This window comes from Hydra vulgaris, chromosome 06 (genome assembly GCF_038396675.1).
Source record: "Hydra vulgaris chromosome 06, alternate assembly HydraT2T_AEP".
Classification (NCBI taxonomy): Eukaryota; Metazoa; Cnidaria; class Hydrozoa; order Anthoathecata; family Hydridae; genus Hydra; species Hydra vulgaris.
This window is the reverse complement of record NC_088925.1, coordinates 53419116-53491204: the sequence shown is the minus strand read 5'-3', so window position 1 is coordinate 53491204 and position 72089 is coordinate 53419116. Positions and strand designations below refer to the sequence as shown.

Below are 72089 nucleotides of genomic sequence, written 5' to 3'. Positions count from 1 at the left end.
GTTTTTGCACCTTGTCTAAAAGAAAAAGGGCATCATTAGGAGATCTGCCTCAGATCAGGCAACAGTAGTCCATACAAGGCCGGATTTGAGATTTATAAAGATAGTAGAATCTGAAGTAAAAAATTGTCGAGCTCGATAAAGAGATGCAACCTTAGCAGATGCTAATTTTGCAACTGATTTGATATATGGTTTCCAAGAAAGATTGGAGGTAAGAGTTAATCCTAGACAATAAAGAGTAGATTATTCATCGAACACATCACTGTTCATAAATATAGAAAGATCTAACTTATTGCGATAACTTTTGGCTGAAAAAGATTGAGTTTTATCTGTATTGAAGTTCACCAGCCACTGCGAGCCCAAGAAGTGAGATCCTTTTCAAACTCAAATGCCCCCTCCAAGCAATCAGAGAGTGTTGGTTTCTCATCACGACAAGAAAATATGGTGGTATCATCAGCAAGTAATGCCACCTTAGATGTGAGAATATCTGGAAGATCGTTAATGAAAATTAAAAAGAGTAAAGGACCAAGTATAGAACAACTGAATAAAAAAATGAGGAACCCCTGAAGTTACAGAATAAGAAGAAAAGTTTTGCCCATCAAGGATAACTTTTATACTATGATTAGAAAGGAAGGATTCAATAATCTTAAAGATGTTGCCAGATACACCATAAGAAGAAAGCTTATGCAGAAGACCAGCATGCTAAACTTTATCAAAAGCTTTTGAAATGTCAAGAGCGATGGCCTTAACCTCTCTACCTTTTTTTAATGAACAATAAAACTTATCTGTTATTACTGTTAGCAAATCAGCTGTAGAACATGAAGATCGAAATCCATATTGATGATCAGAAAGTAAGTTGTTAGATTCAAGACGAAAAACTAAGTGTTTATTAATTAAAGATTCAAAAACTTAGCTTATGATAGGAAGAAGACTAATGGGACGGTAGTTAGACGAATCAGATCGCTCTCCAAAATTTTTGAAAATAGGGATAACAGATGCCGTTTTCCAGCAGGCTGGAAAACAAGATTCTGATAAACACTTGTTGAATAGTTTTGCGAGTATAGACAACAGCTCCGGAGAACACTTCTGCAAGACTGTAACAGGTATATTTTCCAGGCCACAAGTTATAGAAGAGTCTAAGCATAAAATTACTTTAGATAGAAGTTGAAGTGATACGAATGTCAAGCGATGGATCGACCTGTTTGACGGATATATCAGGTAAAACGCAACTAGTGGAGTCAAGAGATAATATTAATGAAAGGTTTTTAGCAAACAATTCAGCTTTGTCTTTAGGTGAGGTGACAAAGTCTGAACCATACAAGAGAGGTGGAATTAAAGATTTGCCCTTATTATTAACACTATTAAAGATTCTACAGAAGTCACGAGAGCCTACATTTTGAGATGAGATATGAGATTTCATGACCTGAGATTAGCGGGCTTTGGCGTTAGACAAAATTTTTTTACAATGGTTTCTAGCAGTAATAAACAGACGTCTGTTTTCTGGAAAATTGTTTTCTGATAAACATGGAAGTAAAGGTTTCGATTGGAAATCGCAGCAGCATAGTGTGAAGAAAACCATGGAGGAGAGTGAGGCTTGATCTGGAATTGTTGAGAGGGAACAAAAGATTCCATGCCAGCCTAAATCCACGAAGTTTTGTAAGAAGCACATTTGTCGACAGGAAGACAAAAGATTTCTACCCAAGGGCCATTACGAAGAAAATCACGGAAAGAATCCCAATCAGCTTTAATGTAGTTGTAAGAGGTTCAATAATAGGGGGATTCAGGTGATGAAGAAGAATGAGATATTAGTTTTAGAGAGATCAAACTGTGATCAGAAGCACTTAAGGGTGAATGTGGAGAAACTGAGTACTGACTAGGATCAGAAACAAGACATAAGTCGAGTAGAGAAGGTAAACGATTCGGGTTGTCTGGAAAGCGAGTTGGAAAGTTGACTATTTGAGTTAGAGATTGAGAAAGGCAAAAGTTGTGAGCTTTAATGCCTGCAGAATCACTGACTCTAGAGCCGAGTCATTCAGAGTGGTGAGCATTAAAGTCACCGACAACAATAATATTAGCTGATGGATAAAGAGAGTGGGTTTGGTCAATATGATTAAAAATAACATCAGAAAGAGTGCAGTTATGAGATGAAGGAGAGCGATATAGAATAAAGAGAAAGGCGATAGAGTGAAGTGGTGCTAAACGAAAGCACATGAATGAATAGTCTGTGGATTCAAACCTAGTTTCACGATAAATGGGTGAATTCTTACGAATGTAAATGCCCAGGCCAAGCATGTGACTATTGGAGTCTTTACGAATTGAAGGAAGATAACCATCAACACTAAGATCGCAAGGTGAGACAGCTGAACTCAAATTAGTCTCACAATAAGGAAGTAGGTCTGGTGAACTTTGCAAGAGATAAAACTCAACTTTTAACGAAGAATTGTTACTTCGACGACCACGAATATTAGTGAATGATAGTTTTAGAGAACTTGGTGATGATGATGGATTTTTGTGTTTTATAGTTTTTGGTACTTTATTAATTTTTAAATTTGTTGAAAAACTTGACTCAAAGCATAGATGGTACTCAGAACACCGTTTAAAAGCCCAAGCAATTGCCTCATTACTATTAATAAACTCTAAGCCGTAAGAAAGGGCTCCAAATGTTGCCTCCACAATGCACACTAAAAGTACAAACATGGACACCATCCATACGTAACATGGCACTGTTGATACTTTGATATTTTTCAGCAGTTGATGGAATCAGCCTCTCTGAGAGCTATCACAGAGTTCAATATACTTGACTATTAGCTGGCCTCAGAACCATAAAACTGAGTTTTAGAGCTGTACCCTCATTAGGAGATAATAGAATGAGTTGCCTTTTCATAAAAACAGAGACACAAGCAAAATCCATGTATTGGGTCAATAAGATCCAGCGTTCAACATCCTACACTGGAAATAATTTATTAAAAATACATCTGGGCCAGCCTAAAGAAGGGGTGCGAGGCTGGTCAGCAAATAGAATTTGTTTACCCCTTAAGGATCTGTTTACCCCTTAATATAGAGGAAGTAAAACTTTAAAATAAAACCTATCGTGATAAAAAGGTAATTGAAGTTTTTGTATTATTATATGCAACAATTACCTTTTAATAAATAACTGGAGGAAATAATGTGAGGACAACTGTAAGGCTTGGATTAGATACATTGGTGGTTTGTATTGTTCAAGATTTATTTTATAAAGTTATCTGGAAAAAGGGATATCTGGAAAAAGAGCTTTTTCAAAGACGACGCATTATTACCCCATGTTATTTATGTAATTTCATTATTTATTTCTGGTCCGTAAGATTTAAAGTACATATTAATTCAGGATGGCCACTGGTCATGGAAATCATGGAAATGTCATGGAATTTTATTTGGTCATGGAAAAAGTCATGGAATACTTAAATTTTCATTAAAAGTCACGGAAAATTAATGGAACTTTTTAAAGTTATCTTTATTTTTTTCTACTTGTGATATTTTTAAGATGGAAAGAAAAGTACTAGTATGTCTAAGTCCTTTTTGAAAAAAATATTTTCGCAGTGTAAGTTGAAGTAAAAGAAAAAGAATTTTTTTAGACATGATTTCAGAACTTTCTACCAATTAGTTTTTGTAATTAGTTTAATGGGCTAAAACACAGTAAGGTTTTTAGCTTCTAAATTTAGCAAGAAACATTTTACATTTTCTTCACCTCTTACTTCTAATCATTCATAAAAATAAGTGCTATTAATATGAATGCTAATTAGTATTAATAATTATTGATAATACGAATTAGTATTAATGGCCTCCATAAAATTAAATGAAATAACTCTTTCTTAGTAACTTAATAAAATAAAATTGATAATACAAATCAAAAACTTGTAAATAAAGTAGTATTTATATATTATAAATGATTTGAAAATTGCATAAACATTTAAAAATATACAATTTTATTTACAATTTGTAAAAAGTTAAAGTTAATAATATATTTTTATACAAAAGTTTTTGTTTTTTTAATTTTTAGAAGCGTTTCTGGATCCTTTAAAACACTTGAGGAAGAATATAAATGATTTTAATATTGGTGACTCAAAAAGCTATTCGAAATAGGGCTGGATGTTTAAACAAAGAGGCAATAGATAAATATTTTTAAATAAATAAATTTAAAATATTTAGATAAATAGATATTTATTTATTTTAAATATTTTCACTTATTTTGCTTTTTACATGTTTTTGGAGAATTTATTTTTGCAAATAAATATTATTAGATTATTAATAGTCTTTTTTTTATAATTATTTTCTCTATAGCGAGAGGGAGCTCTAACTTGATTAGCTATTAGTTAGCATTACTAATGGAAACTTTTATGACATAGTCATAAACCACGGATTTTACCCCTAATTAAAGAAAGAAAACCGAAAATAAGACGTCCTAAGGAGGCCGCAGTTGGTATGATCGTCCTAAAGACGTCAGTAAGACGTCGGACGTGCGTCCATAGGAAGCCTCATGTAACGTCCTAGTTACGTGTATATTTCAAAATAAAACCTAAAGTTAGACATCCCAAGGACGTCTTTTAATTTTAAATATACGTCAAGGTATGATCGTCCTAAGGACGTCCGTAAGACGTCGGACGTGGCCCATTGGATGTCTCATGTGACGTCCTAGTTACGTGTATGTTTCGTCCTTTTGGACAGACAAAGCACATTTAAATTGGCACGTCCCTTGGACGTCTCCCATTCGTCCAATTAAGACGTCTCCTAGTCCAAAACGGACGCGATATGGACGTCCCTTTGCCCACTGGGTACAGATAAAATGTCATTACTGCAACAATTTAAAGAACTTATAGTCCCTTCTAAGTTATATAATTAAGATTACTTAATTTTATAAATTAGAGTTAATTGACTGCTTCATTGAATTAATATATATTTTAAATTGACAAATACCTTGATATCATTTTCCAACACATTTTGTAAAGTAAAAAAAAGTGTTTTCATAAAAATATTTAAATACTTTTTAATATACATACAAGTTTAAAATATCTACCATAATGTTTGTTTATTTAAAAAAATAAAACTGTCTCAGAAGTTTCTCTCCGTGTAGTCTCTATATCTATCCTCTCTAAATTATCAACTTGTTTTCGTCTCAATTTAAGTATTTCTTTACATTGATATTCGTACCTTTTTTTTGTTATAAACTTTTTAATTTTTTTTGTGTAAATGAATATAACAGCATCATTCCAATAAGATAACGAAGAAAAAATATCCAAAACCAGCTCAAGATTTTTATTTATAGTTTTGTCTAAAATATAATAAGGCGCATATATAAAATGAGGTATCGCAGTAAAAAGTATGTAGGTTGAAACATACAAAGCAGGTAATACTAAAGTCTTTAATAGCGATTTTCGTTCTTGTAAAAGTGATTTTTTTTTTGACATTTTATGCGATAAGTTTATCGCATAGGCGTAAACAAATATATATAATACTGATACACCCACATCAAGTGAAAGATGAACATATGCTACGTTTCTGCTCGGTTTTGAAGTAAAATAAGCAAACGTAAAACTGCATATCCAAGAAAAAAGTAAACAAAATCCTACTTTTTTTTTTGTAATCACTGATTCATACTTAACATTCAAATAAAGTATAAAATATCTGTTTAATGTCAATAAGAAAACTGTGATATAATAGGCAAATATAAAGAACTTTATTAATACTCGAATCCATATTTCTATTTTTTTTTCAGCAAAGTTCAATATAGCAAATAAAAGAAAAATACAACTTAAAAATATTTCAGCAACCGATAAATTTATTATAATAATTCGGTCAATTTTATGCATACCAAAGATTTTATTTTTGGTAATCAAGTAAAGTCCAACAATATGTAACAGTATACTAGCAGGACAACAGACGACTAAAATGTAAGATAAGTGAGTTACTGAAGTTATATTGTCAATTGAAGATATATTTTTCATTATAATGTCGGAAGTGTTCAGCATTTTGTTTTTTGTTATAATACGACAGCAGAAAAATAAAGTATAATAAAATCAAAACAAGCAACTGCAGTATCAAAGACGACTGTTGTAGTTTTTACGAAAACTTGAAACTCAATGATGTTAATTATGTAGAATACAGCGGCAGTTCAGTAAAGTAAACAAAGCGAGACGTTAAAAGTGACTTCAAAAAAACATTGATCCCTTTATATTTAGATAAATAATTTCTTGCATTTCTATTTACAACCTAAACAAAATTAAACATTATGAGAAATTTAAACATAATGCTTAATGTTCTTAAGAGCTAAGACTATTAAGCAAAAAAAACAAAACAAAGTTTTTTTTTTTTTGTACTTTTAATAAAAATTATCAAACTTTAATTTATGAATATATATATACATATATATATATATATATATATATATATATATATATATATATATATATATATATATATATATATATATTATATATATATATATCAGATGTTTGCACAGCATTTATCTACTCTCAGTTACAACAGCTGTTTAATTAAAAGATAAAATTAAATAAAAATAATAAAACGAACAAAACGCATTTAGGTATGCGTTTTATTTGTAATGCTCTGAATGTCAAAAATATTAAAAAAAAAAAAACGAACGTCTTTAGATAAACGATTTTGGATAAATTAAATATTTTATTTATACATATAACTTACAATAAAAAAAAAGTAAACATAACTTAATAGTTAAAAATGAAAATTACTGATAGAAGTTCAAAGCATGTTATTCATTAGAAAAATAACATGAAGATAAAAGTAAACTTAAAAAGATTGGTAGATCGGAGCAAATCTTATATAAGCAAGATTACGTTACAGTTATCAAGATGAAACATATTTGTCCCTAGTCTTGCGTTAAGTTGTTAGTTGTTAATGGATTAGTGTAACTTGATGATTCGAAATCTCATACCCAGTAGGCACGTATTGCTCGGGGACGTCCGTTGGATGTTTCCCCCGGATGACGCATGCTCACTGGGTAATGTAATTCCACTATACAAAAGTAAATCAAAAAGTTTGAATTGAATCAAGAAATAGTAGACTGCAAGCATAGTTTCAGAACATTTATTAACACCGGGTTGGTAGTTTTTCTGATAAAATTAAAACATGTTTTTCGTTTTATGTGCAACTATATTTTAATTTAATCTGAAAAGTTACCAGCTCAAGAAGAATTTTAAAATAAATAAAAAAAACTTTAAAATTAATTTTAAATTTCTTTTGTTTTTACCTTAGATTACAAAGACAAGCTTTTTTTTTATTTTTAATGTTGGAGGAGAGTGGGTAGAAGTGGGACGCGGGAGAAGTGGGACAGCCTGAAATTTCTAATTAAGATTTGTGCCTAAATACTGTAATTTAAAGTAAACTATTAAATTTCTTTCCCTCTATTTTGTAAAAATTGCTTTGTTTCCCTGCGTGCGATAGAAGCCCTAATTTTGAAATGTACCTTAAAAAAGTGTTTACATAGGGGTGAAGTGGGGCAGAAAAAAGAAATATTTATGCCCCGCTTCCTTCCGTTGCCATTTGATTATTTCGATTGATGAAAGCTCTTGAACATTTTTATGTCGATTAGGTGATTTTATGGTTATATCAGTTTCTGTTTAATAATTTGTGTTAAAATGTTGTTTTAAGTTTATTTGTCCCACTTCTACTCACACTTGTCCCACTTTACCCCAATGGCACGGTTTCTCTAAAAGCAAAAATTTATATGCTTAGTTCTAATTGGCTGGAAACCTAAGGGGATTGAATAGGTGCCTAATAAGAAGGTTTATTTGTAAAAAATTGTTTAGTTCAGTTTATACTCAAATTTCAAGTCAACTCAAGTCTTTTACCCTGCTTAACAATAAATAAAACAATAAACTATATTTGCGGGATCACTAAGGAAAAGGGCACGAAGTTAAATGCCCTTCGGCAATACTCAGTAATAAGACCGTAAGAATTTCTTTAAGAACCTTAATAATCAGATAAAAAATCATGAAAGATTTTAAAAGATGCATCTTTTATCTAGGAAACTTTATATTTTATTTTCATTTTCTATTTAATATATTAAAACAGATTTTTTTTAAACTTACCACCTCCATTTATTTCTAATTCGGCCATACCTTTATCTTGTGGTAAATAACGTTTTATTTTATTGAGAACTATAAAATTTTAGTTATTTTTAAATTCTTGCTGGCAACTGAACATTTTTGAAAGCACAACAAACATACTTTAGCAAAATTTGATATATATTTAGCTGCTACTTCAGTTCAAAGCTTTTGGGGAAACCCGAAATGCAAACGAACGGAAAAAATTTAAAACACTCTTGCTTGTATACCAAGAAAACTGCATTAAAATTAAAAAAATAAAAAGCCTTTAGTGTGGGAATAAGAAAATAATTTCTTATTCCCACACTAAATAATTTTTAAAATTTTTTTGAAAATACAAAAAAGACAAAATATAAACTACCTTCTACAAAACCTTGAATTTGAATAAAACTTAGTACATTGGTCTGATTTGGCTGTTGAAAAGATAAAACATACCGATTTGGTGTTGAAAAGTTTAAAAACATGCAAAACCAATGTTCAAAAAAAAAAAAATGCCGATTTCGTAGTTATTGTTCAAAACAAAATTAATTTCTTAAACTGAAAAAAGATATTTTTCTAAGGATCGTAAAGCAATACATAAAGACATTATAAAAACAACAGATAAGAAAAAAATTTAATTACCACAGTTTCCAATAGTTTTAGAAATATTGTACAATAGTTGTGCGGTTTTATTGCAGAACAATTGTTGTAGAAAATAATTTGTTTATATTTCCGTAACCTATGTTTCACACCGATAACTTTGTTGTGCAACTTAGGCAAAAATATTGTACAACAAATTTAATACCCTTGACACCCAAATTTTCTTATGATTATATATATATATATATAGTATTTATACATAAAATTTATATATAATCAAGTATATATTATATAATAATTTTGTAAATAACCTTAATTATTTACAAAACAAATAAAAAATAAACTTTTATGAGCATAAGTTTGGCCAAAAATTTTTCTTTAGTATATACTATCCTCCGAAATTTATCTTTACTTATAAGCAATCAAAAAATATTTTTTCTTATTGAAAACTTCTGTTTAGTTCTTATAAAAATATTGCTAATGGTTTTTGGGGGAGGGGATAGGGTAATTAAGACACTAATAATTATATATAAAATTTATATATATATATATATATATATATATATATATATATATATATATATATATATATATATATATATATATATATATATATATATATATATTATAATTTTGCAAACAACCCTCATTATTTACAAAATTAATAAAGTTGAAAATGAAAAAAAGTTAGAAAGCTTAGAAACAATAGGTGTTTTATGGAGTATGACAACAAGTTTCACGGTTTAAGAATAAACAATATATTTTGTATAAAACATTTCTTTATGTAAAACATGATTAACTGCAGCCTAATATTTTTTTTTTATTGTATTTAGATCTGAATAGAGCAGATTCTTATCAAAAGTAAAATTAAGCTTTAATTGAACTTTTATAAATAAATTTTCCAATCTTTCAATTGTATATTAAACATATACTTATATATAATAAAAAAGTTATATATTTATATATAAGGAAGATATTATATCGAAATTAATATTATAAAAATAAAGGTGGTTCCATGGAAAAAAAAACAACTAAAATTTTAACTTTTATAAAATAAAACATGAACAATAAATGAAACTGTAAGAAAAAACTTTTTTGTTTAAAAATAAAAAGTGTAAACTGGTGAGTCAGCATAAAAATACACAAAAAATTAGTGAAAATACTCATGCTATCAAGCTACAAATTATAGAAAATACATTTATAAAGCGTCTGAAGCAAGGTTGTTTTATATCTATATGTCTTCTCATAATGGCAGTTATGTTAAGAAATAGTCAAAATATTTTATTAAAGGTTAACAGAGAAATTCAATATTTTCAATAAAAAAAGTTCTTGCAGTTTAAATTTCTGCATAAGGTCCTACTTTAAAGTATAATAAATAAACTCAAAGTTTGATCTTTTAACTATCTGCGGATCTTGAGTTGTTCTATGATTACTGCATTCAAAAAAATAAAATATGAAGAAAAATGCAACAAAAAATATATATATATAAATATATATAAATATATATAAATATATATATATATATATATATATATATATATATATATATATATATATATATATATATATATATATATATATATATATATATATATATATATATATATAAAGATGTTTATTGAGCAATTTACAAAAAAAAAAACCGAAAAAAAAAATAAAAACTGAAATAAAACAAACAAATTGTTTTAAATCGTACTAACTAACTTAAATATACTTTAAGTTACACAATTATCAATTAATTGGAATTTTTAGGAGATAAAATCTGGGCGAATTTAAAAAATGGCAATATTGCCTTTATAAAGTTAAAATACTATAAAAAATAAATTCAAAAAACATCATTGAAGGAATGGAAAGTGACTTGTTTTCGATTCTTTATGTTAATATTAGAAGCATTCAAAAAATTTTGATTCATAAAAACAACTCTTATATAAAATTAATATTAATTTTCAAATTACTTGTCTTTGCGAAATATCAGCAATGGCTTCATAACAATAAAAATAAAAACAGGATTACTTTAAACAGATATTTCCAATCATTTCCCCATACTCATAAGAGCACATAAATATGATAAAGGTGATTTAAAAAAAAATAACAAATAGATTAATAAACGACTCTTTAGTTAAATATAATTTTTAACTTTTAATTTTAGTTAAATATTGGTAAACTAACCCAATTGTATAAGTCCAATAAATTATCTCTAAATAATACTAAAATTAAAAACACACTATTACATAGAGCTCATAAAAAAAAAGTATACCATTAAACAGTTGAGGTTTATTGTCGAGAGAAAGACAGGGAATTGAGTTAGGAACAACAGCGAATGGGGATGGCATATGAGCCCTCCAAGTTTTTTTTCGTGAACCCCACTTGTGGTAAGTTTTATTTTATCGATGCTTTTATGATCCTTTTATTATAACTAATAAGTACGACTAAGACACTAAACAATCTAAAGTTTGAGTTTGCTAAGTTTACTTTGGTTAACAACTACCGTTAAAAAAAAAGAAACATTTAATATTATTGCAATAGTTTGGTTATTTAAAAAAATATTTACACTATACATATTACTGAAAACAAAGGAAATTTACTTTCCTGAACTTTATACAAATTTTTTTAGGGAGATTTCATTTCCAGTGGGTAGAGAACGTTGTTGGAAGTCTTAAGAACATCATAAGGAATTGTGACAATTATAAAGCGTTGTATGGATGTCTTGATAACGTCTGTTCCCACTCGGTTAAAGCAAAATGATTTATTGATAACTCAAAGTCAATGCTACAGCAAGCTCACATTTGATTAAAATTAATGTCAATCCGAAAAGACATGTTTTGATCAACATTGACATGTTTTGTCATTGTTGATCACGGATAATTTTTGAAAATTTTTAATCTGCTAAAACCTCTCTCAATATAAGCTGATGTAAATGGAAGAGTCAATCCAATTTTGTAGAGTATCGACAAGATAGAAAAACATGATGTTATATATTTGTCTAATAAAAATAAATGTACGACTTTTATTTGTCATTGCAGGAGATATTGATGCGTAAAAGGTTGGATCGGCGTGATTAGTTTTCAAGTGGGGAGGAGGGGCCATACTGGTTTTCGCCAAAAAGTCTAAATTGCTCCACAATGTTGAAACTAGTTAGTTTATAATTTTTTATTTTCCTACTCAAAAAAAAAAGTCGTTTACCGTTTGCAAAGTCGTTGTAGTTTTATGAACATCTGTCACTCTATACAATGACAGGTATTCATAAACACTTATATATGTATTGTCACAGTAGTTTTAATACACCAAGCTAGGTTAAAAATGCATTGACAGTGTACATTATGATTATAAGAGGTATTTTATTAAAACAAAATATCTCCGTTTATTTTTCTGCCATAAATACAGGCAATTTTGTAAAGCAACTATGTAAACAATGGTCTGATGTTACCTAATTTTCTATTTCCGTTTAAAATAGATACAGAATTTGTAATGAGAAATATAAATGTCAGGAAGCGCCAGTTGACAGACTAAGCAAACGCGGGGGAAAGCCCTCCCCCCCCCCCATCCCCCATCCTTATTTAGCCCTATTCTGAATCCGCCACTGCTACTAAAACTTCCGAATCTTTTTATTGATAATAACATAATAAAGTAAGAAAATGTCCGGAAAATGCAATAAATAAAAATAATATAATTTTGATAAATAAAAATAATATAAAACAATAAATAAAAAGATATAAATATTAAAAAGGGAAAAGTTTTTAATCGTAATTCTTGATGAAAACGTTACATGGAGAAACATATAAATGTAATAAAAAATAAAACTTCAAAAAACATTGGTTTGTTGTACAAAGTTAAACAATTCGTAAATCAGTCTTTTTTGAAATACATATACTTTTCATTTATACATTGTTACTTAAATTATGAAAACATTGCTTGGCGCAGCATCACTGTTACAAAACTAAGTAAAATTCATTGCAAACAAAAACATAAATTTAAGATCATTGTAAATAAAAATCGTCTTTTCCATGCAAAAATACTTTTTAGTAGACTTAATTTACTAAATTTAAATTAAACCTTTTAAATTAAACCTTTATCATGTTCTTATATTTTTGTTTAAACTTGATAAAAAAACGGCACCATTGTTGTTTAACTCATCATTCAAAAAAATTCATATATGCAGAACAACATTTTCAAATAATAACTACAGCCAATCCAACGCCTACTAATCCAACAACTCAATTACAAACCGAGGACTAAAATTATGGAATAGACTTTTAAACGACGCTTTTAAACACTTTCTTCGCATAATAAATTTAAAACGAAACTTAATCAAAATCTTCTACTAAACGAAGGTGAATGGAACTTTTTTATAAGGCGTTTAAATAGAGTATTCTTATGATTGATTTTTTTTTTACGGAATGAATATATCTATTAACTTTATATATATCCAAAAAAAAATAAAAAATTGTGTACATTGTTTTATAAATTGTTAATTACTGAGGGTGTAAAAAAATTAAATATTCTTCAAGTCGTGTTATGCATACTTCAAATTCACGCATATGTATGGGTTGGATATTATATATATATATATATATATATATATATATATATATATATATATATATATATATATTATATATAAAGAAAGAAAAGAAAGTAAAAAGTAAATGCTTACACACATACACACGCATATATATTATATATATATATATATATATATATATATATATATATATATATATATATATATATATATATATATATATATATATATATATATATGCATGCGTGTTTATGTGTGTAAGCATTTACTTTTTACTTTTTTTTTCTTCTTTATTTATAAATTTTTTCTTAACTATTTTGCATTAAATAACTCGGCGAGCAAAATATATAAATTAATAAAACCTACTAAAAGATACGTTTTAATTTGTTAAACATATTAAGGAATAGAACAGTTTGCTTCTTTATTTATCTTTTTTTGCTTTTTGGTTTGTTAGTTAATCCTTATTTGTTATATAATTTCTGTAAAGTTTAACGGTACTAAGAAATGAAATGAAATTCATCTTTTGATTTTGTAATTTATATAACACGGTCTTTTTAAGTTATGTATCTAACGGGGTTATATATTACGGGGCTCAATGACAGAATAATTTAAGTCTTCTTTTTGCCCCGGTCATGTAAATCTTTTATTTGTATACTTTGTAATTGTAAATATATATATATATATAAAAAAAAAAATCGGCGTTGTCACATTTAAAAAGTATTGAGAAAGTATTTGTTGATCATTAATAAATGTCTTTATTTAAAGCAAAGAAAAAAAAATTTTTGTATAAAAAATTACAAAATGTTTTGTTTTTGAATAAATTTTAAATAAAATAATTATAATATAAATTTTTTTAAATTGCTTAGTTTCATTTGCTTTAAATAAAGACTTTTATTAATGATCAATAGATACTTTCTTAATACTTTTTAAATGTGACAACGCCGGTTTTTCCACTGAGATCTTCAAATATATATATATATATATATATATATATATATATATATATATATATATATATATATATATATATATATATATATATATATATATATATATATATATATATATATATATATATATATATATATATATATATATATATATATATATATACATATATATAAAAGTTATGTTAGTGCATTCTACAAATAAAGTGTTCAATCTTCTTAAAGAACAGAGCAATCGTAAATTAGAAAAATCACTTATCTGATCTTTAACAACTTGTTTCTCCATTAGTAAGTTCATCACGCTTCCTAATTTATTTTTTACTTTTAACTTTATTTTATGTGCCCCAAAAAGTCCTTACGGTCTTATCACAGAGCACCGCGGATAAGCATTTCAAAGGAAGTTTACACCTTCTTCCTTACCGATGTTATAAACTTTCCTAGAGGTCAAGTTTATAACTTCCCTACCGATGTTATAAACTTTCCCATTGATCTCTAGCTTTTGAGGCAAAAGGACTAACCACTTCGTTACGGTTGCTCATATGGCTTCATCAACTTCCTTATAAACCTACTGATAGAGAAATAAGTGTTTCTCTTAAATTATATATATATATATATATATATATATATATATATATATATATATATATATATATATATATATATATATATATATATATATATATATATATATATATATATATATATATATATGTATTAAAATATTTAAATGAAAAAATACAACTGTATAAGGGAACTTGAAGTTTCATGCCATGCGGCAATCATAAGCCATATTATTCCTCACAATTTAAAATACAACTTTATAATGCAACTTCAAGTTCCATTATAAAGTTGTATTTTTTAATTTAAAATATTTTAATATTATTTGATCTTTTTTTTCAAAAAGATATTGATTACTTTTAATCAGACTAGAGTTGTTTTTCTAACAGTATACAATTAATATATATATATATATATATATATATATATATATATATATATATATATATATATATATATATATATAAAGAGATATAAGCTAATAAAATTAATCAAAACTGTGTTTACTCAACAAAGTTAACGTTTACCTTACTTCGACTTTATGTTTACATTACGTAGAGTTTCGTGTACGTCACTAGTAAATACTTATGAATTTTTGTGAGAGAAAATTTATTAGTATAAACTTTAAATAAAAATACTTATTTTAATATTTATCTGTTTTAAGATGGCTATATATTTTTTATTTTTTTTTTTGTAGTTATTTTAGGTGCTCTTAGAAGTTCTTACGTTCTTATCACAGAGCACCGCGGGAGAGCATTTAACAAGGATTTCACGCCTCCTTATGTACCAATGTCGCTTGTTGGGCGAGAGTTGGCATCGAACCTCAGACCTCTGGGTTCTGAGCCAGAACTCTAACCAATGTGCCACAACTGCTCGAAATAGATATAAATGATAAGTTCTTTTTTTCATTATGTATTAGTGTGTTCTTATTTAAATACTTTTTTTTTAAACAATAGACATTTTTTCTCATAGCTTAAATAAAGAGACGAAAATCTTAAGATATGCGTCTCTTTTTTTTTTGTAATATTTATTTTATCTGAAAATACAAATGATCATTTACCAGTATCGATTAAAATTGTTTAATGAGTTAATGGACAATCTCCTCAAGAAAACATTCATTGTAAAAAAGACATTTGCAACATTCTAAACTATGCATGGGAAAACTGATTTTTTACAATTGTATAATAATTGTTTAAATACTATCTTATATACTATCTTATATCGAATAATGTCTTATATCTTAAATCTTTAATCTTTAAATGTCAAAGCTTTAAAGCTGGTATTTGAACCATTTCGTTAGTACTTCGGAACTCGCATTTTTTAAATGTTTTGCTGAGATTTTTTTGGACTTCTTTTGATAAGTTTTTGATCATAACCGTTATTCGTATATATACGAATAACAGTTATGATATAAAATCAAAAGAAGTTCAAATGTCTTCGGAATTTCAACAGAACGTTAAAAGAATGCGAGTTGCGAAGTTCTTACGAAATGGTTCAGAAAATTCTTTAATTTTTCTAATAATAATGAGGCAGACTCTAAAATTAAATGTCTACATCACTTATTTTACCACACGCTAAATCGTATAAAAGTCATTAGTTGAAATCGTATAAAAGTAATTTGTTGAAATTAATTGAATATCTTATTTTAATAATTTTTCGAGAAATAAAAAACTCATCCTCTTCAGTTAGACTTTACTAAAAATAGCTCAACCTTATATGCCGAGTTTATTATTAGTAAATCAATCACAACTAAAACAACAACAACTTACCGGTCTATCTCTGTTCCCAAGATGCTGAAAGAGCGTTTGATTGCTGCAACTAGGACATTCTATTTGAGAAACTCTATGAAAATGAAAAATTACCGCTAAATATTGTTAACACCCTATTGTCATTATACTATGAAAGAAGTGTCTCTTACTTAGGTTGCAAGTTATATCCATTTTATTTAACGCGTGAGACAGGGATCTAATCTTTTGCTTCATCTGCATAATATATACTATCAAAATTTATAGCTTTTGATAGCATATATTGATAGTATATGATTGAAAGGTTTCTAGTATACTAGAAACCTTACAAAATGAAAAAGAAATCTTAGCACCACCATTCTGGCCTTCAAAAAAAAATTTTGGTTAATTTCCTCTCATCAAAAATTTATGATCATATAAAATCTGAAATCTCCTCAATTTAAGGGTTTTTTTTTTAATATTTTAATTTTTCTGATTATAGAATAAAATTTTACACTGGTTTTCATATAATAAAATGTAATAAAAAAAACGAAACTTTTCATTTTAAATAATAATAACAACAGAAAGGGAATCAAAGAAGATATGAATAAGATAAGATTATAACCACAATCTTTTCCTTCTTTCTTTTTTAAAGAGTTATATAAACTATAAATTCAAAAATTAAAATTTTTTTTAAATAAGTAACTGATGAGCAAAATTGCAATGCTTATATAGGTCCACTGATATTACACTTACATATCTAAGACCTTTATTGTTTTCATTACTCGATTTGCATTTATTCATTTTACATGCATGGTTTTATAAGCTTTGTTATTTTTTAATTTTGTTTTATGCGTGTTTGCTTATTTAATATTACCGTATGTAAGATGAGTATGGACGAAGCTAAAGTACAGCATTTTTTGTGATTTATTATAAATAAAATATCTCGATTTATACAACGCACCTATAGAAGAAGATATTTTTGATTCATAAAAAATAATGCCTGAAAACTTTAGATTATTTTCTTAAAATATTTCATTTTTATTATAAATCAGTTTTAGTGAATTAAACGGTTAATTGCTTATCTTGTGTTAAAAGTGTAAAACTGTTTTTTTCACAGTTTGAAAATAGTTTTAATTCGCTTTAAACCAGAGATTAAATTCTTCATATTCAAATTTTATCAATTTTAACAAAGCATTTGAGTGATTGAAAAACAAGTTAGTGTTGCCAGCATACACTATAGAAGATATTTTAGATGATGCTTTATGAATGCCATTAATGTGTATTTAAAATATTAATGGCCTTAGGATTGATCTCTGTTGGATTCCACACACTGTATTGAGCACACAGTTTCAAACTTTATACGGTCATAATTTTTGAATGCTGAAAGATTACACTATTAAATTAAAAATTTATTGATGAATATAAACTTAGTTAAGAATAGTGAAAAAAAATATTTACGTGGTTGCTTTTGTAAGATAGTTCCCAGCTGTTCCATAGCTGATCTGTTAGTTTTAAGATTTTTTTAAAGATATAAAATAGTTGTATTAAATCTTTCACTCTTTGTTTCAAGAGATGTTATAAATAGTATTTCCAATTTTTCTTCAGCAACAAGTTTAAGTACAAATCATTGGATAAACTTTGAAAGAAACTTCTCTTGTGGCAAGCAATATGCAACTGAGATCTCGAGCTTTTGTCACATCGTCAACTCAAATTTTTACATCAAGGAGGGCTTGCAAGCTAGTCATTTGCCATTTTATTGAAGTCACAATGTCCCCTGTTGGTTCTGGCTTGATCTTGCTTGTTTTCATTAATCTATGAAGACCGTACAGTGGTACAACTCGAGAGACATTAAATTCATACCAAATTGCTTGAACCCATCAAACTGCTTGCTGTTCGGTCCCATTGAGAAATTTTGGGTAATTAACAAAGGATATTTGCGTAAGAGTGGCAAAACAATAAGTAAAGATAAAGATTTTATTAGAGAATTAATTAGTGAAAAAAAAATGACACTGTGCAGAAGTTCATGTCGTTGATTAGCGTAAATGTTTGCTTATTGATTCGAAATAATAAAAAAAAATCATTAAAATAAAAAGTATTTCTATGATCTTCAAGTTCCTTAGATTAAAATAAATATTGAAGTTTTTGCATTAGGTTAATTATTTATAACTTTTTTTAATTTTTTTTCGTCCCGAATTAAACGATCGCATGATTTATAGCTCTTTAATGGGCATAAAAGTTAGGCCATGAGGTAAGTAAAACTTTTTGAACCCAAGCCAAAATAAAAAATGTTTTTCATTTATTCTACTACCAGCGTTTCTAGAATATCAAATAAATATCTGAGAAACAAAGAATATAAATAATAATATAATAAATGTTTCTAAGATACTTAAGTTCTAGTTTTAGAAATGTTTGAAAAATCCGAAACTGAGATTTTAAAATTAAAAAAATTATAAACTAAAAAAATCTTTTATTAAAATGCATCAAAAATAACAATAAAAATAGAGTACCCTTTACGGTGACAAGTAAAAAAATTTTTTAAAATAAAGATTTTTTTACGGTGTAGTATCAACTAAACAGAACAATCAACAAAGTCGGATGTATCTTCATTTGTTTGTTTTTTTTTTGTTTTTTTTTTTCAGTTTTTATTTAATATATTTCAATGATATAGTTTACATTTTTATCTTTATAACTTGTTAATGATGAAAATGTTTACTAGCAGAAATTGAATGTCTGTACTTGTAGAAATTTGTATTTCAATTTTTTATATCCGGCTATAATTTTGTTATATTTTAACAGTTTTAACATTTAAACAACTTTAACAGTTATTTTTTAGTTGTTGAACATCCAAATCTTCAGTTTTTTAAAAAATTATTATTTTTTTTCTCTTTTTAAATCATCGCAAAGTTCGTTCTTCAGTTTTAATAAATTAACACTTATTTTTCTTCTGTTAAATCGTCTCAAATTCTTGACAATCAATAAAGACGTAGACACTAAAAAATTGCTGTTTTGACCAATGTGTTCCGGTCTGATAATTTTTTATTTATTTATACACATATGTATGTATACACATATATAAATACACTTAACTACACACATACGTATATATACACATACATACATACATACATTTTGTATATTTAAATTTTCCTTTTTTTTTTTAGAAAACTTCGTCTTACTTCTATACAAGAACACTTACAGAACACATACTGCGAATTGCAGCATTTTGATTTACTTTATTCAACTCATCTTTAACTCTATTAATATTTCAAAGCATATTATAGCTTCTCTGTCACATCCTATTTTACAAATAGCCATTAGACTGAGCATGTTAACCTTTTGAGGTTAACATGCTCAGTCTAATGGCAATTTGTAAAATAGGATGCGGCAAAGAAGCTATAATATGCTTTGAAATATAATCCGCTGTAATGGTTTACTCTGCATTCGATGCGAAATGACAACTCCGCTTTCTTATTTTTGTTTTCATTTTTATAACTGTATATTTTGTTATGTTTTTTTATTGTATAACTTCAGGTTGAAGTATATTTATATTTTTTTATTGAATAATTTCAGATTGAAGTTTTTTCTATATAGGAAATCACAAAATTATTTCACAGTTATTATGTATTTCACTTAGCAGTCATTATGTATTGTGAGTAAATGTTAGTTTATTACTATTTAGTTTACTTTCTCGCTTTTTATCTGTGTTTTTTTAGAACTTTTATAACAATAGGGTTTTAAAAGGTGGAATATAAATATCCTACTAGTAGTATGAGTAGAAAATTTTTTATATTCAAATGTTTGTTGCCTTCTCGCTCAAAAACTTGTAAGAAATCTTTCGATACACATTAGAATAACACAGAGTTTCAATTTTTGTTTATTTTCTTAAATGTTTTCAGAGGTTCATTTATCTATGACAGTTGATGAAATACTGGAAGATTGTGTTCTACTTGCACCTAATAAATAATTGTCTTATTTTGAAAATGATCAAACTATTGTCCTATTTTTACGATGATCAAACTATTGTCTTATTTTGATAATGAATTAGCAATATTGTTGCTCAAAATATTCATAGAGAACAAAAAGTTCAATTCAAAGATAGTAATATGAATTCCTTTTTACGTTAAACTACCCCTCACCTAGCTTTTCCACAATCTATGAGCAGCCTACTTTCCGAAACAACTCTTTCACAGGCGTTAAAGATTTCCTCAAAATCTAATCAAATAGTAAGCCTTTTCAGTAGAAAATACTTTTCATCAAAATAATGGCTTAGTAACGTATGAAATTAATTCTGACTCGGAAACTGATTATGAAATCTATCCAAAGAAAAGCAAGAAAAGATAAAAACGTTTTCAGATTCAAAAATCAAATAGGTTTTCTAAAAGAAACACAAAGTTAAAGTCAATTATGGAAGAAAAAAAATACAAACTACTAAAAAAGCCTAGAGTAATGGAAAAGAGATTTCAGTGTAAAGAAGAGAAAAAATCTTTAAAAGTCACATTCACAGAAGTAGATAAGCAGAACATTTTCCAAGAATTTTGATTTATAGGGTGGTAAGAAAAAAAATACCTTAACAACCTTTCTACAACTTTACCTTATAGAAGACTATGGGTGAGAACAAATGATAAAGAATCGAATGGTAAAGCAAAGATGACATTTTTTGTTTTATTATTTTAAAAAAGAAGTCCAGTACAACAAAAAAAAATAATGTAGACCAGCCTATCAAAAGAAAGAAAGAATACAAGCCTTTTAAAGTGAGCAGAACAATGTTTCTGAATATTCTTGAAATCAAAAACCGGATTCAGCATTTTTTGGTATTTGAGATACAAATATTGGTATGTTTATACTTATGTCAAGCGATGATGCTTTGCAAAATGTTGCAATGATTGGAGACTGGGAACAAAAAAAACCTTTTTGACTTCATAAAATATTTGTTGTATTATTCTTAATTTATATTCGTCAATAAATTTTAAGTTTCATAGCATTATCTCTCAGCATTTAAAAATTATGACCATATAAAGTTTACCCCCTCCTCTCAATTTGAGAGGGTTAAAATTTTATATGCTCCTAATTTTTTAAGGCTGAGAGATAATACTATGAAACTTAAAAATTTATTCTATATAATCAAATAAATCAGAACAATGGATTACATTACAATGCAGTAAGATGTAAAATCACAGTTATATCTTGAACTATGTAACATATTCAAAAGATTTTTTTATTTTAATATTACATCTTGCACAAGCCAAAGCCTATCTTGCACAAGGACTGGAGCACAACAACAGTTCGCTAATATAAATAAAATAAAGCTATCGTTTACCTTTTTTACTTAAAAAATTAAATATTTAACATTACATAGGACTCCAAACATTGTCTGTAAAAATCAGACAACTTTGTAGAAAAAAGTACTAATTTCTTTTTTACATATTTACTTTGTATAAGAGATGCAATATTAGATACAAAATATTTTGGTCTAAATATTTGTTGTTTGGCTGTGGCGGTACTTTGAAAATCTGGCGAATTTGCTTATTTGTGCATTATATCTTTTATAAATGAAAATTTATTATTTTGAAAAGTTTGTCAATTTATTTATAACAGCCAGCCACAAGTTTTACTAAAAAAAATCAAAAATGAAAAAAAGTTGTTCGCTGTCTAAATATCATAGCCTAAAAGTACAAAAATTAGGAAATTGTTACTATTGAAGCCAACATAGCCACGAAAATTTTTTTTATACCAGACGATAGATCTATTGAAGATTATTATTGAAGATTAGTGGGTCTAATCTTCAATAAAAAATAATTGCGTGTGGTTGCATTGCAAGTGGGTCAAAAGAGATATTTTTTAGCCAAAACCCCTAAAAAATATTTTAACTGATTTTTTTTATTAAAAACGGTTTTATATATTGAAAAACAAAATATGCAAAAAAAAAAAGTTTTAAAAAAAGTTTGACTTTTATTGCCTAATATTTAAAAATTCCAATTTTTTTCCCTATAAAAAAATTCCGTGGCAAGCAATAAATTTACCAACAAGAATATTATTTAAAGTTATTTTTTGCCTGTACATCATTCTAGTTAATTGCAATAATTTAGTAAAATAGCACTTGAGGGTAGAATTTTTATTAATACTATGCATATTAAGCATAATAATAAAAAACCAAGGTCCATCAACAATACGGCCGGTTTATAAAAATGACAATCATCACATAATAAAATCATTGCTCAGTTTAGACTGGCAAAAGCTGACAAAATATTTTGTTTGATGCTAGTAGTATGCATCACTTTTGAAAACATCAGTTACATATCTTTATTGCTTATATACTACTATTTTTGTACAAACAACGAAATAGAGAATTTATATAATTTGAAAAAAAGTCTGTACAGTTAAGCATAAAAAAACATTTATTTTTTTATAAGGACATTTTGATGATTAATTATACATATATATAAATATAAAAAAAATGAGACATTGGCTTTTCTTACCTTATAAATAGAATGAATGTAAAAATATTGCTGCAATATTAAAAAAATAATGAATAGTTTTTAACATTACCTTGCTAACGGATTTCTTATATTTTGCGGTAAGTTATTACTATGTAAACTTAATGTATTATCATAAATAATATTATTTTCGTATATTAGACATTTTTAACTGATATTTAAAAAAAAAAAAAGATTTTTTAAACTTTATTTTTAAGGTTTTGCCGGCTTCTGAACCATTGTGCATTGGCCTCTCAAAAAAAAATAGCCGTCAAAAACGCGTTTTTGAAAAAATTATTTCGACTTTAGATCGCTATAAAAACTGAAGCCATTAGATTTGAAAAGAATATTACCTGGAAATAAGTTCATAAAAGTGTAGAGCACCATATACAAAATAAATTAAGTGCAATCTTAACTTACTCTTTAGAAAAATTAATTAGAAAAATGAAAAAAATCTGAACTTTTTCATAAATTTATATATATTTACATATATAATAAATATTTTACAACATTATATAAAAACTAGTATATAAGTGGTAGAATGAAATGTTCTACTTATTTCCTACGAAGAAGTATTCAAGATAAGGTTAGCTTTATCAAAGTTGCTTGCAGGTACAGTGAAATATGCTCTTGGTTTTTGGTCTTGGGCAATGTGAACAGTAAAACAAGTTGTTAAATTAAATAACTGCATTTAAATAAAACAATGTTTAATCTCGGTATTCCATAAAACACAAATTAAAAAAAGTTTACCCTCGTGACTATACTAGGGTACAATATGTTATTGTGTTCCACAGCCATCCTCTTTCTCATACGCAACTAACCCATCAATAATAAAATGCACCTGAATTAAAAAATCCCCTGATAATAGAGACAAGTTCCTAATATTAAAAAGAAAGAAATATACATTACAATCAGAGAGATCTATATCAGTATTATATTTTAAATACTGTGATAATAAATTATGTAATAACACTCATCTAGGTGAGTGTTGTATTACAAGAGTGTTGTACTACAAGAATAGCTGTTCTTGTATTATAAATTTTCATTATATATTTACTCTTGTATTTGACATTTTTTAGATTTTTTTTGTTTATAAGAAGTTTTTCTGTTCCTGACAATTTTGCGTTACTTTTTTTTAGCGCAAACGTTCGAACAATTTTGCTTTATGATCTAGCACAATGCAAGGTGGGTCAAAGAATCGGTTTCTTCGTACAAGTATATTGAAATAATTCATTTGGAACTACTTTTTTTTGTGTCAGCAACATCATGCAATATGGATATATATATATATATATATATATATATATATATATATATATATATATATATATATATATATATATATATATACATATATATATATATATATATATATATATATATATATATATATATATATATATATATATATATATATATATATATATATATATATATATATATATATATATATATATGGATAAGTCTGTGTTTTAGCTATTTCTTAGTATAATCGTCAAACATGCGTACTAGTGGTTTGTTTATTTGAAGTAGTACTGGGCTCACATTGAAATATTAAAAAAACATCAAAATGGATTCCATACTTAAATTTAAAACATTCTCATAAACAACGATCTCTTCTGATATATAGTCGTGATAAAAATCATCAAAGTTTTGGTTTTGTTTGCTAAGTGCATTTGTTGTAGTTTTGTACTTTTTTTAAATGGAAATGATACATAGCAGTACTAATGGGATAGTTTATACTGTTATTAGTAAATATCATTTTTAACAATGTTATGGGAACTGATCGTGAAATTGGTTCTTTTGCTTATTTTAACTAATCATAATTAAGATGTCCACATCTTTTAGACACTTTCCATCCGACATCTTTGGTATCGCGAAAAAGAAAGATAGCAAACTAAGCTTAGATACTTGCAATGTGTTTATTTTATTTGTTATTCTTCTTGCTAATTCATTGTGTGTGATAAAAGTGAGCTTTTTACATAGTTTCTCATTATTTAACACAGGCCCATAGCACTGTAAGTAGCAGTTCATTTTTTAATAAATATTCTTAATAACAATACACCGAGAAAGTATTTTGTTTTAAGGGCAATCAAAAATAAATTAACATGGATATCATCCATTTTTATCAAAGCAACTACCAAGTAAATTAGGGGTTTAATCTGTAATGATTGTTACGCAAACAATTCCCTCTGGACAAGAATATGTAATTCTCTTTGAAGAATTACACGGAAAATGATTGGTAAAGTACTCCCTTAGAGACTAATACCGCACGATTAGTTCTCACTTAAGAGCGGTTGCGCTAAACTCGAAACATTATTTAATTTATACGATAATGCCAAGGATGTTGAATCAAGGGTAATTAATTTAAAATAATTTCCTTAACAGCATATAATACAAATTTACATAGGATATATACCTCTTTGAAAGCAATCAAAAACAATCAAAATATGATGTCTTTAAAATGTATTTTTACGAATTTTTTGGATTTTTTAATATTCTAACTATTTTTTATGTTTCATAAATCTCTTGATCGTATATTAAATCCTCTGGTTGTTCACCAAAGGCTAAGTGAAAAGCATTTGCTGTAGCCACAATCCAAAATTTAAATCTGTTGTTGAACACTTTTAACATTTATTAAAATACTTGGTGGAAATTCACAATCAAAATTAGCAAAGTTCTTGTAACATCTGGCCAACTGGTTAATTAAACTTCAACCTATATTGCTATACATACTATCGTATAATGAAACTGACCCTTTTGCTGAACAGGAGGTGCCCCAATGGGAACTAATAAAGTGGATCTGAATGGAAATTCTTTTTTTATTTACTGCCTTGAATCCATCAGTGTGAGACAATAAAGTATCCTACAAACCAAAAATATCAGGAAATTGCTTCTTTATGATCATTTGAGCAAAATTGCTATGTTCATCATTTAATTCTTCACTGTCTAATTTTATTCTTTTTTAATTGTTTGTGTAAAAGTAAATTGTTCGGTAGACTTTTTCTCTGAACATTTTTCAACTATATCAACAATACTATGTGGAGTTACGTTTTCAAATGGAGGATAATAAATCTTCAAGCGAGTCATAATGTATAACTGTTGCAATTTTTTGTTGCAATCATTTACATTACATAACCGAAAAATATATATATTTTAAACATTAACAAATTTTGTATGGGCCTGTCCAATTAGGCTCTAGCTTTTAACCTTTTTTGGAAAGCTTTTTAGTATTTCTTGTTAACACTAGAGTGCCAACTTTGTACAAGTGTTTTTCGGAACAATGTTTAGCATCATGAGCTTTTTTTTGGCGTTTCTGAGCCTTGTTTACTTTCAATATTGCATTTAATCGATTTCATTTGCAAATCAACAGAAAGTCTAGCTTGTCGTCCATAAAGTAGCTAAAGAGGGGTTTGTTTTGGAGAATCTTAAACAGAGACACGGTATGAAAATAAAATACTCTCTATGTATAGATCCCACTTGCTTTGGTTTTCATCAACATATTTAAAAAGTTGAGGCTGAAGAGTTTGATTAAACCTTTCATCCTGACCATTGCTCTGTGTGTGGTAGGCACTTGTAACATTGCACTTAGTACCCAGCATTTTATTTAACTCATGGTTTACAAAAAAACTACAATAAAAAACTTTTTATCTAAGAAGAAAAATTGTTTTGAAAGGTTTGAGTTAAAGTAATAAACAAACATAAAAACACAATAAAAAAAACAGTTTATAGAAACAATCATAACATATAGAGTAACAAACAGTTTATAGAAACATTCATAACATATAGAGTAACAAATAGTTTATAGAAACAATCATAATAAATAGAATTAACTAGGGTAAGAGTAAACGGTTTTTTTATATTAAATATTTTATGCTTATTTTTTTTTTTGCTTTATAGAGAATTTTTTACATTATATAAATATATAAAAATTGAGAAAGAATATTTTAAAAAACTTCAAAAAAATCGATTTTTATGAAGTAAAAAAACGTTTACTTTTCCCCTTATAATTGGGGAAAAGTAAACTAGTTAATTCTTAATAACAATTTTTTAAGATATTAAGAAAATTAAAATTAGATAAGGATATCAAGAAAATCAAGAAAAATTAAAAATAAAATGAAAACTAAAAGCTTCACATTGGTACCACATTTTGTTTAAGTTAGCAATGCTTCTTCCCAAACTCTGCGACACTTTTTGCACTTCTTAATGTCTTTGTCTTGTCTTGGTTTTTTTGAGCGTTGCACTTGCTTAGTTTCATTTGAAGCTTCACTGAAGTGAATTTTGCGTTTCTTTAATTGCTTTTTGGCCTCACCGTCTTGCTTTAGTTTCTCGAGCACCTCAGATGTACTTACCCACTGGTCTTCAACTCTCGGAATGCTGACTCTATTGGGTTTTTTTTGCGTATCAACATGGTGGCGCTGTAAAGCATTTTTCAAATTGTCTTCGAGTCTTTCTGTGAAGTGTTGCAACATTTAATAAATTTTGAGCAGGAGTCACTGGTGTTGTTGTTAAATTTTGAAGTTAGAGAATCGTTGGAGTTTGATGCTGACTGATGTTAGACGATGATATAGGCTGGGATGAGGATGATGAAGCGGGCTCGGTAGAGGATGATGAAACAGACTTGCATGAAGACGATGAAACAGGCTCAGTTGAGGATGATGAAGCAGGCTCGGATGAAGATGATGAAGCAGGCTGAGATGGTACTTGAAGTGTTTGAGCAATTTGTAATTTGGATTGATCAATTTTGCTAATATCAAGTGGGAACAAACCAGTGTTTTAAAATCCAGCGATTATTTGTGTTCGTGTAAATGCGTCACCGGAGCTAAAAAGTTTTGCTCGTAGTTGAATGAAATTTTCTTTTGTAAAGTTGTTGAAATTTTTAGTTGCATAAAATTCTGTAAGCAAATTGCACCAAATTCGTTTAACGTGATATACCTGAAAATCCAATTTCATCAAAATTCCACAAATTCCACGCAGTGTTATTGTTGATAATCGCTTCAAGAAATTGTTTTTTAAGTGTTTTGTAATAACTTGTTATTTTGCCTTCAGTACAAGAGGAAGCTCTGAGACACGAAATATTGTCTGCTACTCTGACGCTTAATTTATGGCTCCATAGATTCGTCAAACCTTGATACCATTCTCGTCCTGGTGTACCGTTTGGAGGAAACAGATGACTTTGATTTGTAGATACTAAATATCCCCAACTATTGCGATGGCATCAGCGAAGGTTCTGCCCGAACCCCAATCGGCTAAACTGATAAGTACTGAAACAACAACAAATTCAAATGCTGTACTTAGCACGGAAGCTGTACCTCTACCATGTGATTGGACTTTGTTGCGCACAGGCTTGTAAAGAGTTGCCTTTGGTATATTGTATGCCTCTTAAGCTTTACTGAGTGGTATTTCACCTTTTTTGATTTGTTCTACTGCAAGGTGCAACTGCTCTTCATTAAAAGTTGTTTGCGTTTTACGAATGTAAGTAGGAGTCATTTCGTTTTGAAATTTTGTAGATAAACAACAAAGGCTGCCATATATATTTACGTTTTAAATAATTAATAACTATTAATTAGTTTAACCACGCTCATCTTAATGCATAAATGTGAGCAATTAGCATGTATAATAGTTTTAGCAGAGGTTTTAGATATTACAAAATGTTACACCAACTAATTAAAGAACATATAATTGTAGAAGGTTGTTTAAAATTTAACTAAGTATATAATTTGTCTCAATCCTATATTGTGTTTACAAAAATTATTTATCACTTACAGGTTTATGTATGACCCAGCTGCCTGTGCTTCAGTGAAATTTATTTGAAGAAGTTTCTCACTTGGCTTAGTCTTAGTACTTAAATTCAAATATAATATTGGTTCTACTTGGTTTGAACCTTCAACAAAGCCACCTTGATTGACACCCTCAATAAGGCGCTCATTCTCAATATGTTCCTCTTGTAAGGTTAACTAAGTGTAATCAATAGCATCAGGATTAAATAACTGTAATCCACATTCTTAAAAGCACTTTTAATCTTCACCTCAGTCATTGATTTTGAATACATCGGAAGAAAAAGAATAGCGAACTTTTCTTTTGTAACATAGGAGTTGCAATTTGTTTTATGACCCTCTGCAACCTTTAATCATACTTCTTGTTTAAGTACTTTATGAGAATCTCGTTACAAATTCTGTTGATAATTTAAAATAAATTAAAAACTTAATAGATTTACTGCATGCAAGTTTACCTAGTTACATATTCTATTAATTACCATCGAACAGTTGGTAATTAGTTGGCTCGATTCTAATAACCAACTTTTAGCTACAGTTGGGCCAACAGCCGGCTATTTAGTTGATACCGTGACGTAACGGCCCAACAGTAATAAAACAGTTAGCTAATAGTTGGTACCATTACCGGCCCAACAATGATTTTTTTCGCGATTTTCTAAATTCGCTTTTGGACTTTAATTGAAAGTGCAAATGTTATAAATGTTTACAACTATCTTTACAACTTGACGTGATGGTGAAAAATGAGTTGCATATTTAAAATTAAAACAAGAAATGCTATACAAAAAACAAACTGTTTGTTCGGCACCAGAAAAAAAATGTTTTTCCTGTTGACCTGTGTAATAATACAGTAATAATCATTGTAATAATAACAGTAGTAATAGCAATAATAACTACAATTATAATAATAACAGTAGAAATTTACAACAGTAACAATAATAAAAAATTAGCAGTAATCAACCCCTAATACAGGTTATGAGTAATTAAATCATTAATAACAAAAACACATTAATAACTTGATATATTATCTAAAAAATTAAATACAAGTTTATCTATAAATAATATTTTAACTTTGACTCCTTTTCAGCAATGTCATTGCCTAAAGTTAACGACATAAAGACCGCATTAACATCAGTTAAGTTCTTTTTAAAATCTGTCACAACACAAGTACCAGAAAAAGAAAGTCAAGTTAAGTCTGCGAACACCTAAAAAAAATGAAAAAAAAAATTACAATTTTTAATTAAAAAGTAATATTTGCATTTTATTGTTAGTAGAATTAGGATAAAAATCTAACAGAAAATATAAATAAAAAAATAACTATACCAGCCTAGGTCTATCAACACAAAACACAGTAACAATAGCACATAGCATAAAATATTTGTAAGCGCACATTACTGTGTCTCCAGAGTAATTAAAAAAGAAAAGATTATAAAAAAGGCTAGACAACACAATGTAGTAACGCTAGCAAATAACACGACAACTTAATAAGATATTTTATTAACTTAAATACTTGGACAAAAAAAGATTTTATTTATTACAATATTTGAACAATCGATATATAAATGGTCATTATTAATTGTGGTAATAAAAAATACATAAGAGCTCAGTAATTACATAAATTTTATTAATTCTCCCTCTCACCTAAGAGAGAGGGAGAGAAATAAAGTGTTTCCAAAGCAGCATGTTAAAAAAAGTAAAAAAAACACGCAATAAATAGTAGTAACTGGTTTTATTAGGTTACCAGTAAACAAAATTACTTTTACTTTGATTTGCATTTCTTAATTAAGCTCCAGCTTCTCTTTAACTGTTGACTAATGAATAATAGAGTAAATTTCACATCATATTAAATTTACAAAATTAAAACCATGTTTCAACAGTAAGCAAACTAATCAAGTGATGACAAAAGCAACTAAAGAAAAAAACTGTTATTGTTACTATAAATTGTAAAATTCATACTTTGCTTTGTTCTAAATTGTCTAAAATCAAATCAAATTAACAGACATTAACACTGCTTGATACTGAATTCTGGCAACTAAGTTTTCTGCTTGTGCTTAAGTAAGTTTGCAGCATTTCTTGTGTATCAACAATGATTAATTTCATCTTGCCTAGATCTATCTCTTTCAATTGAAATCAACTATTTTCAAGTTGCCTATTAGCATTTACATTATTAACCTCTTTGAGCCTAATATTATCTACTTCAATTTCACTATTATCATTAAACATATTACCAGAAATAATACTATTATTACAACTGAATAATAAAAAAATGTAAAAGAATCTTTTAAATTGTGATATTTTCTAATCAAAGACTATATTTAAACTTAAGATTTATTAAAATATATATATTTTTATGTTTATATACATAAGTCATTTATCGAAAATATTAAACAATATTTACATCAATTATTTTTAATTTAACAAAGAACCTAGACTACAATGAACAAAATTATTAAAGTAAGTGATCAACAAATTACTGACTGTAATTTGTTGATCACTTTTGCGTCAACAAATTACAGTCAGTTTTCCATGTTAAATACATAAAATATATATCTAATATAAAATAAATCCGATATAAAGTAAAACAAATAGTAAACTTACTCAAATCAGTACCAGTTATACTGTGTGAAGTGACAAAAAACACTTCAGTTCTTTCCAGTTGCACTAAAAAATAAAACAAAACTCACTTAGCTAAGTTACCTAGTTCTTAAGAATCTGAAAACAAATAAGTAAAAAACCAAGAACAAACAAACATTTATTTATTAAAACTACTATATTTAAACAAATTAAATTAAACAAAGAATAACATCAATTCTCCTTAAAGGCAAAGAAAAATTTTTCAGCTCAAATTTGCTTGCAGACCTTGCTTGTAAAACCATGTGAATAAGAAACACATTTAGAAAAGCCTAAAAACAATTTAAAAATGACATATGTAATATTGAAGTTTAGACGTTAACTGGAATAATTATTAGTAGATGTTTTTAAAAAATTCATACAAACTTACAATACTTTGTTCTTCTATATCGCATAAATCTATTATATGATAAATCTGAAATAAAAAAATGTAATGAATAAGTAAATACAAAGAAAAACATCATATATGAATGAAGAATCAATGCATCGATAGATTATTACCAATGATAATAAGGACATAGAAGTAGTCATTTAGGGAAGGAAGGGAAAAATTCAGTCACTCTCAAACACAAAATGCATACATATAAATTATTATATTATCACATGCATACTTATAAATTATTATATTATGAGCCGGCTCGCGGGTATTTCTTAGTGTGTGCAAAAAAAAAATGTTGCCTTAATTCTTAATTAGCTTTTTAAAAATATCAGAGAACAACAATCGGCTTAAATGAATGAAATTTTCATCATAATAGTGTTGATCGGGCAAAAGTTGCCCAAACAGCAGTTTATAACCTTTATACTTTTATATTTAAAATATTATCTAAAATGGTTTATTTAAGTAAAGTGAGTAGAGTAGTATATTTTTACAAAAAAATGAAAGCAAAAATATACAAATACTCCTTTAAATCTCAATAAAGGGTCGCTCTAATTAAAGAAAAAATCATTATTCTAAATTGAAAAAAAATTAAACTCATATTAAAATCTGGTATTTATCATTAAATTCATACACTACTTTTTTGATTGTATTGACTACTTTTTTATACATATAAAAAATGAAAATACAATCGAATTTTTAAGTTTGAAATAAAAGTATGGAAAATTCGAAAATTTTTCGAAACCTAAATTATAATTTTTTTATTGTTTTAGAAGTGACACTCTTCTGGCTTTCATTTGAGCAAATTCAAGTCTCAGCTCCCTCATATTTAATGACTTTGTTGTTTTGCTCTTAATAGAAATAATCGAAAGTCCGTTAAGCTTATCTTGATTGATGTTTGATCGTAAATAGTTATTGATCAACTTTAGTTTGGAAAAAGATCTTTCGCCTTGATAGACAGTGACTGGAACTCTTAGTAAGATTCTCAATGCAATACAAGTATTAGGGAATATTTATTCAAGATCATGTGTAAAATTAAAAGTTAGAACATCTAGTGGACTTTTTTAATCTGTTTTTCATGACAACAAACAAAGTTCAGTCATCAATTCTTCACTTGAAATATCCCTTTCGTCTTTGTCGGTTAAAGTTTCTTCCAACAAATTACAATTATCTCTCAATATACCTTCTTTCATGTTTGAAATATTCGGAATTTCAAATAAGAACTGAAAAGGAGACATGGTTGTTCTAAAATCTTCAAAACGCTCCTTCATAGATTTAATGGCACAACTGAAAGTATATCAAAGAAATTTTTTTTGAATTTTGATCTGAAATCTAAAACAGGAACTAGGTTTGTTTCAACTTCGTCGAAAAACTTTTTTTTCTTCCTGACTCTTTCAATTGACAGATCGGTAAACTTGAATGTTAGACCCGAAGTTGTTGCCAAAATTTTTTTCTGTGGTAACGTACTCATCAAATTTAGTCTGATTGTAACTGGATTCCAAAAATGCTACAGTGGACTTTAATACTTCAATGGAATTTTTGACATTTTATGAACTTGACTGAATAATTTTGTTTGTGCAGTTTATTTCGTTCAATACAACATGCCAAATAACAATTCCACATATGAATTCCAAAGTATCCATTTTAGCAGCAACAGATTCAGCTGATAATTTGGTGGTTCATCACAATCACTTTTGGGAACTTCACGCAACACTTCATAAATCTTTTGCATATTTTCCTTGATCGCTTTTACAGCTCTGATGTGACTATCCCATCTTGTATCACTTAAAGATTTAACTGTAAGTGATGAACAATTCGATTCTAAAATACTACAACATTTTGTGGAACCGGAAAAAAAGTTATAAAGGCTTTGAATAATTCCAAAAAATGTCACAATTTCCAATCCAACTTTTACAGAATCAACAACAACAAGATTAAGTGAATGTGCTGTACAAGAGACAAAGAGTGCTCGTTTATTTCTATCTAAAATTTTCTTTTGTAAGCCCTTGTTTTTGCCTCTCATATTTGCACCATTGTCATATGCCTGACCTCTCATATCTTCAAGTGGTAGTTTATTTTCATTCAATGAAGCCACAATTTTTTGCTCCAATCCATGACCTGTAAAATTAAATTTTGTTTATATACGTTTCTTAACTTTAAACATATATTACATCAAAAAAATTAGGAAAATTTCAAAAATTTACAAACCTGTGGTATTATCAATAATAATGAAACTTAAGAAACTCTCTCGGATGTCCACAACCACTGAATCGTTATGTTTTTCTATGACTAGATATTGTATAATAAGAGTTAACTGTTCCTGATAACTGGCATCTCGTGTGCAATCTGCAATAATGGAGTAGTATTTGGTTTACCAAGTTTTTTTAAGGATTTCCTCTCTAGTAGCAGGAGCCACTAACTGAACAATTTCTTCTTGGATATTTTTGCTAAAGTAATGGGTTTTGTTTGGATTTTCCCCTGCTTTGGAGACATGATATTCCATAATTGGGTCAAATTCTGCCATAAATTCAACTATTTTTAGGAAATTTCTATTGTTTTCTTCATACAGTTTATCAGATGATCCTCTAAATGCTATGTTTTGTGATGCCATCATAATTATAATGGAAATTATCCTTTTTAAAACATTATTCCATCGATCAATTTCATTCAAAAGTTGCTTTACAGTCAAACAATCAACAGTTTTTGAACTTTGCAGCCTTCTTTTTAACTCGATTCAATCGCCAAAGCTTTCAATATGATCAACACTAACTTTATGCCTCGTTAAATTTTGTGATAAATGCCTTCAGTCAGCAGATCCTGTTCTCTTAAGGGAAGTATCTGTAACGTTAAATAGTTTACAACAAAAACAGAATATTTTATTCACTTTTTCTGAATAAATCAGCCATGATCTAGGATGACTTTCACCATTCGAAATTTTTTGGCAGAAAAAAAACTTAAGCTGAAGGAACGATTATCATAATTTCTTGGGTAACTGTTTAATTGACAGTTTACAAGGCCATTTATTACTATTTCTTGAATATTATGGTTTGTAAGAGTCTGAGGCCAATCAGAAATTTCTTCCCATGTACAAAAAGAGAGCACGCCAGTTAAATTATCTTGATTCTCGCTCGAAATTCTCTGTTTTGGTTCGATTCTTCACCTTCCATCTCGATTTCATGTACTCTGATCTCGTTTGAATTGATTTTATATGGCAAAGTTTTTATATCAGAAACATTATTGGGGCTATAAAATGTTTCTGAACTTAAAAATCCTTTAGTTTGGTTTTTATCATGTTCTTCCTGTTTCTTCAGCCGTTTCAGATGATAGTGAAAACCGGACAACTTTTTTCTTTAATCCATTTTCAAGGAATTTAATAATAATAAAAATTATATAAAGTCTCTCCCTTCTAAATAAGATTTTTAATTAAAAACTCGACAATATTCAATACTTTCGTAATTATTGTTAAACATACTAATAAAAAAATAAAAATTACTAACATGATTAATCAACTGATCAACTCTTATAATAAAACCCTTCCTCTGTAATGAAATACATGAATGTGTTAAATATATCAAAACTTAATTCGCTTCAAATATTAATATTTATGTATAAATATAAGAATAACTTGCTGCCAAAAGTATTTTCTGATATTTTTACATTAGCCTTTTCACAAAAATACAATCTTTGGTCAAATAGCAACCATAACTATCAATTGAGCAGAGTAAAATCACAAGTGTCAAAATTCTCAATTATTAACCAAGGTCCGTCAAATCAAATCAAATCAAATCAATCAAATCAATATATTTTCACTTTAATAATAACTGTATATATACTATCGTGCGGGACATTTACAAACAGTTATAAACTGTTTGTAAATGACGCGTAAAGACCTATGATGGTATAAATAAAGCATAATAATAATGATAATAATAATAATTAATAAAAAATAAATAAAAATAAATAGTAATAATAATAGTAATAAATAGTAATAATAATATTAAATACAGTAATATAATAAGTACTATCTATATATTTTACTATATAAAGGTATATATTTTACTATATATTTATCTAGGTATGTTACATGAAATTTTTAAATTCATCAAATTCTAGGTTGTTATATATCATTAAAAAGAGCTTTATTTCATTATTCCAAAAGTGAAAAAATTTTCAAAATCGAACCACCCTACAAAAAGTTATGACGTTTTAAGTATCGATTTTTTGATTTTAGGATTTGTTGAAGAAACTGTGGTCAAAGTTTTTATTAACTAAAACTATTATAACTTAATCAATTCTTATCCAAAAGTTTACATCTTGGTATCAAAAGATAGATACAAGAGTTATCTACAAATTTATAAAGGTTTCTAGATTACGCGCGCATCCGGGGGCAAGAGGGGGCACAAAACCACCATCAATACCGGCAATAAAGACCAAAAATATTTGTAAAAAAGTGTTTTTTTAAAACGAAAATACAAATTTTTATATACAAAATGTTTTGTAATTAGCTATCCGACCACAGTCAAATATAGGAGTTTTATTATTGTCTTTGGGTGGATGTAAGGGTGATGGTTTCAAACACCCTATTGTAAAAATGACTCTTTTTTTTAATAAATATTTATCTTTATAATTAAAAAGAAATCTAGTATCAAATCAAAAATTATATTTTACTACTTCACAACATCACTAGCAGCGCACCCTTTGTTTCAAGGGGTGTAGATGGGGAAGGGCGTATCATCGTCCCCCCCCCCCCCTCTTTTACAACCTAAAAAAAAATTATATTTTTAATGAGATTCGAAAATATATTTAAATGTAATTAAAATAATAAACTTTAATATAAAAACATCTTTTACCAAAATTCAAAATACATCACATAATGCTTAGTGATAATTATAGATGTTTCCCCCTCTGACCTGAAAAAATTTTTAAAAACAAAAAATGTTTTAAAATATTATTTTAATTAGTTTACATCTTGGCTTTTAGTTAATAATTAAGATATTAAATTCCATTAATGAAACTATATAATAATCATTGTTAACAATAGACACAACGTAAATGTAAGCTAGACCCATCTATCAAAAAAAAGTTCCACTACTCACTTTATATTTTTACAAGTTCCACTACTCGCAGTAATTTTTTTTGTGCTAGTTCCACGACTCGCTGTAAATTTTTTTTGCAAGTTCCACTACTCACTGTACATAATTTTTGCAAGTTCCACAACTCCGTGTACATATCTTTGCAAGTTCCACTACTCACTGTACATTTTTTTTGCAAGTTCCACTACTCGCTATAATTTTATTTGCAAGTTCCACTACTCGCTGTAAATTTTTTTTGCAAGTTGGACTACTCGCTGCATACAACATATATATATATATATATATATATATATATATATATATATATATATATATATATATATATAAATTAGTAAAAAACACTTATATAACTTTTTCTTCAACTTGAAGTTTCACCATTGCTGGATTATCAGGAGGAGTTCCTGAGAACTCTTCCTAATGATCCAGCAATGGTGAAGCTTCAAGTTGAAGAAAAAGTTAGATAAGTATTTTTTACTAATTTATCATTGCTCTGTTCTTTAAGAACATTGAGCACTCTATTTGTAAAATACACTAACATAATTTACATATATATATATATATATATATATATATATATATATATATATATATATATATATATATATATATATATATATATATATATATATATATATAAATTAGCAAAAAACACTTATCTAACTTTTATCTTCTACTTTAAGTTTCATCATTGCTGGATCATCAGGAAGAGTACTTTTCCTGATGATCCATATATATATATATATATATATATATATATATATATATATATATATATATATATATATATATATATATATATATATATATATATATATATACATATATATATATATACATATATATATATATATATATATATATATATATATATATATATATATATATATATATATATATATATATATATATATATATATATATATATATATATATATATATATATATATATAGTCGAAAAATAGTAAAATCATGTAGTAAGATAATAAAATGCTTTTCCAATTATCAAAAAATAATGGCAATATATTCACATTAGGAAAACATCAACTCAATGAAAACATCAACTACAATGTCAGCAACCAGCTGGAACTTTTTCATATAATAATCAACAGTTTCAGAATCATTTTCTTTTCTAGTCCAGTAAGAAATAGTAATAGACTTTCTATGCTTTTTTCAAGTTTTAGTATTCTGCTATTGTGCAAGACTGTCATTGCTCTATCGGAATCATATTATTCATAATTATTATTGATATAATATGTATTAAATATATATATTATATTATAGTATATATTTAATATATACTATAATACAGTATATATTTAGTATATAATATACTATAAATATAATATACTATAAATAGTATATTAAATTTAATATACTATAAATATATTTTATATGTCTATATATTTTTAGACAAATATTAGTATATTACTAATATATGATATATTCTAAATACGTAAAAAAGCAATATATTATATTATTATATGAAATAAAGCTTTTTAAAAATGTAATAGTATGATTGGACTGAGCAAAAAACATGTACTATTGATTTAATATATAATAAATGTTATTTTTACATTGATACTTTATAAATGTAATATTAGTACTTATATCACAAAATCATTTTATAGAAAAATCACATAAATTTTTTAATAATAATTATTATTGGCTTATAAAAACGAATATTTAATATCCTTCAGTACCCCCCCCCCCCCCTTCTCCCCCAAACAGAAGTCGGAAAAACAAAATTTAGGTACCAAAAGTGAGGGTAAAATATAGGGTATCTGCTAGTTAAAATAAATTCTTGAAATTTGGCATGTGCATAGAAAACGTATAAACTTAAAAAAAAGAATAGGATAGAAAAAAAAAAGATAATATCTTCAACATTTACTAAGCACAAGAAGTACAACACACTTTTTGATATCAATAAATAACACTTTAACTTTCGTCAATATAATAAAAAAAATACTCTTTAAAAAAGTTCAACTATTCTACTTTTAAAAAAACTTCTAAGTTAATATAAAATTCTAAAAAAATATGCTACAAAACATCATCCTGCCATACTGCCTAAACGCCAAGTTCTAAAAACGTGGAACAGTTTTTTAGCACAAAAATCGGTTCCGAAAGACGCGGGATTTAACATACCTAATTTATCTATATATATATTATAGTGATTATCATAAGGATAATGCAAAAAAAAAAATAAAAATAAAAAATATAAACATCATAACAATATCAATAACAAAAAATATAACAGTAAAAAGAAGGAAAGAAAGGAAGAAGAGCCAAAGAAGTAGAAGTCAAAGGAGTTTTGTTGTGATCCAGCATTTTTCAAGCATAGAAAAATTGAATATGAATTAAAAAAAAAGAAAAAAAAAAAATTGTTATAGAGAATTAAGCGGGACGATTGCATAGAAAATAGTTTGTTTATTTATTACATGTTATATGGTTTAGTAGTGCCACAAATTTTAGAGCCATATAACTTTACAGGATGATGAAAATGAGGGTACTTGATTGTGACTAAATGAACATTTATATATTTTTATGTTTTATTTTTAGTTTTATGTTTTTATTTCTATTTCATTTTTATTTTATGAGTTTTATATTTTTATTTCTATTTTATGGGTTTTATATTTTTATTTCTATTTTTGGTTTTCTATTTTTATTCTTATTTTTATTTTTATTTATCAGTTATTTGTATTTATTTCTGTTACTTTTATTATATTAAAAATTTAGTTATAGAGAATAACTAGGGGGTGATTGCATAACTGATAGTTCATTGATAATTTTTACTGAAGATAAATTTTTTTACATGGTTTATAAAGGCATTTCTATTTGATATTTTGGAGAATATATTTTTTTTTTTTTATGACATTATGGAATCAATTAAAAAATAACAATATAAAAGATTTGAAAAGCACTTCCTCTTTTAAACGACAAATGAAATTGCATCTCCTAAACTTCTGATATAAATGCGAGTATGTTTATATATGTGTGTGTAAGTATGTTTGTATATGTGTTTGTGTATGTGTACATATGAGGATGTATATATGAGTTTTTATTCTTCACCTAGTATTTTTCAGAAACATATTTTATTGCAAATTTACTAAAGTCATGTGGGCTTTAAATGTTATTAAATGTTATTGTAAATTATGTTATTGAGTTTTATTCTTCACGTAGTAGTACTAAAGTCATGTGGGCTTTAAATGTTATTAAATGTTATTGTAAATTATGTTATTGAGTTTTATTCTTCACGTAGTATTTTTCAGAAAAAATATTTTATTGTAAATTTACTAAAGCCATGTGGGCTTTAAATGTTATTGTAAAGGGGCTATATGAAAAGATTGTGGTGACACCAGTCATCCGTATCTTCTTAGAGCCCCTGCCCCTTTATATATATTCTTTGTGTAACTTAAAAGTTTCATTGTAATTTTATTATTTTTTTTTTATATAAACACCGAAAAAAAATAAATAAATAAATAAAGCTATTATGATAAAAACGTTAAAAACCCGCCAATTCAAAGAAACAAATTTAATTTGTACTAAAATATGCTGAATAAGCAAAAAGAGTCCCGGAACTTTCTTCAGAGACATTTTTATAAGTAAATTGTTTTCAAAAATTAAATATTGAAATATCGATGTTATTTTTTACATATATATTTAATAATAATTTTTATCAAAACAAAGAATTTTTTTGGCAAATTTTCATTTAACGTTGACCTTTTAATTTGCTGCCCCTAGAAATTTGCCGCCTGTGTGCATTGCACACTTATATATATATATATATATATATATATATATATATATATATATATATATATATATATATATATATATATATATATATATATATACGTAAATGTATATATATGAATAAAGAAAATATCTTTATATTATCATGTATAATATTGTATACTTGAAAGAGTGCTCAATAGATAAACTAGAGCTATATAGTATATATGTTACTGTTACCCGCAGTACCAGGAATTAGCTAAATGCTAATGTTTATAATATATTTAATATTGCAACTCTGAGTTTCATGTGTTATCACAATCATCAGGCAAGTAGTAAAAGTTTAATTTTGCTTCGATTTTTTTAGTGGACGTTACAGTTTATATTTGTATTTTAGATCGTTACGGGACGGAAATTGATTAGTAGTTAGGTAAGTAATATTATTAATTTGTTTTTGGTTGGCTAATAATTGTGAAATAGTTATATATTTAATGTTGTTTAAAATATTTTTTATGTGTTAATGTGTATTATTTGTGTATTAAAAATAATAAAATAAAAATAAGAAAATTAAAATTAAAATTGATATAAAAATATACATAATATTATGAAATATATTTGGATATGATATAATAGTAAATTTCTCATATAGACAAAGTGGGCATCTTTTTGAAATATTTGAGTAGGGGGTACTGATTTGAGAATAGACGATGTTAGCATAGGGGTTTCATTAAAATTGTTTTTTAAATCCCAGTCTTAGTTTGATAGGGCGGTAGAATTTTTTTATTTAATATTGTTGAACGATGATTTGTGGTTGTTGTATCTGGTTTTCCACTCACCTTCCGTTACTCCTATATAAACTTTGCTGGGTTGGCTTTTTGCTGCGGTGATGCATTTATATATACTATTTGTGGATTTGCACTTACCATTCAGGGGGCATTTTGCTTTGTTTCGAAAGTTACATTTTGGATCATTATTTTCAATTCTTGGGAAGATAATTTTTTTGTTGTGGTTTTTTATAATTTTTTCTATATTTTTAGTGCAACTGCTGCTTACCTTTACAGTGTTTCTGTTTAAGATTTTGTGAAGTTTGTGTGTCTTAGGGAAGTTTTTTTCTAGTAAATACAAGAACATTTTTGCAACATTTGTGGAGACGTTTTTGTTAAATGGGAGGTTGAACCATATGATATTATGTTTACGATTTTTCTGGGGTATTTTTTGTTTGATCTGATATTTAAGGGAGTAGTTTTTGTATCCGCTATTTTTAGCGCTTGTTCATATTCGTTTTTAGATTGATTAAATATAACTTCGCTGGAGGAATTTTGTGATAGTCTGTTTGATATTGAAGTAGGTAAGTGTTTAATAATTTGTGGTGGGTGATTAGAAGATATGTGGATATATTGAAGATTATCGTTGGGTTTTTTGAAAGGCTTATGGGTGTTTTGGGCTAAATCGAAAGTTACATCAAGGAAGTTAACTGATTTAAGATTTGTTTTTATGTCTATTTGAAATCCAACGTCTTTTAACTTTTGGGTTATGTTTTTTCGCATTCGCTCCATTTCTTGGTCGTTAGAATTGCGTATTATCATCAAGCCATCGTCACGGTAAAGCCCTATGTCGGTTTTTATAATTATATTAGAAATTCGTTGAGAATGTAGATCCTTACAAGTTCGCAAATTTCAGTGCCATCGTAGCTGCCTATTGTTACATCAAAATGGCGCTGAAATTTGCGAACTTGTAGGGATCTACATTCTCAACGAATTATCTAATATAATTATAAAAACCGTTTTGTGTCTGCATTTAGAGACTAATTCGCCTCTTCTTGTACTATAACGTCAGAACTCATTCTACCGTAGTTTGTAATTTTTAAACGGTTTTTTAAATTTTTGATTTTGCACTTCATGGCTGATGATTGCCGATAGGCATGAAACTTTAAGTTCCATTAAAAGTTGTTTTTTCTAAAATTTAAGTATAAAACACTCTGTTTTTGAAAAAAAATATATTTTCTTAAATATTGAGCACTCTACAACGATCAAAAGTTTAGTGTTTTTAACATTAAATCATACAACAACAATATATATATATATATATATATATATATATATATATATATATATATATATATATATATATATGCACATATACATACAGAAATACACACGTAAACATACTACTATATACGCACATATACATTTTAGCAGTATTTTAACTCTTATTTATTGTTAAAATAGAGCTAAAATGTCTAATACAATTACAATAATGGTGCCATCATTATGATGGCACCATTATTGTATTGATTGCTTTATGATGATCATAAAATTAGATTAAAACTCTAACTAATGTCAAAATTTACATATGAATGTAAATTTTGAAATTAGTTAGAATCTAAGGTCAAAATTTACATTCATAACTAATGGATAAAAATAAAATATTTGTACTTACCAGCGTAACGGTTATATTAAAAAGTGAAGGAGAGTTTGAGTTTAAAAGATTAATTATAAGGTAAAAATACGTTTGAAAAAAAAAAAAAGAAGATAAACTACTTTAAATTAAACTAACTCTATTCACTTAGACCACGCGACTAAACATTTACATAAAATATAATTATAAATACATTTACGAAACTTACGGGAAACGTTTACGATTCAAAAACACGCGGTACACAGTCGGCTAATGATTGGCACGGAATGCCAACAGCTAGCTAACTATAGCTAATACTGGCCCGTCAGTTGGACCAACTAAAGTGTGTTTACTGGGTATTTATATAGTAAAACCGTTTGACCCGGTATCTACTAAATTACAATCCGCAAAAATTATTATTATAAATTGTATAAAAGCATTTAAAATTACAGATTAAACCGTATGAACACAATTATTGATTAAAAACAACAATTATTGATTATAAACAAAAGTTATTGATTATAAACAAAAATTATTGATTAAAAACCACTTGACGTCATGGAACATTATAGTATTTACCTAAATAGATTCACAGTAAATTCCTGAGTAGAAAACCTAATAACTGTTTCTACAAGCTGAAAACTTACGTCATATTTAATGATATAACTGAAAAAAGTATTTAAATTAAAATAGAATTATTCATATATGTTCTGAAAAAGACAAAAAGGTTTATAAACAATTAAAATTATAAATTATCAAAAGTAGGGACTACTAGAAAATGAGTTTTGCAAAGACTGGAAAATATTTAATTGCTTATTAAACGGTTATTTTTCAATAAAATTAAACCATACCCATACTGACAAGTGTGCAAGTGTTCGTATTTTACAATAAAAAAAAACTCAATTTTTTTGAATTTTTTTTGGTGGCGATTACTAGCTAGAGGGTTATGCCAACCCTTTCAAACTCATCCACTAATTCTTTGTTTATAACATATTTCTGCATCCTAAACAGTCTGAGAACAAAAAAAAATGCAAAAAAATTATAAATAATATGTTTTTTGAGTGATTATGCTAAAACTTATCTAAAATTTGTCATTAAGCATTAAGGATTTTTGGGCAAAGTTTTTTTTGCAATAGATCCTGTACCTTTATTTTTAAAGCTACGATCGACAAATTTTCGTCAGTTATAAAGAGATGATCAGAGTTTTTTTGGGTACTTTACCCTAGACGATGTTTTGTCTGACTTTTTTTCCCGTTAGATTTGGGAAGTCAGACGAGAAAACTTTAAAAAATCTTGCAGAAAAATATTTTATAAACATTTTTAATGATGGGGTACTAAACTGCTTTTGTAAAAAGTTAAATGAAAATGTATTAATAAAAAGAAATTTAATTTATTTCCTATTCTGAAACATCATTTTTTTTATTATAACGCAACTATAAAAACCTAGTTTGAAACAAATTTTGATCTTTTTAAAAGGCTGGAAAATAAACAATAAATAACCCCTAAATCTACGCAAGATTCCCTCGCTTTTTTATAACATCAGAGTAAAGCCGCAGGGACATATTTTTTCTGGTAGATCGTAAAATGCATTAGCGCAAAAACCAAAGTTTTCTCGTCTGACTTTCCTAAGTTCACGGAAAAAAAAGTCAGACGAAATATCGTCTACAATAAATTACGGCGTATTGCGACAAATTACACAGTTTTTTACTACAAATTACGGATAATACGAAAAAAATTACCTACTCGCTTACAAAAAGCTATGTCTAAGTTTTCTGAAACATTTAGTATTTAAAAAATTTTTAAGATGATGTTAATTAACACTGGTAGACATAAACAAAACATAAATGACGAGAAAACGCTTTTTAAAGCCTGAAAACAATAGCATCGTTATTTTTTATTACTTTTCCTTCAATTTTTTATTAAAACTTTAATAAAATCAAATTGAGTTTAAAGCAACTCAATTAAACATTACGGATTCCAATATTACCGGATTTAGGCCTTAAGTTTTCGGATTATGTCAAAAGTAGACATTAGAAATAAGGTGCCAAACTGACTTTTTGCTTTGAAAGAAGTTTCTTTCTCAAATAAATTGTTTATTTCCTTATTGTTTTTTTTCTTTCAAAAAAATGTGAATATATATATATATATATATATATATATATATATATATATATATATATATATATATATATATATATATATATATATATATATATATATATATATATATATATATATATATAAGTTTGTGATAAAGTTTTTATTGTATCGTTTTATTTAAAGAAGTTGTTTTTTAAACTAAGTTTTATTATCAATAAACACAATTAAAAACATACATAAAAAAAGACTAATTCTGAACACAAATTTGTTATTAAAATTTTTAAATTCTTTTATGTTGATAGCTGCTTGACTTTTTTAAAGACACAATTTGTTAATGGTGAAAACTTTGGAAATCAGGTGAAAAAATAAGTTAAATAACAAGGTATTGTAAAAATATGTTATTACTTTTATCATTATATAAGTTTTTTTTTATCTTTTATATATATACATATATATATATATATATATATATATATATATATATATATATATATATATATATATATATATATATATATATATATATATATATATATATATATATATGATATATATATATATATATATATATATATATATATATATATATATATATATATATATATATATATATATTTATACACACACGCATATATAGAGTGCTCTTTCGCAAACTTGAGAAGCTTTGTTTTCTTTTGTTTTTTAATACCTAGTGAAAGCTTTTTAAGGTTTTGGGGCCGTAATAACAGGTTGTTTTAAATGTACTGATGATTTACAATAGATAAAAAAGTAAAGAAACAGACTTTTTTATTTTGTTTTTCTAAATATTTTCAAAAATTATGTAAAGTATATATTAAAATAAGGGGCAGTTGATTTATTCAAAACATTTTAAAACTCTTTATGATAACTACTTAATGTATTGTATGTTTTGAAAATGCGTTTAAAAAGAGTTTTAATTTAACACTGTTTTCATGTCACAATAGTGTAGCACGACCATGTCTTATTAAATTTAATTATGGTTTTTTTATTAAGAATGATGTGTTTCCGTAACGTGTTTACTTTTTCATGTAATATAACTTTAAATCGTTTGTAATTGTCATAATAAGAGCTCGGCTTCATTTATTTTGTTTTTATGGTGCGAGATAATAAAACTTAGTCTCCTTTATTCTATCTTTATCGTGTAAAAAATGTCATTGTTGTTCCTTTTTTGTTATGCGAGAATTGTTTTGTTTTGATTAACATTTATTAATTAAAATTTTAATAAAGTTCAAGTAACTATTTTTCCCAAAAGACATAAAATAAATAAAGTTATTTTTCAAAATTTATTAACATGCCTAAAATGATAACATGATATATTTGTTTTTAGTATTTATTTGTTATTTGCTGTTATATTGTTATTAATATTACTATTATTATTTTTATTGATATTTTTGTTTATATTATTTTATTTTATTGTTGTTTTGTTTATTATTATTGATATTATAACAATTATTAAGTTTAAGTTTCTATATTCAGTAATTAATTTCTTGAACTAAATAATGTCAAAAATGTTACAAGGTTTTCAAAAAACATATTTTTGAAAAAATAAAGTTGTCTTAGCTTCGAAATTATCGAATCCTATCTATTAATGAGTCTATTCTATGCTCAGGATACTCAGTGTATCCGGTTGGCTCAGGATACTCTGTGCACCCGGTTGAGTATTTATGATGTTTGGTTAATGCTTTTATGCTTTTCTAGTTAGAAAGTCCTTGAAAGTATTTGTTGACAATGTGTTTACAGCTTCGGACGGTCAAGCATTCCAATCATTTACAACACGGTTTATGAAGTGATGGCATTGTTCAGCACAGTTCGACGTGTTCTGCTTTTTCAGACGAAGGTTGTAGCCAGGTATATGCTAGTTTGAAGAAGCAAGTCCGGTTATTTTTGGATTAAAGAACTCAACTTTTTTGAATCAATGTATTATTTTATGTTGTTATATAAGGTTAACAAATTTTCATCTGTTAAGAGTGTTTAATTCAACAATGTTGAGGCTTTCTTTGTGAGAAAAATATTTGAGCTTAGTAATTACTTCAGTTGCTCTGCGCTGAATTTCTTCGAGTCTTTTTATATCGCAATGGAGATGGGGTTAGATAACAAATTCTAAGTGTGGTCTTATATAAGTAGTGTATAAGCTTTCTAAAGTTTTTTGAGCTTTCTGAGCATTGCGTTTGGTTTTGACGCTGCCAAATCAACCTGTTGTTTGACTTTGAGGTTGTCTGGAACTGGCTCGCCAAGGTTACGGTTGATTATATGTATTATCTTCATTTTCTATTGTGTAGTTGTGTGAATTTGTGTCTTTTTTGCCTAAACTCATCACTTTACACTCGTTTGTGTTCAGTGAAGGATCCAGGAATTTTTGGTGGGGGAGGGGGAAGGAGTGGGGATGATGAAATGTTTTTGTATTTTGTACCACATTTTTGTCTCCTCAAAAAAAAAGGAAAGAAAAAAGGTTCTCAATTTCTATGATATCTTTTGGACTTTCAGATTCCGGTAAGGCCAGGGGATGCATACCACATCCCTCCCTGGATCCGTCACTGTCTGTGGTTAATATAGCATGAGCCATATTTTTGACCAGTCTACTGCCTTGTTGATACCTTTTTTCAAGAAAATAGCATTTTTGCTCGATTTTATAACTTTCATTAATTTACAATCATTAGCGTAAATTTTGATATGATTAGTGATATTATCAGGAAAAATGTTAATAAAGAGGATAAACACTAGTGGGCCAAGAACTGAAGCTTGTAAAAACCAGCTTGTAACACTCTTCCATTTGGATTCGTGGTAATCAATTGGCACTTGCTGTCGTCTATTGGGAAGTCATTATTTGGTACAATTGATTCACGATCCACAAATGCCATATGCTTTGAGTTTATACAGGAGTCAATAGTATCAATCGATAGGGTAGGGTGATGTTGATCTAAGGGGTAATGTGAGTCTAATCAACATTTATCAGTTTTTCAGAAGAAAGGTTTTAGGCAGAATCTTTTTTTTGTATGTTATAGTTGATTAAAACAGCTCTCTAAATTTTAGTTATCAGCTTACTATAGTAAGTTAAATTATCATCATCATCATCATCATCATCATCATCATCATCATCATCATCATCATCATCATCATCATCATCATCATCATCATCATCATCATCATCATTATTTTCATTCATCTTGATCATCATTCAGAATCATCAGCTGAATTATCAGCTTACTATAGTAAGCTTACCATAGAGAGATTTTTTTATTGAAAACCTTAAAATTCAGAAAAAGGGTATTAAAAACGGGGTCTAGCACATAGAAATAAATTACCCAATAATTAGGTTCAATTAGTTTTAGAACGGAATGACGCATAGTTTCTTTTGAAATAAGAAACATTTTTGGGTGAGGTAATGTGGGTATATTTGCTCTTTAAACGAGTAAAGTTCTTTTGCGTTTAAATCATCTGTTAAAGTACTATCATGTTTAAACTTTTGATCAAATAATTTAAATATAATACATACTCAATGATTTCAGTCATATTTTACTCTAGGTTGGTATATTCCATTAAAAAAGATAAAAATGTAACTTAGACACACATCAACCCGCTAAACGGGGTAATGTGGGTCTATAGGTTACAACTCAAATTAGTGCTTCTTAGACAACTTTAAAAATTATGTATAAACTTTTATGGATGTAGTTAACTAAAAATGATGTCTTATCATAATTTTAAGATTTTTCTTCAAAAAATAAATTTTTTTGCTATATATATTTCTTGCTCAAAATCAAAAGTAGCTGAAAAAAGGCTTAGATTACCTCACCCTACCCTACCTTATCAAAGGTTTTGCTAAAGTCAGTGTAAATTACGTCAATAGAGTTTCCTTGGTGATCACCTTCAGTTAAGATATCCCTTGCTTCAAGTAGAATTTGTGACGCAGCCTCTTTTATTCATAAAACCATGCTGTTCTTTGGTGATTGGCCGTTTTTGTTGCAAAAATTCATAATTTGATTGTGTATGATGCTCTGGCGGACTTTGTAGGGTACGAATTTGAGTGAAACAGGACGGTTGTTTAATATTTTTTTTCTGGACCCTTTCTTAAAGGTAGACGCAATATTTGATCTTCTCCAGAGGACTGGGACAATGCTTTCTTTAAGCGACTTGTGGTCGCTTAAAGAAAGCATTATTATCATTTTATTAAAGTATGAAACAAATTATAGCTCGCGCTATAATTTTTTTCACACTTTCTGCAAGTTTTTTTAATTTCTAGGTAAATCTTAATTCAATAAAAATGAAAGTATGAAAGATAGTAGAAGCGAGATTGAAATTAACAGTATAAAAATATAAATGTTTAAACAGTTTAAACATATAAATGTTTAGAGTTTGCTCAATGCCTGTAAGTTAGCGACCTCAAACAGCAAAAAATGCAGGATCGGCCTCTGAGTTTAGTGACATCATACCCCAACTCTGAAATGAGATTTTTTCAAAATGTTGTAATTTTAATAACAATAATAGATGCTAATATTTCTTCGATAAAAATCTACAAACTTATGTCATCCAAATAAAAAAGCTAATTAAATGCTCCACACTTAACTTAATGTTCATTTTTAACTTTTTGAATAATCTACAAAACATTGGTTATATAAGAAAATTCTACTAAAAGCTTTTCATAGAGAAAAGTGTTTTAAATTTATTTTCAAAAATAATATCCAGACAAATAATTTTTTCAAAATTAATTTTTTTTAAAATAATATCCAGACAAATATAATATCCAGACAAATATAATTTTTATAGGCAAGTTTTTAAAATAAATTTTGCAGAGGAAAGCATAGACTTCACTGTACACTTAAAAAAAAAATTTCTGACAAACACATAAAGACCGGCAGTCTAACATTAGGATCGGGTGGTACATGTTACAATACCAATGTTTATTTATTTTTACCTCGTACCAGGGTTTGGCGTAGTTTAAATTCGTCACTACCTTTAGCTTATCTTGATGTTATTATATTTTTCGTAAGTCGATGTAGCAAGGACCAGTTTTAATTGTTATTTCTTTCTTGACATTCTGGCTAAGACCCTAAGCTCACAAACTTGCTTGATTGAGTAAACTATCTTAGGGCAGTTTTGAATCCATTAGGCGTAATTTAAAAACAATCCGACCAACCTAACAAGCTTATGCAAGGTTAGTGGCCTTAATAATTTTTCAAGATTAATTATAGCTTTGTATCTTTTAGGGTCAGATTTTATGATCAGCAATATTGCCTGAAAATTTGATATCAGTTTTTTTGAGGTTACTCTTTTCCATGTTTTATCTAGATTGGTTGTTTTATCTGTGTGAAATAATCTTTTGAGGCTTGTATTACGCTTTAAAACATCATTTCAACGAATAACTATGTTTTCAGAATAACGGTCGCCTTCTACAGTTTGTTGGTTTGAATCCATTATTTTGCCCATTACTTGTTGGAAAATTCAAACGGCAGTTACAAGGTTCACAGTTAAATTCACACAGTCGGCAGTCATTATCTGGCACACACGGAAAAATCAGGTCAATTTTTCTCTAAAACCATTAAAAAAATTTATTTCAAACTTTTTTTAATTAAAAGTTTTTTGTTTATTGTTAATTTTGATGGTAAACCTTTGTTTACAAATCAAAGAATTGCGAGATGTCGCAAAAACAATTGCGGTGCGTAAAGAAGTTTTGAAACTTTTTTTAAAGTTTAAAAAGTCAAAAACTACTCGAAACAACATTCAAAAACGTCGTTTAGAAGCAAGAAACTTGAATCAATCACAAAAAGATCTAGCTGGAAAATCAATACTTTATGTATTTGCAGACAAATAAACAAAATATGCTGGAAATAAACGTTTATAAAAAAAATACACCTCGAGATAAAGAGAAGAGAGAAGCTAAGATAAAAGATAAAAGGAATTCAGATGATTTGGTAAAAATTGTATCGGATTAAAATATGTTTCACATATTTTTATCCGACATTATTTAAATATATTTTTACCAAACGTTAATAATATTCTTTACCATAAACAATTTGGATTCAAATCTGGCCATTCCACCGATCATGCAATCATTCACCTTGTTCAGGACATATTTAAATCGTTTGATGAAGGCAAGTATACCCTTGGTCTTTTTATCGATTTAAGTAAAGCTTTTGATACAGTCAATCATCAAATCCTTCTATCGAAACTCAAAAGTTATGGTATAAAAAATACTAACTTGTCCTGGTTCGAGAGTTATTTGACTAATAGGAAGCAGTATATAGTTTATGATGAAGGAAAAACTAATTATGAGACATGTACATGTGGTGTTCCTCAAGGATCAATTTTAGGGCCACTTCTATTTCTTGTTTATATAAACGATTTAAATAAATTTTCTAACATTTTAAATACAATTTTATTTGCAGATGATACCAGCTTGTTTTATTCCAATAAAGATATCAATATATTATTCCTAACCCAATGGTTTAAATCAAACAAGTTATCTTTAAATATTTCTAAAACAAAATACACTTTATTCCATCGCCTACATAAAAAATCAGATATTCCCTTAGAACTTCCGGACCTTTCTATTGATAATCAATTAGTAAAGAGAGAGCAATCAATAAAGTTTTTAGGCGTGTTTCTAGACGACACTGTAACTTGGAGGGAACATATAAGTGTAGTTGAAAATTTAGGTATAATGTACAAAGCTAAGCTGTTATTAAACCAACCTTGTTTAAAAAACATTTACTTCTCTTTTATTCATTGATACTTAAGTCATGCAAACATTGCTTGGTGTAGCACTAACGCGACGAAAATAAAAAAATTGCTTAGCAAACAAAAACAGGCTATAAGGATAATTTTAAACGTAGATCGCTTCTCACACACACAAACACTATTTAATGAACTCAATATCCTAAATGTATATAAACTAAACCTCTATCAAGTTCTTATTTTCATGTTCAAACTTGATAAAAATATATTACCAATCTTATTTTATTCAATTTTTGAAAAAATAAATCACATATACCCTACTAGATTTTCAAAATACAACTACATTCAATCCAAAACTTATTATTCCGCTACTAAATTCTCTATTGTAAACCGAGGACCAAAGTTGTGGAACATAATATTAAATAATGAAATGAAAACTAATTATTCTCTAAACCAATTCAAAACAAAACTTAAGCAATTACTTTTGTTAACTGAAAATGAATTAAATTTTTTCTAATAAAACTTTATATTAGAAATCAATAATTATTAGTTATTTAATTAATTACTTTAGATTATTAATACATAATTAATCAATATATAATTGTACATATATTTTTATCATTTTAAATGATAATCTTCTTTTTGAGAAATTTATTTTTTATTTTTGCGTTATTTATTAATCTTTTACTTTTATTTTATACTGTTTATTTGCTTTTACTTAATTGGCAATGAAAAGTATTATAAATATAATTAAATAAGTTAAACTATAAAATGCTCTACCAATAAAATGTTTTTATATAAAATCATATCTTCTTATTTTTCAAACCAATTCTTAAATGTTATTTTTGTCATTTAATATTTTAATAAATTTTGTTTCTTTTATTTTACAAAGCAATTGTTATATCTTATTTTTTGAAAAACTATAAATTTTAAACGATATGCGATATATTTAAATTTTCTTTTATAATATATATCAAAGATATATACATTGAAACTATATTTTATTGTCAAACTATATTTTGTCTAGTAATGACGCATTTTTTGGGGCTTAATGATAAGACTAAATTTGTCTTCTTCTAGCCCCGATCATGTAATTATTTTTTTATAAGTTACGACTGTAAATTTTTTTTATATCGGCAAAAGTGTAAATTAAAAAAAATATATATATATATTTTTATTCGACTGTTGTAAAATCCACAAACTGGGTTTTGCAACTTTCTGGTCAACATTACTACCAAGAGAGCAAAGATAAACCTGTCGATGATAAATTTAAATTTATTTGACGAGAAAAATTTGTATTTTTGTCTATAACGCAATTTGCAGCTGAGGTATAAAGTCCCCTTCTTTAATAACTAAGACTGCCTCTGCATCAAGGAATGCCTTCAAAAATACGAATACCTATGCCTCTTTTAATAGAAATTAACTACTTTTCACTATTCTACTCCTCTTAATCGTTCAAAACAAAAGAACAAAAAATATTGGACAAGAAATTTATTATAAAACAAATTTAAAAAATTTCAGAAAAAATGGATAAAATTGTTCAACTATTTCAATTTTGAAATCAAAAAATTTTAAACTAGTTAAAAAGTTATTTTTTAAATGAACATCAAACTCCATACCATATATATATATATATATATATATATATATATATATATATATATATATATATATATATATATATATATATATATATATATATATATATATATATATATATTTATAATTTAAATGAACATCAAACTCCACACATTTTGCTTTTTATTATTATTATTGTTTTTTAATGAACATGAAACTCTATACCTTTTATTTTATTTTATTATTTTTTTAAATGAAGATCAAACTCCACACCTTTTATTCTTTATTTTTTTAAATAAACATCAAACTCCATAGGTTTAAATGTCATAATTTTTAAGTTTTTTTTATTCGTCTATTTATATTTTCTCTTATATTTTATATTAATATATTTAAATGACGAAAGCTAAATTAATAAAAAACTTATTGTTTACATTAATAAATTTAATCTGTATGGTGGCTTTTAATTTTAAAATTATGGAGACTTTTGTTTTTTTTATTATATTGGAGTAGTACATAGTATTTTTAATAATTTTCTTTTTTTTCCATAGCCCACACAAACGCACTGTGAAACGATTGTAGTGCCTTAAGTTATCCGTATCTTGTTTGAGCCCCTGCCTGTTTTTACAAATTCTCTTTTTTAAGTAAACGTTATTATATTTTCTTGCATTATAAACAGAAAGGTCACGTGATTTATTTTTGCTTTTAGCATCTGGCGAGCGATTAAAGTAATCTGGAATGTATCATTGCGTTAAGATTTTATCTGAGGCGGTTTTACTTAAATTTAACACGTGTTTTAAGAGGTATTAAAGTAGAATTTATACGTCACGTGCTTTTATTACGGGTTTATATTATGTTTTTATAACGATAAAACCAATAATATCCTAAATGGTGTTTTGGTAAATAGTATTAGTTAATTTCAATTGAAACCATGTTATCAACACGTGCTGTTCGTTTTGTTTAAGTACTCAACAGAAACCATGCGTAACTTTATTTACTTTAAATTTTTTTTTATCTACGGAGCAATACGGGGAATGCTAATTTTTTTTTAAAAGATGTTACCTCATACATTCAAGATTGCCTCAATTTTTTCTGATGAAGATTTAAGACAATTTTTAAATTGATGAATTAAAACGTTTGTTAACGGCATTTACCATTTTAACCCTTAACTTGTTTTTTTACTTGCTAACAACAAGATCTTATATGCTTTTAAAATGTTTAATACATTCAGTTTGATTACCTCAACCCCCTTGTATGTCATTTTGATACTAGTACCGTTTTTTTTATCATTACCGTCGAAATATTCTGTTCAACCTAAGTCAAGTTCAGACAATTAAACTAAAGATCCTTTATGGTTTTTATTTCACATGTGTGTCTTTTTTTCCTTAGACTTATGCGTGTCTTTTTTCCGCTTAAGGTTGCTGCTTTAAATTGATAGTATCTTAATTATTGTTATATTTTCTAAACATTTCTTTAACACCCAAAACATTTTTGATGTTGACAATGCTGCGGTATTCCAGTTTGTGAACTATAATTGTTGTTTTTTTTTTGTTTTTTTTTCTGAAATTTTATAAAATTTTTTTGTTAATTTTTGTAGTTTTAATTTTTAATGTTACACCTTTGTTTTTTTATCTTAGTTTAAAGCTTATGAATACTGTATTTTTTTTTTTTTTTAAGTAGTTTTTTTATGAATTTTTAAATTTTTTTAAATATTTTTTATTTTTTAATATAATATTTATAGTTTTAATTTCTGAAGTCTTACTTTTGTTTTTTGTATTAAATTTAAGTCCAGTCATCATGATTGTATGAAGAATTATTTTGGATTTTTGTATTGTTTTTAATATAATCCCTTGATCGTCCGACGGGTATCTCATTTGTTTTGTTTCTTTTTATTTGTCTTTCGAATTTTCTCTGATCATATTCTGCAATTTGTATGCCTTAAATATTAATAGTTGATCTTCCGAGCATTTTGTTTTATCGAAACCGTAGAATAAATTTAAGTTGTAAATATGTCTCCCAGTATAATCTAAGCAAAGATATTCTGAGGGAAGTTCGATTTGTTTTTCTGGTTCTTCTATGTTTGCTTCATTTATGATGTTGTCGTTGTGAGGTTCGATTTTGTTTGCAATATTATTATTGTTACAACTTTGACTTTCTTCCATGTGATTTTCTGTTTCTTGTGTTTGAGAATTTATTTCAGGCGGTTGTGGTATTTGATCAGGTGTCTTTTGTTTTGTTTTATTTAAGTTATTGGTATCGTTGTTTATAATTTGGTTTTCGACAGAGTTTTGGCGTATCACCATAGAGGTTTCTGATTCTTGTGGTTTAGAAAATTTAATTATTGGTTCAGCTATTTCTTCCGATATTTCTGATTCATTACTTTCCGTTACTTTTTTTCTAGGTTCTTCGGTCACTTCTATAAAGTTTTCTTTTGGTTTTAGGTTATCTTCTTTGTTTTGTCCGGTATAGATTATCCTGACGTTATATCCGCATAGTTTAAAAGATCTTGGTATTGGTTTAATTAATTGATTCATCATAGCAACTAGAATTCCTGTATAGTAGGATGTTCCGTTTTTAGGCGTTTTGCGATATACTGCTCTTGTGTGTATATGTTTCCCATATCCGAGTTGCTCAAGAGCCACACCGACAGGTAAATATTTTTTTCGAGAGGCAGACCGATTACCGATACTGCAACTCGTTTGCATATGGTTCTAGTAGGGGTAGAATTATTAAAATGGTGGGTTAGACCATTAATTAAAAGTCCATTTTCAAGGATCAACGATTTCGACTTGTCAGTTTTCATGACGAGTTCGATCATTGTCCCTTTACGAATAATTTGCAGGCCTTCCAGATCATGATCTAAATTGGCGTTTTCAAGAGCGATTAAAATATTAGGTTCAGTTATGTTTTCTGTTATTTCACACAAAAGGGTTCTTTTCAATGTGCTAAATTCATTAGACAATATTGAGTTAAAATTAGTTGCTATAGCTTCAGCATAGCTTTTATTGGAAACATTTAAGTCTATTTTAATTTTCGATGTTTCCATATTAAGATTAAATTATAGCGTGGTCAGGGTTTGACGATTAAGCATTTTCCTTCAACGCTCGTATCTTACACATACTCAATCTTCTCTACTCAAATGTTGTTTTTAAAACAACTAAATGCCCTTACAAACTAAAGTTGCCTTACAGCAACCCGATATAGGGGAAGGGTAAAAACGCTCAAGACACACGAACTACTCAACGATTGCCTTACAGGCAACTTTAAAAAAACCCTACAAACTAAAGTTGCCTTTACAGGCAACCCGTTGCAGGAAAACGGAAAGAAAAAACACAGGGACTAAAAAGTTTCAGTATGTGTTTTTTTCCGTATGTTTTTCAGTATGTTGTTTTTCCCTTGTTTTATTCAGTATTTATTAGCTCATTAAAAAGTTTGCCTTTTCGAAGATATTGCTAAGCTTCATATAAGCTTTTATTAACAACAACTTGTGGTGTGATTATCAATTTCTAAGAACTTTGATTTCAGCTTTTTTTTCATAACCCTTGGGCATTCATAAACTTGTTAACCAAAGTAGATCAACTTAGCCTTGATCAAGTTTTCTCACGACATGTGTCTTTCTTTTCATGGTTTTAATTTAAACTAAAATTAAAGATATTTTTAATTGAAACTAAAATTAAAGATATTTTTAATTGAAAATTAAATTAAAGATATTTTTAACTGAAACTAAAATTAAAGATATTTTTAATTGAAACTTAAATTAAAAATATTTTTAACTGAAACTTAAATTAAAAATATTTGTAACTGAAACTTAAATTAAAAATATTTGTAACTGAAACTTAAATTCAAAATATTTGTAACTGAAACTTAAATTAAAAATATTTTTAATTTAAACTTAAATTAAAAATATTGTAATTTAAGTTTAAATTAAAATCACAAATGCAACTTGATAATAAATTTTACGCTAATGCTGGTATGAAATTGTAGCAGACATTATAATTGACATTGGTATGACATTGTAGTAGACATTGTAATTGTAGTAGACATTGGTAATTGACATTGGTATGACATTGTAGTAGACATTGTAACGACATTGTAGTAGACATTGTAACGACATTGTAGTTTCTATTTGTAGCCGTTTTGATCGTTTCTGGCCATCGAAGTCTCTTAAATAAGAAGAAAAATGGTTTTAATTTTTGAAATTTAGTTAGTACATTTTTGTTTATTAAAATTTTTTTTTACGAATAAAAATGCTGAGGGCATTTTCATGAAATAAGTTGCTAAACGTGTTTTCATGAAAAAAGTTGAATAGGAATTAGCATATAGCTAATAATGTAGATAATAAAATATTTGAGTTTCATAATCCTCAGACAAGTAGCAGAAATATTAACATATTTTACGGTTTTTATTTGGGTTTTGAACGGAAATTTTTTAGTAGCTAATTATTTATTAGCAATAAGTTTATTTTTGGTCATTTAAATTTAATTGGACTTTAATTAATTAATTGAAATTTACATTTTTATATTAAAAATTAAAAATTTAAAAATGCAATAAAATGTTCCATGTACGATTAAATAAATTTAAAATTTATTATAATAATTTTTATATTTTATAAAATAATTATAATAAATAATTTTTATATTTGCTGATAAAAAAAAATCTTAAAGTAAATTTTATTAGTTAAGTTTGTAGCTAGTTAATTTTTTAGTAAATAATTATTTTTAACGGTGCTTTATCAATAAAGACCCGATTAGGATTTCTGACGGGTTTTTATTAACGAAACACCGTCATTCATTCAACCGCGTAAAATGAAAAAAAAATGATCAGTGAAACTGTTAAAACCCAGTCGGCAAATTTAGTTGTAAATGCGCATTAGAAACTCGTTTAAATACGTATCGTATATACGATAAAATGGCTAACATTTATTCGTAAATAATGCGTATTCTGGAAAGTTTTAAATGCGCATGTAATACCAGGAAATTATCGTATTGAATATTCTCTGGTTATCGTGTTTATACGTGTTTACAAGAGTTTCAAATGCGAGTCTGATACTCAGTAGGCGTCGTATTGTATACCTGTCTTTATACGCATCTAATGCGTGTTTCTAATGCGTGTTCGATACGATAAAATAGCTAACATACATACCACATCGATACGTATTTAAACGAGTTTCTAATGCGCATTTACAACTAAATTTGCCGACTGGGGTCGTATCCGATTTTGATCAAATATTAAATAATACGTATTTTTGATAAATAAGTGGTAATGAACTCGAATTCGAGACTTAAAACTGAATGCGTATTTTTCTGGTATCAACGGCGGTATGTTATACGTGATCAATAATCCGAGTATTTACAATACTAGATATGCCGACTGGGAAGTTGTTTTAAAAATAATATTAATCTTTTCATTATAAATTAGCACTACGTGTTCTAAAGCGCTTTTTTATAATAAACGCAGTCATCTGCAGTAAAAAATAAAATATATTTATTTTCTTTTTATATTTCAGTTATTTGTGAACAGGCTAAAAAAAGTTTATTGCTTTTCTTTAATAAAATATTGTTATAATAAAGAAACGTAATTACAATCCATTTTTCATTACTTTTTTTGTTTTTAGTTATCAATTAAAATATTTAAAATATTTCTATTGAAGTTATTTCTTGTAATCCTTCAGGAAGAAAAAAAAGTTTATAAGGTATACAATGCTCATAATTCAACCATTAAAGAACATTTAAATTTTTTTTTTTTAGAGAACATTAAGTTGTCTTATAAAATTTTTGATAATCTGTCTACTTTTTAATCTTTTTTTTTAATTAAAAATACTAAAAGTTATAAAACTCAGTTTTGCGTTACTAGCCTTCACCACAAATAAAATGTTTACCTTATCTGGAATAAAATATTTGTCACGTCGATCAAAGCCGAAAGTTGTTTTTTTATTACCTTTTTTATTCATTATTTACCTTTTATTTTTATTATTTACCTTTTTATTTATTTAGTTGTTATTATTTACCGCAAATTAAAAAAAAAAAAAAAAAATCGTTTAGGAGTTTCTTTAGTTTTAAAACAATTGAAATCGTAAGTTGGAATCGTAAATAAAATTAATGAAAGTTTTGTATTTTAAACAATACCGCAAGCAGAAACTTTTTCTAAGGAAATATATTAATTAAAAATATTGCTTTGAAAAATATATTTAAATTAAACACCAAATACTGAATAAAATCTATTAAGTTATTATTACATAAATTATTATTATATAAAGAACTTATTATTTTTAGGCATCGTAAATATATTAAAGAATGTTTTTTTTTTATAAAAACATTTTATCATTAAATTCTCTTTCACAAAAACTATTCAGTATGTACTAGACGAGACATCTATGTAAGGTTAACTAGAACTCAAAGTTAGGTAAACGATTGATAGAGCTTTATGGTAGATATAATCAATTTTCATCAATCAACTTTCATGGTAAATATAATCAATTTTTAATTCTATTTGAAGTGCTGGTATTTAAAGGTTTATTATGTAAATATATTACTATAATATATTGTTTAAATGTAAATATTTAACTGTTTATATCATATATAAATATATATTTAATATAGGTTTTACGTTGAGGTTGTTCAACATTTAGAAACTTTCAAATTAAAGTGGTACATGCGTTTATTTCGAAGTATTCATAAAAATATAAATATACATAACTATAAACTAAACTTTTGACGCATATCTGACGATTTTTGTTAACATTAAGGCAAATCTATGCGCAAAATAAACATTTAATAAATAGGGATCAAAAATATATAATAGTAAAGGTGTATCAACAACAAAAAAAAATTTATAAAAGTTTCCTTGCATTAGCTCTATATTTGTTCTATATAATAATATAACACAGGATTGAAAATTTTGTTGAATGAAAAACGTTTTCATAGGTCTCCCAAGACCCGTAAAAACATGTTTTTATTGGTCCCTTAAATATTTACAGGAAATTTAATTATACAAAAAGATTGTTTTTAGAAGAAGATAAACTTGGTGCTCAAAAAAAGCAAAACTGTATCAAAAAAAATATTTGTTTTTTAAAAAACAAATCAAAAGAATTTAAAAAAAAACTTGTGCTTTCGTTTTTCGTTGTTTCGAGTTGACAAAACTATTCAAAACTTATTTAGCACAAACCTAGAAACCTTTTTCTTTAATAGGGGAGAGTGGGAAACGATATTTTTCATAAAAATAAAATCTAAAATAATAATTTTTATATGAAAAATTATTATTTTAGAACTTTAAATAATGATACTGCTTTATTTTAAACTTATATAATCTAACCTAAAGATAAACTTTATCTGAAGTTTAAAACCTTAATCTTAAATCAATGCCTAGCAAATGCGCAACGTCTAAATGGCCTCTTTTAAAGTAGTTAAAATGAAACTTATTTCGTAACTTGAAGATAATTTTAAATATGTACAAATTAAAAACTTGTTTGCAGTTGAAAAAACGATTAAAAATTTATTTAGCACAAGCCCAGAAACCTTTTACTTTAATAGGGGAGTGTGGAAGTAGGGTGGGAAGTAACATTTAGTTAAATATCATAAAAATAAAATTAGTAAAGTTTATTTTCTTTTTATATATCGTCTCATGAGAATTATTGTGTTTTATATGCTTATTTTCACGTTGTAAGAATTTAACTGTCAGTATTTTATTGTTAAAATGTTTTACTACTGTTATTCTTTATAATTTAAATAACTTAAATTATGCATCGTTTATCGACATGGGTGACGACTAGTGATGTAAATTTTCCGGGAAAATTTGATTCAAAATTTACCGGTTAATTTTAAATCGAAGAGGGTAAATTTTCCTTTAAAAAAAATTTTTTTTAAAGAATAATAAAAATAAGTAAAAAAAATTTCAAAATTTTCTGGTAAATTTTTCGGTAAATTTTACCTTCGCAACACTACTGACGACACGGGTTTCGAAGTGAAGAGGCACAACCGTCAATTTCTAAAAAATGTCCTTTATATCTAGAATTTTCTAAAAAAAAAAAAAAATCCATTGTATTTATTTTTCGCTTATCTAGTTTTAAGACTGATTTGTCAAAATGAATAAAGTGCATATTTATATGTTTAAAAGTTATATATATATATGTTACATATATATATATATATATATATATATATATATATATATATATATATATATATACTTTTTCTTCTACTAGCAGTTTCTCCTTCAACAGGACCTTTTGACTTCCTAAAAAAACACTTATCCAACTTTTTCCTGAAAAAAAACACTTATCTAACTTTTCCTTCTACTAGCAGTTACTCATTCACTAATTTAATCAGATTTCCTGATGATCCTGTTGAAAAAGAAACTGTCATAAGAAGAAATAGTTAGATAAGTGTTTTTTTGGGGAAAAGTTGGCTGAGTGTTTTTTCGGGAAGCCTGATGGTCCTGTTGAATGAGAATTTCCCAGTAAAAGAAAAAATTAGATAAGTGTTTTTTTTTCTAAATTATTACTGCTCTGTACTTTAATTTTTGTGGAATACATGTTTTACATAGCTCTTTATGACTTGATATTTGAGCTCGATAAAAGAAAAAGATTTTTCGATTGGTGTAGTCAAAAGTGTAAATTGTAAAAAGCTTTATACTTAAACTATTTTTTTTTTAATTTAGACTTTTGACTTTTTTCAACATTAATGATGTTGTTTGAACCAGAGCCGTGGCTAAGCTTTTCCCCACACCCCAATTGCTAAGCTCCCCCACACACCCTTTACAATACTATTTGGAAATTTAGGGGCGCCTTAGGCGCATATTTAAGGAGCTTTTTTTTTTTAGGTAATACCTAGTGGAAAAAGTTTTTAGATTTTGGGGCTCTAACAGCAGGTTTTAAGAAGGGCCTCCGACACATTTGCAACGGCACTGGTTTGAACAAACTGATTTAAACACCGTGTAAAAAAATTAAAATTTATTGATTGCAAACATTGATTTGCGCTAATACTAAAAGTCAAATGTATTCTCAGGTTAAAATAACAGCACCATAACTTTTGGAGCATCTTCTAAACATTTACTTAAAAGAAAAAACTATACGTTTATAAGTTTGAAAAAATACATATCTTAAAATTTTATTCTTTTGACAAAAGACACTAGCGTTATAGTATTTATTATTATTTCTTTATTATTGTGTTGAATGTTTTTTGTTATTGTTGTAGCAACTGTTGTTTTATGTTTTAGGAAAAAAAGCGGTTAAAAAACATAAAAAGCTGATTCTTTATCTGTACAAAACAACAAAATAAACTCTTTATTCTTAAACCGTCGTTCTTTATGGCATTACTCTATAGAACAATTTCTTTTAAAAATTTTAAGCTTCTAGTTTAAAACTTTTAGTATTATTTTTTAACGTTTTTAAAAAGTAATCAAGTGCTCATAGTACGTTGCAAATATTTTTTCTTCAAACAAAAATGTTATTATTAACAAATTATGCATTTATTATTAGTAATTATTATTATGCATGGCTCGGATTATTATTAAAAACTCTCATACGTTGTCCTCCAAAGTATAACAATAAACTTCCATTTTTTAATTTCAATTACTGAGTATAGCAACTTTTAAGACAAACAAAACTCTTTAAATGGAATCAATATCCATTTTGTGAATGAGGTATCATCGGGTGGTATTGGACACATACTTGAGGGTGGTTCCGGACAACTTAATCCGTTTACATATTAAAAATGAGCAACTTTTTTATATAAATATTAATACATTTAATATAATAACAAACCTATAATAGTAATTCATTTAATTACAATAAAAAAACCTAAGATTTAAAAGAAGTGTTTTTAAAGTATTTATTTTCATTAGTAAAAAGCTAATGTTTAAATTTCTAAATGATGACATTTTCAATCCCATTCCTTATATATCAGAGGCAATTATTAAAAGGCAATTTTCTTTTTTAAATGTGTTGAGAAAAGTACAATGCAAAATAATTATATATTATATTTGTGTCACACTGTAAAAAAGAGGTAAAATCATGGTTAAACTATGTGTTCGGCTACCCTCCAATTTTGAAACATTTTTCTGACATTTTTTTCTTTTACGTTTTATTTATTACTAAGACACGTAATAATATTTTTCTTTTTCCTAATTCGATAGATGAATGTTTATTTTTTTTACTTTGTTTTCTGTTAGAACATGTGTACAATCTATTTTTTGCTTCAGTGTCCAGGGCTACCCCTACAAGAGTTTAAAAATGAATGACTTTCCCCTACAACAGTTTCGAAACAGGTGTTATTATTTATGGATTTTAACATATCCGATTTTAAATGCTTCTTTTAAACTTAAATTCAATTACATAAATTATGTCTCAGAATGAACTTCCTTTGATTATGGTGTTTCCCTAATCTTGAAAGTTATTGTTGAAATCTAATCTGAATTCTTAAACAATTTTTTTTTTACTTTCAATGAATTGTTATTTATTTACTTTTATACTTTAAAATATACATATAAATTATTTTAAAATATACATACAAATTATTTTAAAATATAAATTATTCTGAAATATACAAATAAATTACGGTTTTTGTAAATTAAGTTCTCTTTTACTTTTAATTTTTCTTTCTTTACTTAAATATTACTTTATTACAAACTGTTTTATATTTTACTTTCATACTTTTCAACAAATAAGTTGTGTAGTATACGTATGTACTACATATATCCGTATATAGTTTTCAAGAAATAATTTGTAAAGTATAATTATATTATTCGGTTATTGTAAATGCGTGCGATTGGGGCTCTATGATAAGACAAAATAATGTCTCCTACTTGTCCCCGCAGTGTTTACATTAATATAATTTTAAATTGTAAATGTTTTTAAACGGCAAAATAAACAAACAAACAAAACAATCAAAGCGTTAATAGTGCATATAAGGAAAAGATTTGTAAATAATACCTAAAAATGAATAAATTTTTTGTTTTGCATTTATTTATATTTTAATGTAAAAAATGTGTTTCTTCCAAATCATTAGCAACTTTTTTATAATAAATTCAATTCTTTATAAGATAAGCTAGAATCTTTACTTTGGTTGCTTGTATATTGGAGGACAGTGTATAAATTAAAGAAAATTTTTTGGCCAACCTTATGTCAATAAAAGATTATATAATCATTTTGTAAACTATTAAAGTTGTTTACAAAGTGATGGACTTGGGAAAAAATGTTCATTTTGTATTTAAGACTTCCCCATCTTTTTAAGGAAGTATTAAAAAATATGATACTTATTTAGCTGATTGATAAAACCAATTTCTTTTTATTTTAATTCTATATTAAGTTTTGGAGAACGTTACCGTGGTAAGTTAAAATGAGTAAGGATTTTTTGGTGGTAAAGTTTTGTTTCTTATCTGTTCTTTTTTTTTTGTCTTGATTTGCAATACTAAAAAAAGATCTTTTTGCTTTTTACGAAAATAAATTTTGTTTTGAACGAACCTAATCGGCTAAACATTCTTGCGTTATTGATTCAAACAGCTTTATTTTAATTTTTTTTTTATTTGAATGATAAAACCAAATATCTATCACTTTTGATTTATTTTTGTAGTGTTGAATTAAATTAAAAAGTTTATATTCATCAATTTACACTAAACTATCGTTAAGCAACTTACAAAATAAAATTGGATTAATACAACCCAAGTTTCTCTTTGATAATTGAAACTAAATCTTGTTCATGAATCATTTGCTCCAATTTACTTTTTTTTTCTTTTCTAACTTAAGATAATTTCGTCTCCTCGTTATTTTAGCAAGGACTAACAGCGCGGATATAAATTTCTATCAGCAATCTTTATTTTTAAATACTAAAATATGTTTACTTTTTTTAAGTTATATTTTCTAAAAAGAAATATTTAATATCTAAAAATGCTCGAGATTTTTGATGATTTTAACTATTTTGAGTTTAATATTTGTGTTAATATAAATAAATATTAATATTTGTTCTAAAATAAAAATGCGTTGTTTTCGCTGCAATTTCATTCTTCATTTTAACCGATGTTTTAAATGACGGCAGGTAATTCTTTATTATCAGGCTTCATTCTTTTAAAAAGAAAAGCACCATGACAGCAGGTAGTTGTTGTGCCGACGTGGGATCTGGGAGCTATTCACGGCAAGTAATAGTGATTAAAAAAATTCATCTTACTGCAAAGTATTGGATAGAGTTAAATAAACTAGTAAAGAGTGTCAGAAAGAAAAATAATAATGTAAAAAATGTCAAATAAATCTTTCTAAAATTTTATCTGGTAAGTGTGTGTTGGGAAGATGAGGGGGTGGGGGTGGACAGACGGAAAGTTGTATCGTCAGAGTTTTATGAGTTGTTTTTTTTCAATAAAACACCTAGCTATTCTGCGTAAACGCAAAGTATTTAAGTATTCAAAAAAAAATATTTTTAAATTTTTACTTTTAATAAAATTTGATAATTTTTATTAAAAGTGAAAACTTAATTTTGATTGCACATCGTACTTAATGCCTAGCATATTCTTTTTTTTCGTTTAGGTTGTAAATAGTATTGCAAGAAATTATTTATTTAAATATAAAGGGATCAATGGTTTTTTTGAAGTCACTTTTAAAAACTCGCTTCGTTTACTTTTCTGAACTGCCGCTGTATTCTACGCAATTTGCATCATTGAGTTTGAAGTCATTGTCAATAATAAAACGGGAATCGCTGTACTACAGTTACTTGTTACTTACTGCAGCTGCTTCTTTTGATTTTATTAAATTGCCGTTGTATAAAAACAAAAAACAAAATGCTGAACACTTCTGGCATTATTTTGACAAATGTATCTTCAATAAACAATATAACTTCAGTAACTCATTTATCTTATGTTTTGGTCGTCAGTTGTCCTGCTTGTATACTTTTACACATTGTTGGACTTTACTTGATTATTAAAAATAAAATCTTTGGAATGCATAAAATCGACCGAATTATTATAATAAATTTATCTGTTGCTGAAATATTTTTAAGTGGTGTTTTTCTTTTATTTGCAATATTGAACTTTGCTGAAAAAAAAATTGAAATATGGATTCGAATATTAATAAAATTCTTTATATTTGCTTATTATATCACAATTTTCCTCTTGACTTTAAATCGATTTTTTATACTTTATTTAGATGTTAAGTATAAATTAGTGATTACAAAAAAAAAAGCTGAGCTTATCTTATTTTTTTCTTGGATATGCAGTTTAACGTTTGCTTATTTTACTTTGAAACCGAGTAAAAACGTAGCATATGTTCACCTTTCACTTGATGTGGGTGTATCAACATTATATATATTTGTTTACGCCTATGTAATAAACTTATCGCATAAAATGTCAAAAAATAAATCACTTTTACAGAAACGAAAGTCGCTACTGAAGACATTAGTATTACCAGCTTTGTATGTTTCAACCTACATACTTTTTACTGCGATACCTCATTTTATATATGCGCCTTATTATATATTAGACAAAACCATAAATAAACACCTTGAGCTGGTTTTGGATATTTTTTCTTCGCTATCTTATTGGAATGATGCTGTTATATACATTTATACAAAAAAAGTTAAAAAGTTTTTAACTCAAAAAAAGTACAAAAATCAATGTAAAGAAATACTTAAATTGAGACAGAAACAAGTTGATAATTTAGAGAGGATAGATATGGAGACGCCACGAAGAGAAACTTCTGAAACAATTTTTTTCTTTTAAAAAGACAAACTTTGTGATACAATTTCAAACTTGTATTGGTTAAAAGATTTTATGAAAATATTTTACTTATTTTTATGCAAATGTGTTAGAAAATATTATAAAGGTATTATTCTAATATTTAAAATATATATATTTTTTAATGAAGCGGAAAGAAAGCAATCTTTGTTCTATAAATTAGAAAGAACTGTAAAACTCTTCGAAACTGTCATAGTAACGACATTTTACCAAATTGCCATAGTACCAACATTTTACCAAATGGTTATTAATACAAAAAGAAACTTTCATTTATTTTATTTTCTTTATTAAATCTTACAAAGTAACCGTGGGTTAACATTGTCGGGCCTTGAAAACGCGACATAAATTTAAACCACTATAATTTTTGTCGCACTTTTTGACTTTTCATATTATACAATACTACGCTATTTCCAACATTACAGCGTGACTGAAGGGGCCTCACAGTGTTCTTATCACGGTATTTTATATTTTTCAAAACTTCACTTTGAAGCATTTTTATTGGTTATTACTAAATTTTACAACTTCTTGAACACACTTTTTATTGCAATCTTTGTTTCTATTTTTATGTTCAGAAATAATAGAAAAAAACTACAATATAAAAAAAACTATAAAAATATATATTGAGTAAATGTGAGCAAACGGACGCGAATTTCCGCGAATGCCTTAAAGCAACCATACTAATCACGTCTTAATCAAGTCCCAACATTCCTAGTTACTAACAATATATTATTCAACAGTATTCCTTCTCAATCCATTATATTTAGGCGACAGATCAATGAAAACTTGGTAAAAAAATTTCAAAATCTTTTAAAAGACAACGTTGATTGGAATTTGGTATTGCAGTCACATGACGTTAACAACGCATATGATCTATTTTTAAATCAATTCTGCAAGCAATATGATCAAGCACTTCCTAAAAAAAAATTATTGTAAAAACCAAAACTGTTTTAACTCCATGGATGTCTAACGGGTTACTAAAATCTTTAAAAAGAAAACAAAAGTTATATGATAAGTACTTGAAAAAAAAAACTTATAAAAATGAAATGACATATAAAAATTATAAAAATATATTTGAAAAAACAAAAAGGAACTCAAAAAAGCTTTATTATGCAAAGCTATTAAGTAAAGCCACCAGAAACACTAAAAAAACATGGAGTGTAATTAAAGAAATAATAGGAAAAAATAATCATGCGAGAAACATTCTGCCAAAAAAAATAACAATTGATAAAAACACAATTTATGATAAATCAATTATTGCTAAAAAACTAAACAGCTTCTTTACTAATGCTGGTCCGAATTTGGCATTTAAAATTCCTATGAATTCAACACCATTTGAAACTTATTTAAAAAATTACGATAAAGTTTTGGATGAACCTAATTTAAAACTAATTGAATTGTAAACCGCCTTTTTTTTACCTTAAAACTAACGAAAGTGTTGGATTTGATAAAATTAATGTTAATGTTGTAAAATCAGTATATAATATAATAGTACCCTTGTTATTTCACATATTTAATCTTTCATTTTCATCGTCCCTGAAAAGTTAAATATTGCACTAATCACGCCGATATTTAAGTCCGGAGATGACTCAAATATCTCTAATTATAGGCCAATATCTATTTTACCTTGTTTTTCAAAATTACTTGAGAGAATAATGTACAATAGGCTTTTTAATCACTTATCAGAAAACGACATGTTTTCAGGCTGTATTTAAAACAATTTGGTTTCAAAAAAAAATTCAACAGAGCATGCAGTGATTGAACTAGTAAATCAAATATCAAGTGCATTCAGTAGTTACTACTTTACCTTAGGAGTTTTCATTGATCTGTCAAAAACTTTCGATACCGTTAATCATAATATACTAATAAAAAAACTTAAACACTATGGTGTAAAAAATAACAATTTACTTTGGTTCAAAAGTTATTTGACCGATAGAAAACAATTTATAGTTTACGAACAAAAATAAACATTTCCAACTGCCGTAACTTGTGGGGTTCCCCAGGGCTCTATTTTAGGACCACTGTTGTTCCTAGTGTATATTAATAATTTAAATTTAGCAACAGACCTATTAAATTGTATTCTTTTTGCAGATGACTCCAATCTTTTTTATTCCCACAGTGGTACTAATAAACTATTTGAAACAACAAACGAACAATTATCGAAAGTTAATGAGTGGTTTAAAAGTAATAAACTTTCTCTAAATGTGGATAAAACCAAATTTATTTAGTTCCACAAAGTGAATAAATCAAAAAATATTCCCATCAAATTGCCTAATCTAATAATCACTAACATTAAAAGAGAAAACTCAGTAAACTTTCAAGACGTAATCCTAGATGAACTCTTTTATTCATTGTTATTTAATTTATTGTAAAATTATGTCACTGAGTGTATCAACATTTTTTTTTTTTTTTTTTATTATCCTAATTATGGTATTACCTCTATGACGTTTGCTAATTTATTTACGTTATTTCTATGAAGTTGACTAATTTATTTTTGTTATTTCTATGGTGTATATTAATTTATTTACTTTTTATTTTTAAATCTTACTTTAAATTTTTAATTTTTAAATAAATGATAATATCTTATATATTTTTTCTTATACTGAAAAAATTATCTTACTCTTTCCTTAAAGTTTTATTCCTTAAGTTTTTCTTTAAATGACAACGAATTGTTATCTATTTTACTTTTTTATTTTTATTTTTTTTTATAAATAGTTTGTTAACTATAGATATTTAAATATTACGGTTTTTGTAAATACGTGAGAATAGGGCTCGGTGATAAGGCTAAGTTAGTCTTCTTTTTGCCCTGCCAATATTTATTTTTATTTATGTCCTTCAAAACTGTATGTATTATTTAACGGCAAAAAAAAAAAAAAAAAAAAAAAAAACTTTGTATAACCATAAACCCTTAATAATAAAAAAAGATACTGTGATAAAATTTCAAACTGATTAATGAGTTTTAATTTAGTTTTATAACAAACAGGTGTTAACGTTGGGGTAAAAATGACCGTGTAAGCAGATATAAATATTTTTGCAATATCAATATTGTAAGAAGCTAACACCTTAAAGACAAAACCTTAATATAAAAAGTATAATCCATAGCGATACTGTTGTAGAAAAGGATTTAATAACGACAACGACAACATGTATGACAAAAAAAACTGTATTTAAGATTGCTTGTTTGTAACAAAAGTGTTAGGTTAGATTAAGATATGCGGTAATGAAAAGAAAAAATTTGCTTAAAAGATATGGTAAGAGTATAATTAACAATAAGATGTATTTTGATAAGTAGGGATACGCTGCTAACTTAAAAGGTATCTTTACACTACGAACCAAATTTAAATCTCTGTCGCGATATCAGAAAAATAACACAATATCAGAAATATTGATAAATAATACAACATCAGAAATATTAATAAATAATACAATATCAGAAATAATAAATGTTCCGGATCATTTCTTTGTTTTTGTATAATAAACATGGTTCCTGTTTTAACTATTTTTAACATATATCCAAAAAAAGCTTGTAGCTAATATATAATATAATGCGACGTAAAAATGTCGCAACTAATTTGAGTAATTTTAGTGTTGAATGATTGCCTTTATTTAAAAAATTGTTGACTGCAATATTCAAGTTTATTAAAAAAGCAACTCAAACTAAACTTTTTATAAAGTTGGTTCAAACATTCTCTATTGTCTATTAAAAATGATGAAGATTATAGTTTTAATCTACTAAACTGCTTTTTTTGCTACTTTTACTTTTACCTGGCACAGATTTTATAATAGCTGACCAACAAGGTTTCACTATTTTTAAATTTATTAATATAATTCATTATCATAACCTAAGATCATCATCATACAGCAACCCTACTTTTGACGCAAACGTCTAAGTATGGTCGTTATTCTAAAAAGTATCAACCAACTAAATTATAGTCTAATCCCACAAAACGGAAGAAGAACTTTATTAACAAGATTAAAAAATTTATCTAAGACAAAAAGAATAAATAAAGTTTCTGTTGTATCCGGTGCTTGTACTTGTAAAAAATGTATTTTTTCGCTGCTTTTTTTTTATATTAATACTGGTATTATTGTTATTGTCGATGTCTTTTTTTACTTTTGTTATAAAAATGTTAGTAAATTCCTAATAAGTAGTATATAATATTCACCATTGTCAATTTTTTTGATATTCATATATATTACTATTATTAGCAGGGGCATCTCGAGGGGAGAAGGGCGTAGAGTAGTTTCTTACAGATCTTAGCGAGGAATGAGGCGTAGAGTAGTTTCTTAAGAGATCTTAAAAGAGATGGGGGGGGGGGGGGGAAGGGGGAAAGGGAATTTGTTTACTCGAAGTTAAAAATTACATATATAAAAGTTGCTGCGAAGCAAGAATAGATAAGGATTTTTAATACAGTAAAAAAAATTTAAAAATTTAGAGTAATCAATTATATTTACAAAACTAAAGAAATAATATGAATATGAATAACAATATTTATAACTAAAATACTTGAAGTTTGATGTTGTAAAGCATGAGATCAAAAAAAATAAGAAACGGAAACCAATTTCTATATAAATTACTAACACATCAAAAAAAAATTAATAGTAATATTTTAATCCAGTAATGAGAGAAGTTGTCATGAAATATAAAAAAAAAAAAATCAAATTTATCCATCAAACGAGCTAAAGGATCAGGAAAAAAAGAAACAATAAATTAGTGGTAATTAAGATTTATTGTTCTTTTGTAAGAAATCGAGGTCTAACAAAGAAAGAGCTAAAAAGTACAAAGTTTCTGAGTTTTCGGTAAGGAAAGTGAAGAAATACTACGTGTGAAAGCAATCAAATACCCGAATAGTTCTGAAAAACAAAACTTCACAGCAAAAAAAAAGCCCGAAAAATTAACGCTTAAATTTTTACAAAATTGGCTGCATTTTGATAGACAACTTACATAAAATGTGGCTTCAGTAAACTTCTTGACAAATATTATACTTCAATTGTTTGTAGCAGTGTAAGCAACAAGTGTAAATACAAACCTGAGGACAAATATGGCAAAAAATCGCTCTTATGAAAAGGACTTTGTAGTTGTAGAAAAAAGGGTAAAGCTTT

The 72089-nt window shown here is 26.8% G+C and overlaps 2 long non-coding RNA genes across 3 annotated transcripts; one reads left to right on the top strand and one right to left on the bottom strand.

Annotated features, from left to right (window-relative positions):
• Nucleotides 1-29696: 29696 nt before the first annotated feature.
• LOC136081979 (uncharacterized) lies at nt 29697-37045 on the bottom strand. Of its 2 annotated transcripts, XR_010639314.1 has the most exons (6): nt 36792-37045; nt 36546-36605; nt 31690-31734; nt 31548-31591; nt 31287-31349; nt 29697-29893 (listed from the first exon to the last, which is right to left on the bottom strand). It is a non-coding gene; the product is annotated as an uncharacterized LOC136081979 (long non-coding RNA). The 2 variants fall into 2 exon arrangements; XR_010639313.1 differs by lacking the exons at nt 36546-36605; nt 36792-37045 and having other exon boundaries at nt 31690-35671.
• An 8213-nt stretch (nt 37046-45258) lies between these two features.
• LOC136081978 (uncharacterized) lies at nt 45259-67098 on the top strand. The gene is made up of 2 exons (XR_010639312.1): nt 45259-45396; nt 65788-67098. It is a non-coding gene; the product is annotated as an uncharacterized LOC136081978 (long non-coding RNA).
• Nucleotides 67099-72089: the final 4991 nt, after the last annotated feature.